The sequence below is a fragment of the Macaca mulatta genome, chromosome 7 (genome assembly GCF_049350105.2).
Source record: "Macaca mulatta isolate MMU2019108-1 chromosome 7, T2T-MMU8v2.0, whole genome shotgun sequence".
Classification (NCBI taxonomy): domain Eukaryota; kingdom Metazoa; phylum Chordata; class Mammalia; order Primates; family Cercopithecidae; genus Macaca; species Macaca mulatta.
This window is the reverse complement of record NC_133412.1, coordinates 40,240,236-40,312,324: the sequence shown is the minus strand read 5'-3', so window position 1 is coordinate 40,312,324 and position 72,089 is coordinate 40,240,236. Positions and strand designations below refer to the sequence as shown.

Below are 72,089 nucleotides of genomic sequence, written 5' to 3'. Positions count from 1 at the left end.
TTCCCTTGGTTGTTTCCCCTCCAGGACACCCCAGCTTTCTCCCACTTTTTGGAAGGGATGCCATCCAGGTCTGTTTCTGATGAACAGGGAAGGTGCTCAGAGGCAGGCGGGGCATGAGGATATCCCAGGGTAAAGTCAGATCAGGGCATCCGCTGATGCGGATGGGGTTGGGCACAAGCATTCCTTAGAGACCAACAAACCATGTGGTACTGACACACCGCCTTCAAGGCCCCACAAATCAGCACTTGGATCTAATTGCTGTTTGCCTGCCACACACAGAGATTTTAAATATTCAGGAGGATCAGAAAAGTGGGCAGACTTTCAGTGGTTGCTAAATCATCAATCTGACCGTTCTATGCACAGTTTTTGAGCACCTATGTGGCAAGGGCATAGGCACAGGTACTAAGAGATGGTCCCTGTCCACAGGGGGCAATGTCTGTTTTCGGGGGAAAGGAGAAAGTACCCAGGATAGCATAAGCTGGAGAAGCTCACAGGGAGAAAGACCACCCAGACCTGGGCATTTAGTGAGAGTTGCCCAGCAGAGCACCCACGTTGATTTAATTGTTTGTTCTTTCATGGAAACATCACACTTAGGCTACTTTGAGAGAATATTGGTGGTGGCAGTGGTGGAGTGTCAGTAACCTGTGACACTCCTCATTTTGGGCTTCTAGAGCAAAGGCTGGCAAACTTTTTCCATAAAGGTCTAGATAGTAAATACAGTCTTTCCCTGTCCTCCTCCTTCTCCTCCTTTTTATAACCCTTTAAAAATGTAACAACCAAAATAAATAAATAAATTTTAAAAATATATAACAACCACTCTTAGCTCAATGGCCATATAAAAGCAGACCAAGGGCTGGATTTGGTATACAGCAGCAGTTTTCTGACCACTGTTCTAGAGAATTACCAGAAGCCTGATATCATTATTATTAACAATAATAATAACTTAGCCCTGAGTTTAGTGTGCAGACACCAAGCTATGCACTTTACCTACATTATCGTATATGCTTCTCATAACATCCCAGTGAGTGAGGTACTATTATAATACCTTTTCTAGGTGAGAATTAAGGTGCAGAGAGGTTAAGTAACTTTCTCAAGGGCACTCAGCGAGGAAGTGGTAGAGGCTGAATTTAAATTTAGGTCCATGTGATGGAAGCACCCACTTTCTTAGCCTGCATCATGCCAACCTCAGCACTGCCATGTGGGAGCACAAGGAGGCTGGGATAGTGCTTTTCCTTCCAATAGCTCCAGGGAACAACCATGTCACTAATAGGAAAATGTAGGCTGGGTACGGTGGCTCACGCCTGTAATCCCAGCACTTTGGGAGGCTGAGGCGGGCGGATCACAAGGTCATGAGATCGAGACCATCCTGGCTAACATGGTGAAACCCCGTCTCTACTAAAAACACAAAACAAATTAGCTGGGAGTGGTGGCGGTCACCTGTAGTTCCATCTACTCAGGAGGCAGAGTCAGGAGAATCACTTGAACCTGGGAGGCAGAGGTTGCAGTGAGCCGAGATCGCACCACTGCACTCCAGCCTGGTGACAGAGTGAGACTCTGTCAGAAATAAAAGAAAAGAAAAGAAAAGAAAAATGTAGAGAAGTAGATGGAATTGGGTAGAGGGTTGAAAGACACACAATCTGGCTTTCTAGTGGTTTCCCTGTACTCCAGGTATTGCTACTGACATAAAGAGGCAGTAGAAGCAGAGAGGATTGTAGCAAGTCGCACTGATTGCAAAGATTATCTTCATTTGATCATATTTAAAATGGGGGTACAGTGGCCACACCTGTCCCCACTGCCCTCCTCTCAGCTCGACTATGATAGAGGACTCTCTGCAAGGACTCTTAGTAGCTTCTGGGGCATTAATTAAATGAGAGTCTGGATTTATTCATTCATTCCATATACACATGGCTCCATTCCAACAAGGATCTGATATATATAAAAGATTGCATATGTGATTATTCTTTCTCCAGTGAGAGTGGGAAAATAGCTACCAGCTCTGAGAACATACTTTAAAATTTTTTTTTATTTTTTTGAATCCAGAGAGGAAATTAAAATGAAGAGAAGAAAATAAATGCATTTATTACTTCCCAGAATGAATTACTTAGAAATTTTTTAAAAACCCAATAAACAAACAAAAAAACACACACATACACACATAAAAGAAAGGGGTAATTTTGGGTTGTTTTCCCAAAGACAGGCCCTGCCGCAGTACACAGGACCCAGCTGTTGCCCATTAAGGATGACACAGAGGGCTGGGCATGGTGGCTCATGCCTATTATCCCATTGCTTCCAAGGCAGGAAGATCGCCACCAGTCTGAGGGTAACTCAAGGTAGCCCAACTGAGTGGCACTGACCTCTGTTCCACAGACCCTTGGGCAGCCCTGAGACTCAGAGGGTTGAGAGGTCAAAACTATTTTCATAACAATACCGTGCTGTGTGGACACGTGCACTCCAATGGTGCAAAAGCAAAAGGAGAGTATAAAACGGCTGGTGCCTTAGCATGAATCAAAGCCAGCCCTCAAAGGTGCTAGCAGTCTTGTTCTTCTCTGCTGCTATGCACTCACAAGGAAAAAAAAAAAAGGGCAATATGGGTTAAGAATATCCTGATGAAATGGTAAAATAATTATATGGAATCTCAGCCCTGGAGCAGGAGTCTAGTTACCACCATGTGACGGAAGGGACCGAGGCAGAAAGCATGGTGGGGAGCTGCAGCGGTGCTCTGGAGCGAAAGCACGCGTGTGAAAACCGAACTAGCCGCTTCTCTTTGAAACACCACTTTTAATCAAAAGAATGACTGACAGGCAAACTCTGTTCTCTAGACCTGTATTTGGCAGACAATTTCCTGAATATGGGTGAACTAGATGTCTACTATCGGCCAGAATGGAACAACAGGAACGGAATTACCTTCTCCCACCTTAAAGAACTAAGAAAAAAAAAAAAGCCAGCTAAAATACTGAAAATAACAGGCTCAGGACAGCGAACCCTGAGAAGGGACACAGACGAGCATCCCAGCTTGCTGTCTGGAGCGAGTGTGCAGGCTACAGAGCAGTGGGGGGATCCAAACAGAGCCAGGGGCTCCCTGAATTGAGAAAACAGTGTTGAGAATTCAGGGAGGTTAAGGTGGCTAGAATTCACAGGGCAGAGCACTAGAGGGGAGAGAGCTGCTCAGAGAAAGAGAGAGATTGCTCCAGAGATCTGCAGAGGAAAGCTTTAAGCACTGAGCTGAGCACTGAGCTAGGCCTAGAGGCCTGTGCAGAAATCACTTCCTCATAATGGATGTCAGGCAGCAGGGACTGTAGGTAGATGAGGTTTGGCGGGATGCCTAGGGGCCCCATGACTCTCCATGCGTTTTTGTCTTTTATCCCCAAACCTGTCACCCTTCAGAGCCCATTAACCGAATGGGCTGTGGCTCAGGAAATGGAAGCTAGAGGGGACAGAGCTCGTGGGCTAGGAGTTCTCTTTGCTGGTGTCTTTGGCTCTAAAGCAGTGCCACTGGCAGAAGTGTCCTGAGACACGCTGGGCTGCCTCACCAGGAGCCTGAGGATGGAGTAATGACGCACACGCTGTACAGTGTCTCACGGTAAGTCCTGGAAGTGGCCTACATACGTCCTTCTATGTCACGGGTTTTGTAAAATTTATAGTATAATTATTACTTTTTATATTTTTTTCTTTAAAGGGGCCCCCAAATTAATAAGGTTTAGGGTTCACAAAAATTGGATCCTCCTCTGGTAAGGCAGTTTCCCACACCTAGATTCCTCTTGTTACACAAGAAGCCCCACTAAAAAACCACCCGTTTTTCCTTCCTTCATTCATCCATGTAACACAGAAGCTCTGGGGGCTCGCCACGTGCCGGCCCGGCCAGCTCTGGAACTCAGGGATGAGCGCCACACCACAGCTGCAGCCCCTGCCTTTGTGCTCTTCAGTCTGATGGGGACCAAGGGAGAGGAGGAGTCACCCGAAGCAGTTGAACTGAACGGGTGGTGGGTGCGTTGAGGGAGGGGATGGGCGCTGTAAGCAAGGACACGTCCGGGCCCCAACTGCTGGAGAAGCGGGATTGAGTGCAACTGTGAACAGGAGCAGGGGCTGGCCAGGCAGAGGGCAGAGGGCGGCTGCCGGGAGGGCTGACTTCCAGGCAGAAGGGGAAGGCAGCTGTGTGCCGGGCGGGGACTCAACTGCCGTGGCACGGTTTCAGCCCAAATCATAGGCTCTTTTTACGATTCTTTGTAATTCTGCTCACATCAAAGTGAAAATTGCCTGCATCTGGACAGCCACTCTCTCCAGGCCAATTACAGACACCGTTTCTGGAGTGTCTCCTGGTAGCTCACCACTTCCTCCCTGCAACACCAGCCCTGTGGGCTTGGCCAGAGCTGGTCCTTGTAGGAAAGCCAGAGCAGTGAGGGACAGGGGTGTGGGGTGACGGATGGACAGCTACAGAGGTGACCAGCAGGACCACACCCCCAAAGGGGCATCAGGAATCTGACCTTGTCAGGGAATGTTGGCGCCCAGAGTAAGTTGCTCCTAAGCCTCTGCTAAGATGTCTGATAGGTGTGAGTATATTCCCCACACCAGGTCAGAACTGACCGCAAAGCCATTTTCTAGGAGGAGGCAGCTGCCCACAAAACCTCCAGCAGCTCCCTGGGCCTGAAATGCCCACTGTGAGAGTTATCCCTTAAAGAGACATGTCCTGTGCCGTTCAGTTAGGCTGAAGCACGGCTCTCTGGGTCAGCGGATGGAAGGATGGAGGCGAGAGGAGGTGGTGAGATCCGGCACTTAGTGAACACCTGCCCATCTTGTACCAGGCATCGTGCCACTGGGCGTTTACAGGTACATCATCAATTCAATCCTCCAGTGCACCTTGGTGGTGGATAGTCTTGTCTCAGATAAATCGAGGCCTCTTGGTTTGCGCTTTAGCTTTCATTCACAAGGTGTTGCATTCAGAAGTAACAACAGAGCTACATCCAAACATAATTGAAAAGCAATTTAAATAGTTTCTGTTGTCTCTTGAAAAACATCTAAGGGGATTATATATCCATCGAGCATAGCAAAATGTTTAGAATTCTGTGCCACCGTGTAGCTGCTCCCACTCCCCGACATCAGAGTAGGGCAGCTGCTCTGAGATCTGCCATTGCCCCCTCTCAAAATCCCCCCTCACTCTCCAGGGACTTCTCCCTTCTCCCCTTTCCCTTTGTGGATAGCTCTCTGCTCTTTCCAGTGGCGATCTAGCTGGCCTTCCCCGTTCTGCTCAATCCTGCAGGCACAGTCCCCAACCTAGGAGGGCCCAGAACCTCTTGCCAAAGGTCTCTGACCCCAGGGCTACATGTTTGTTTTGTGAAGCCTTTGACGTTTGCGGGGAGGGAAGAGGAGGAAAGGGCCAGGGTCTTGTAAAACTGGAGTCATCACGAGGCTGGCCCGCCCAGCACCCGCTGCGGTCTGGTCCTTGTGCCCACTTCAGACCTGCAGGCTGAGCGACTGAGGGAAGGGAAGGGAGAGAACCCTCCACCTGGGGAGGGGAGGCCCCGAGTCAAAGGGGTAGCCTTCCAGGTGTGCATCGAGGTGTGCAGGCTGGCTGCAGTCTGCAGGAGACAAATGTTCCCACCTCTGTGAGGCTCAACTGAGAGACTCAAGGTCATCAGTCAAGATAAAAAAGGACTCTCTGGGCAGAAAATTCAAGCCATTGATTCTTTCTCCACTGGGAATGAGAAGAAAGAACCGTGACCTTCTGTAGCCTACAGACAGCAAGACAGAGGCAGCTGCCATTTGGTGTGAACTGTCTTCCCTCCTGCTGCGCTTGCCCTGTTTCCCCTCCCTCTTCCCTTCAATCTGAGAAATCTCTTGGTGTCAGTGGCTCTGCTTCCATTCTTCCCTCCCTCCCTTCTTTCTTTCCTTCCACTTTCTTTTTTTTTGGGGGGGACGGAGTCTTGCTCTGTCACCCAGGCTGGAATGCAGTGGTGCGATCTCAGCTCACTGCAACATCCATCTCCAGGATTCTAGCAATTCTCCTCCTCAGCCTCCCGAGTAGCTGGGAGCACAGGCATGCACCACCACGCCCAGCTAACTGTTCATATTTTTAGTAGAAACAGGGTTTCTCCATGTTGGCCAGGCTGATCTCAAACTCCTGACCTCAGGTGATCTTCCCGCCTCGGCCTCCCAAAATGCTGGGATTACAGGCATGAGCCACCATGTCTGGCCCCTTCCTTCCACTTTTTTTCACTCTTATCACCAAGAGGACTGGTTTTTAAAAGAAGTCCTGATCTCATTGTCAGTGTCTGCACATAAGACTCACTTGGGGAACTTTTACAAAAAGGATCTCCCCTCTTTCCAGACCAATTAAAACAGAAACTCTGGGTAGGGCTGGGGCATCCGCATTTTTGAAAAAGCTCCCTCCAGGAGATTCTAAGAGGAAACTAGGATTGAGAACGCAGAGACCCAGAGACTGTTGGAACTGGAAGGCACCTTAGGGCTTGCCAGGAGCCCAGGAGCCCAGGCCTACAGAGCTGGGACTATGCCCCTGCACTGGGTTTGGTGCCTGGCTCAGCAATGGAGGCCTCTGTGGTGTGGGCAGGAACTGCAGGGCCTCTGAAGGTCAAGCTAACCGGGAAGCTTTATCTGCCCCCCAACCCCTCCTACGCACCCCCATCCCCGCCCCCAGCATCCCACCTCATCCTGAAGGTCTGAGGCACCCTCTGAGAAGTGAAGAGAGGCTGGAGGGTCTGGGCTCTGCTTGGCCACCACATCTCCAGCTTTTATAAAGAGCAATACTGCGGCTCTAAATTCCCAAACCCGGGGCATTTTTGGCAAGTTATTAATCCCTATTAAGCCAGCCATTAATCTCAATTAACTTGATTGCTTAATTAGGCAGTGCAAACAAAGAAGGAAGTCCATAGAGATTGCTCCTGGGGCACCAACAGGCTGTGTGGTCTTTGAGAACCAACAGGAGTCAGGGGCCTGAGTTCTGTCAGCCCTTTTGCCAAGATCTGTGTGGAGCACAGCATTTCGCATCACTAAGCCAGGGGTTGATGAATGGGCTGTTCCAGTTAAAGGGTTATGTAGATAAGCAATTTTCAAAGACTTGGGAAAAAAAAATAGATTCAAACTTAAAAACCGTACTAAACAGTCTATAATTTCTCTTTGCTACAAATTGCACTTCAGATGTGTGCCCTGTCATTAGTATTGCACTGTGAAGGTTGATTAGAATCACATAGCACTGTAAATGGTAATAACAGGCACTCAATAAAAAGTTACTAAATAAATAAAAATATTTCTAAGATTCTGAACTGGGCTATCAGGGAATTTACTTTGATTGGTTTATATTAATACATGTTGCCCAGGCACGGTGGCTCATGCCTGTAATCCTAGCACTTTGGGAGGCCAAGGTAGGTGGATCACTTCAGCCCAGGAGTTCAAGACCAGCCTGGGCAGCATGGGAAAACCCTGTCTCTACAAAAAAATACAAAAATTAGCCAGGTGTGGTAACGCACACCTACTCCGGAGGCTGAGGTGGGAGGATGGCTTGAGCCAGGAAGGTCGAGGTTGCAGTGAGCTGCAATTGTGCCACTGCACTCAGCCTGGGCCACAGACTGAGACCCCGTCTCAACAACAACAACAACAAGAATGTTAATGTAGCAAAATTGAAAGTTGTGGAAAAAGACAAGAGAGTCAAGCTGAGATCACCATTGTAAAGTTTTGTGTTGGTGTTTCTAGTTCTGTTTTTTCATGTACATATGCATAACTTTCAAAGATAAAATCTCTGCTAGGCATAAGTGGGGCTGGGCAGATGGCCTGCATGAGTTTTAGGCCCTCATGCTAGATTCTGTTGGGAGCCTGCCTGGATCCTCTATACCGCGGGGGCACCTGCCCCCAGCTGCTGTGAGTGTTGCATGCTGATGGCTCGTGGTTGTTTACTTCTCTGGAGACTTGCCCTTTACCAAATGGGAGCCGCCAACCCTGAAAATGCCTGGAGGTTATCCAGGGAGGGCAATGTCCTTCTCCCAGGGGCATCTCATAGCTCATGACTGCCTGATGCTGGAAGCAAAAACCTAGCTCCTTTGCCTCAGTTGACACTGGAACAGCTTTATGGTGTTTTATGTTTTCTCAGCTTTATGAGTCTTATGTCCCAGAGCAACCTGTGGATCAGGCTGAGGTTAGATTTTTAGCTGAAGCCAGCTCTTTGCTTAGCTTCTTTTCTACCTCATTCTACTTCCTCGACTATGTTACTGGTTTCTCTGGGGCCATATCTATAGGAATTGCTGGCTTAGCTCTACTTCTGGAGCACCTGACCTCTGGCAGCTCCTTTCAGCTCTAGCCCTTTAGGACCAGAGCGTGAGACTTGCTCCTCAAAGCAGCCTCAGCATCACCTGGGGTCTTGTTAGAAGTGCAGAATGTCAGGCCTCAAGCCAGACCTACTGAGTCTGCACCTGCATTTTAACAAGATCCCAGGGAGATTCTTATGCACATTAAAGATTGAGAGGACTATCCTAGATATCAGTGTGGTAGGAGAGAGTGAGGTAGGGCTGGAGGGGAAGGTGGTTCTTCTTTGGCCTAATCTCCACTGGAGCCCAGGGAGGGTGAATGAAGAGGGAAGACTATGTTAGGAAATCTAAGGATTTACGCAGCATCCCTGAAGGCAGGGTGAAGAACACCTTTGCAGTGGAAACATATGAGGAGCTGACAAAAATGGAGGATTCATTCTAGGCAAGGAGGGGTGGTCCCTGGACAGGGAGGGTTGGGTGTGTCGTCTGCGGGTTCTAATTCCTTACCTTCCGCCAATTCAAGGGTGCGTGAGCTGGGGTGAGCCTCTCAGCTCTCTGGATTTTCTGTCCTTCCATATATAACATATAGGATTTAGAGAAGTTGATTTCAAAGATGCCCTACAGGTTACACCCTATATAGGTCCAAGAAGAAAACAACAACAATGAAAATGGCCCCTATAGCTACAGTCACAAATCTTAGGCAAAGATGACAGACACATCAATTGACAGAGGCAGTTGCTGGGATGTAGAACCCATAGCCCCAAACTTAGGACCTGTGCATCAATTCTATTTCATTGCATCAAAACTTTTTTAAAAAAAAGAAAGAAAAAAGGAAGGAAAGAAGGAAGGAAGGAGGGAGGGAGGGAGAAAGGGAGGGAGGGAGGGAGGGAGGGAGGGAAGGAAGGAAGGAAGGAAGGAAGGAAGGAAGGAAGGAAGGAAGGAAGGAAGGAAGGAAGGAAGGAAGGAAGGTGATGAGACCAGCTAGGTCGGGGAGACCCTAACCCAGTGGCGCTAGAGGAATTAAAGACACACACACAGAAATATAGAGGTGTAGAGTGGGAAATCAGGGGTCTCACAGCTTTCAGAGTGAACCATGTATTTATTAACAGTATTTACCCATGTATTTACCCATGTATTTATTAACAGTAAGCCAGTCATTAGCATTGTTTCTATAGATATTAGCTTAAAGTATCCCTTATGGGAAACGAAGGGATGGGCTGAAATAAAGGGATGGGCTCTGGCTAGTTATCTGCAGTAGGAGCATGTTCTTAAGGCACAGATCGCTCATGCTATTGTCTGTGGTTTAAGAACGCCTTTAAGGGGTTTTCCGCCCTGGGTGGGCCAGGTGTTCCTTGCCCTCATTCCAGTAAACCCACAACCTTCCAGCTTGGGCATTATGGCCATCATGAACATGTCACAGTGCTGCAGAGATTTTGTTTATGGCCAGTTTTGGGGCCAGCTAATGGTCATATTTTGGGGGGCCTGTTCCCAACAGAAGAAAGAAGGAAGGAAAGAAGGAAGGAAAGAAGGAAGGAAGGAAGGAAGGAAGGAAGGAAGGAAGGAAGGAAGGAAGGAAGGAAGGAAGGGGTTGAAATCACAGAGTGGGTGCTCTCTGAGAGGTACATGCAGTGACCAAGAGAAACAACGGAGTGAGCAGCAATTCTCCCAGCTTGTGGGACCGCATGATATAGACAGAATGGCCCTGACATTGAAGAATGCTCACTGTCATGTCACATTGCTTCCTGCACAGCAATGTGCCTCCCAGAGCTTGCACAGAGTTTGGAGGTCAGTTCCATACCGTGGAACCATATCTGCCTGGTCAAATTCCAGATGCTTAATGAAGAGGGTTGTTTCTGGACAAACTTGGGCTGGCGAGGCTGTCACGCTTCTTAGTCACCTTCCTTCCTTTGGAATTTCCCCTCCTGGCCTCAGATGCCCAGAGCTGCTTAGGAAGCCCTCAGGGTGGTGCCTGATCAAGGCTGACCCCCTATAGACAGTGGTTTATGTTCCAGAATTTTCCCAACCTTTTTCTTTCCATCAAACTTTTAGGTCAGTTTCCTCTCCTGTGCCATCTAATCCAGGAGCCAGTAGTTACATGTGGCTGTTTATGTTTTAAATGCCAATTAATTAAAATTAGGCAAAAAATCAGTTTCCCAGTCTCACAAGCCACATTTCAAGTGCTGAAGAGCTATATGTGGTTAGTGGCCACCGTATTGGACCATGTAAAGAAAATAGTTCCATCATCACAGAGAGTTCTATTGGACAATACTCGTCTATCAAAAAAGAAAGAAAAAAGGAAGGAAAGAAGGAAGGAGGGAGGGAGGGAGGGAAGGAAGGAAGGAAGGAAGGAAGGAAGGAAGGAAGGAAGGCAGGCAGGCAGGCAGGCAGGCAGGCGCTGAGACCAGCTAGGTCGGGGAGACCCTAACCCAGTGGCTCTAGAGGAATTATTCAGCTGGCAATATATCTGACCAGTATATGGCATGCAGGAGGCGGAGTATTCAGAATGCCTCCAGGTTCTGCCTCCATATATCCACTGCTCTGGCAAGCCCTCCTTTCACTCTTCCTTCAGATCCTACCTGCTGTTCTCTGAAAGTTCTGCCTCTGGAGATCTCTGTGTCCCTCCCCTCCTGGTCTTCTATCACCACAGATAACTGAGCTGTCTACCTTCCATCACTGTGCTGAAATCCCCAGTATGGCCTCAGACTTGCCAGCAGCTTCATGGTCATTGCTCATATTAACTAAAATATCAGGCTGGTGCAAAAGGAATTTTTGAAAACATTGAATTGAAGGTGAGGATTTAAAACAATCAGGGGCATGAAGTCCCTCAAACCATCTTCTGCTTGCTCTTCTTACATCCCTAGTACAGCAAGGAGGCCTCAGAGTCTTGAAGTTGAGAGCCAGCTAAGTGCGTGAGATAAGGTTCCAGTTGACCTGCCTTTTACCCAGCCAATGGCATGCCTCTTTTAGGCCCAGCCTAATTCCCTGGAAGAACAATAGTTGTCATTTTTTTTTTTTGAGACAGAGTCTTACTGTGTTGCCCAGGCTGGAGTGCAGTGGCGCCATCTCGGCTCACTGCAACCTCTGCCTCCCAGGTTCAAGCAATTCTCCTGCCTCAGCCTCCTGAGTAGCTGGGATTACAGGCACGTGTCACCGTGCCTGGCTAATTTTTATACTTTTGGTAGAGTTGGGGTTTCACCGTGTTGGCCAGGCTGGTCTCAAACTCCTGACCTCAAGTGATACGCCTGCCTCGGCCTCCCAAAGTGCTGGGATTAAAGGCGTGAGCCACCATACCCGGCTAATTGTCGCTATTGGACATCACATATGGGACAGGTGCACCCATCATCTCATTTAAGATAATTGAAATATTTCATTTAGTTGGGTATTGGGATGGTTTCTTTCACAGATAATTCCTGTGGTCTCTATTGGGATTAATTTAGTTATTAAGGCAGGGATAGAGGAAGGAAGCAAACACAGCTCGAGACCTTTGCAGATATTCCCTCATTTAATCCTTACAAAAGCCCTGAGTGTAAATCAGGCAGCTTTGCCCACATGAGTGTCCCTATCTCCAGGTTAGCACTGTCACCTGGGTCCCTGGATGGCAGTGACAGTAACAATAAAGAATAGCTATAATAATGATGTTTCACAGTTGCTTACCACTTGATGCTTTTCTCTAATGATGAACTATTTTAAACATATACAAAAAAACACAACACCCAGCTGCCCACCCCCTAGATTGAACAAATGTTAACATTTACCATATTCATTTTAGATTAAAAAAATTATTGCAACAGTTGTAGTGTCCTTTGTATTCTTCCCTGATTCCATTCCCCTTCCTCCTCCTCAGAGGTATGGATTATTCTAACTCGGTGTGTACATTTTTCATCTGAGTTTAGGACTTTTATTGGTATGTGTATATTCAATAAACAATTCATAGTATTTTTGTGTGCTTAAAATTTACATCAATACTGATAAGATTTGGCTGTGTTCCCACCCAGATCTCACCTTGAATTGTAATGATCTGCACATGTCAAGGGTGGTACAGGTGGAGGTAATTGGATCATGGGGTTGTTTCCCCCATGCTGTTCTCGTGATAGTGAGTGAGTTCTCCCGAGATCTGATGGTTTTATAAGGGACTTCCCTCCCCCCCGCCCTCCTTGACACTCATTCTGTCGCCTGCTGCCCTGAGAAGAAGTGCCTTCTGCCATGATTGTAAAAAGTTTCCTGAGTCCTCCTCAGCCATGCGGAACTGTGAGTCAATTAAACCTCTTTTCCTTATAAATTACCCAGTCTTGGGTATTTCTTCACAGCAGTGTGAGAACAGACTAATACAAATACTTTACACATTCTACAACTTTTTCTCTCAGCATTTTGTATTCAAGATTTATGCATATTGATACTTGTAAGATCTAGTTCATTTTATCTGCTGCATAATATTCCATTGCATGAATGAATCATGATTTTTTTTTTTTTTTTTAGTAGAGATGGGTTTTTAAACATTAAGACCTTTATTAACAGGTGCTTGGAGTTTGCTGACTTCTTTGAAAAAATCAAGTTGTGAACTTTTATTAAAAATTAAAAATGAAGTTCTTAAAAATCTCAACTTGACCAGCTATGAAACAATTTAAAAACCTTTAAAGACGTATTGAGAAAAACCAGGCTTTAAAAACAAAAAAAACACGTTTATTACCAAAAAGAGATCTTTAGGTAAAATTAATAACCTAATGCTGCATAGATAATGCAGATAGTTCTATTTATCTGATCAACGGGCAAAAAGCAAGCACTTAAGGTCTTCGGCTCCAATCTTTTGTTTATTTCTTATTGCTGGAATTTCATATTTCTTGTTGGATGACTAAACTGTATAATGGTAGAGATGGGAAGCCGGCATTTAGCCCTCCCTGCTCAGCCTCGGGAGCAGACGAATTCTTGGCTGGTGGATGGGCTGCTTTTGTCTCTTTGCCATCTTGTGGTTTAGGGTTTTCTAGGCGTCTGTGTCGGTAATTGAAGTTGCGGAGGTACCGACGTTGAGGTGACTGCTGACCTTGGGTGTCACCTCCTTGATTTTCTTTATCCTCTTCATTGCCGTCCTCTCTAGGTTGTCTTTGGCGAGGAGAGCCCCTGCGGAACGGTGGTCTATATCCCCGATACATACTCTGCCTCACTAGTCTACCTTGTTCTCCTGCACTCTGGTTGTCAGCAGCCTCCATCCCTCCTTCCTGCATGGGAAGGTTGGAATACTGTGGTGGACGCCCATAGGGTCTCCGCATGGAGTCAGGTGGGAACCTTTGCCTGCGGTAGGGCCGGCGTCGTTGGGCCTGGCCTTAGGGAGCACTCTCTGATCCCTCGTTCTTTTCCCCACTCGATTCTGGTAATTTTGCTGGTAATTGCGTGGAGGACCCCTACGACGTGGACAGCGTCTATAATGGTTACAGTCTGCTGCATATGTACTGCCTTGAACTGGAACACCACCAGGACCTGTAACGGGTGCTGCCTCCGCACCCTTTTCTCCTTCAACAACATCAAACTCCACAGTTTCTCCATCTCCTACACTGCGAAGGTACTTCCTGGGGGGTTATTCTTTACGGCAGTCTGGGGTACAAATACATCTTCCTTGGTGTCATTCCTGTTGGTGAAACCATATCCGTTCCTTATATGGAACCATTTTACTGTTCCCACAACCTTCGTTGCGATGACCTTCTTGTCCCCGCCAGTAGGCGTCGCCTATGTGAGGCCACCCCGGACACCGCTCCCTGCACCGCTGCCCGTGGTGCCGGGCTTGGTGTCGGCGGCGCTGAGGGCGTGGGCGGCAGGCGGCTGCTGGGTCTCAGCCTCGCTGCTTAAGGTTAAAATGATGGTGACTGGGGCCGGCTGCGGCAGCTGCGGCTCCTCCCGGGGTGTGATGGTAATTAGGCCGGCGGAGGCGGTGGGGCTGCGCAAGGCTCTCTGGTCTGCTCTCAGCTCCCGCTACCGATCGAACTCGAGATGGGGTTTTACCATCTTGGCCAGGGACTCCTGACTCAAAGTGATCTGCCCGCCTCAGCCTCCCAAAGTGCTGGGATTATAGGCACATGCCACCGTGCCCAGCCATCGTGATTTCTTTCTTCATTCTCCTGCTGATGGACATTTCGGTTGCTTCAAATTTTTCACGGTTACAAAACAATGCTCCAATGAGCGTACTTGTATGCCTCTTCAGGCACATGCTCAGGAGTCCTGGGCTGTGTGTAACTTCAGTGTTCATGTGATTCCACATGGTCTCACGTTTAATCCTCATAAAGTCCCAGTACGTTTCATTGACTAGGTGTAATTGTCCTGTGATAGACTTGAGGCAGTTCATAGACATTACAACTCACCCAAGGCAAGTCAACCGGCTTAATAAGGTGCTAACGTGTATTCCCTTAGTCCAACATCAACAGATGTGGTTCAAGTGATGGCCCTGGAACTTTCCAGTTGTGCAATTTGAGGCAAGTTACTTATACTTACCGAGCCTCAGTTTCCTGTAGCACTACGAATTATACCATTTGTTTTGTACTGTTGTTGTAAAGATTAAATCAATGTGTATAAAAAGCATCCAGCCCAGATTCTAGCATGTGGCAAGTGTATATTCCATATTATTTAAAACTAAGAATGATAAATGCTCAGAAATATTTTTAATAAAAGTAATGGATTATATGGGCATTTAATTCCCCAAATGTGACATTGTTTTTCCAATTTCCCCCCACCATTCTGAAACAATCATAATTGTGTATAACTAGTTCCTCAGGATTGTACAGTATGCCAGCTTCTGTGACAGAAGAATGTGAACTAGGAACAAAGGCCACTAGGGCAGAAGCCATCTGACTGTTTTATAAGAAGGTGCATTTTGATAACTAATATTCACATGCCAAAGAAGGACTTTGCATGCCACCAGAACACAAACACATCTACATGGTTAAAAAAAAAAAAAAAAAAAAAAAAAAATCTCGTTCTTTCCCTTACCGTTTGTGAGCATCTCTTTGGAATTTGGTTTTCCTCATCTGCACAACAGATCTTTGTTCAAGAATCTCTGTTCAAGTGTATGCAAGTATATGTGAATGTATAAAATGCCCCATGGGGCCCTTAAGTAAGTATAGATCAGTATAGATCATTCAAACTAATTTTATTCAATGACGCTTGTTCTCAAGTTTCTTGTTCTGATTTTATTTAAATGTGTCAAGATCCTTTCAAGCAAGGCTTGGGTTTCCCACTTTCCTGAAATGTGCTTGGGGGAGGGTGGACATGTAATAACAGTAGACAGAGGTCAGATTTCAGAATTAGACAACTTGGGTTTGCCATATGCAAGCTGTGAGGCCGTTGGCAAATGACATCACCTCTCTGAGCCTACCTCACCTGACAAATGAGTGCAGAAATACCTGCTTTGTGAGGCTGTGGCAAAGATTTGATGAGGTCCTGTACACAAAACACGAACTCTACAAATATTAGCCTCCCTCCTCTTCCTCCTCTCCTGCTAAACTTAAGGCTACTGCCCTCTATACCAAAATTCAAGACGGCAAATTCTTTTCTTCTCCCTCTAAAGGCTTTAGATGCAGCAGCTTGTCATTCCTTCTTTACCACCAACACTTGGAAAGAGGAGGCTGTATCATTGGCAGTATTCTTTCTTTCCCAACTGTGCCAAATTCTCTGCAAACCATCAGCTCTTTATTTTGTGGCTGAGTTTTATAATTTACCAGTTGATGTGGGTATTTACCATCCTTGGAAACAGCCCAGGGATGCTTTTCTCTGGGGGTTTATCAAAACTGCTGAATTTGAACTCTTTCTGCCAAAGCCCCTTCTATAGGATTTGGAGTAGGTTTGTGGGTTGGCAGATGCTGTCATAGCAGGAGACATCCGTCCATAAAATGAGGGTTCCACTGAATATGCCAGCATGATGTGCCCATGCACCACCAGAGGGGACACCCAGCAGAGACTGACAGGTCAGGTACAACACAACCCATCCCCGTTCTGTCAGGTGACGCTAGAGCAGAGGCAACGGAGCCCTTGGTAATCAATCAAGGTGTCAATCCAGATGGCCTGTGATGGAGGGATGGGGGCTATAGGAGGGCGGGTGGGTAATGAAGCTCTCACAGCTCTCTCCCATGCATGGTTAATGCATGAGGCGACATTCAATCACCTCCCAGCGCAGAAGTTGGGAGCAGGAGAGCAGCTAACTGTGCACCTAACTACATCCCTACCCACACTGCTGGAGTCAGGCTGTAGCTGGACAGTGGCCTTGGACTGTTTCCCAGCACATGATTTCCGATGGGGCCAGAGAAGATTTCCCAGGGACTGGATTAAATTAGCTGGCATTCTTCCCTCACCCAGAAGGACATGGCAGCAGGGCTGCTGGGCTTCTGTCTCGTGTTGAGTGATGGCACAGGAGGTATCACTTTCAATCCTATACAACGCTGGAAAAGGCTGGTGTACAGGAGGGAGATCAGGCATGAGGAACTGGGCCAGGACAAGAATAAGATTGGCAGGAGCACTCTTATTAGGCCAAGGCTGGGGACAAGAACCCAGGGAAGGCAGAGAGGCAGAAGCCACGTGAGGCAGAGAAGCATTTCACAAGTATTGGCTGCAATGACTGCCTTTGAACAGAGTACCTACCTTGGTCCTGCTGTCCAAGGAAGCTGTCCACCATCCAAGCAGTCATCCATCCATTGCTCCTGGCCTGCAAGGGACCCAGCTGACTCCTCTCCTCCAGCTCTGGAGGTCTCTACACCCACCTGGGAGTGAGGGCAGGTACAGTTCAGTGCCATCAAGGGAGGTGGGAACTAGAAAGAATGCCCCATCTTCTTAGGCTTCTTTTCTTTCTGATTTGTTTTCTGAGGTCAGAGCTAGGAGTAGTTAACAGAGAGAGAGAATGCTATTCCAGGGTCAGGGGACCGTGAAAAATTCCAATGATAAGGAAAAACATCTATGCGGGGAGTTGCACGCAGTTTAGCAAGGTCTGGGCATGTGATTAGCGATGTCAAAGTTCACATGTCCCAAACAATTCCTCATTACGTGACTTCCCCCAGGTCTTCTCTACTCCTCATTCCTTCTTACCTGGGGAGAAGTAAATGGAACTCCATCCTTGTAGCCTTCTAGTAACCCATGCCAAACCCTTTAAAGTCATCCTGACTCCTCACAAACCCCATATTTAATCTCTCAGCAAGTCTTGTTGCTCCTGCTTCACAAATTCCACCATCCAGCTCTAAACCAGCAGCCGTTGTCTTCCTACTGGTCTCCCTGCCTCCAGTGGTTCCCTCCAATCCACCATCCAACCTGCCTCCTAAGTGATCTTCCAGAACATGTCACTTCCCTTTTAAGATCCCTCCGGTGGTTCTCTGCAGTTTTTTTCTTTTTGAGACAGGGTCAGTCTCTGTCCCCCAGGCTGCAGTGCAGTGGTGTAAACATGGCTCACTGCAGCCTCGATCTCCCAGGCTTAAGCTATCCGCCCACCTGTCCCCCAAGTAGCTGGGACTACAGGTGGCCATCATACCCAGCTAATTTTTTGTAGAGATGAGGTTTTGCCATGTTGCCCAGGCTGGTCTTGAACTCCTGGGTTCAAGTGATTCGCCCACATCGGCCTCCCAAAGTGCTGGGATTACAGGTGTGTGCCACCATGCCTGGCTGTCTGTCCTCTATAGGATAAAATGAAATCTCCTTTATATGGCTCATAATGCCTTTTGTGATATGACCCCTTCTTACTTTCCAGGCTCCTCCTTCAACATTGGCCCTACCTTTGCCCCAGTAAACACAGCCCAGGCCATTTATTTTTTCATTTTATTAATAAGCCATTCATCAAATATTTATTGAGTGATTACTAAGTGCCAGACCCTGTTGTGGGTACTGGAAATGTAGCAATGCAATAAACAAAATGAATTATCTGCCCTCAAAAAGCTTAGATTCTCTATGGGTTGGGGGAAGTAGGACAGAAGTATTTAAACAGACAAATGCACGGTACATCCGATAAGGGCTAGAGGAGATAAAGCAACGCAGGAGAATGATTGGTAGAGGTTTCTGGTATTCATCCATATTCAGTTGTTCCCTCCTTCCAGACTGCGACATAGGAGGGTCACCCTTCCCTACGCCCCTCACCCCTTGCAGCTAGATGGAGGCATGCAGTTAGTTCTTCCAGTGGGTTGTGTCCCTCATTGGTGCAAGATGTGCCAGCATTCACTTACCCTGCAGGAACCAAGGAGACCATGTGTACCAGTACCAGTAGCTACAAGATGGCAGAGCCTCCTTCAGCCTGGATGGCAGAGTTGCTACTTGGAGGACAGTGGTGCTGGCAAGTTGGTCAGCCTGCAGCAGAACTTGGGAGAGGGACAATAACAACCTAACTGGAGGCAGTGTGTACTAGGCTGCCTAGAGAAATACCTGAGACTAAGTAATTTATAAGAAAAGAGGTTTAATTGGCTCATGGTTCTGCAGGCTATACAGGAAGCACAGCAGCATATGTTTCTGGTGTGGGGAGGGGGGTGGCTCAGGAAGCTTCTAAGCATGGCAGAAGGCAAAGGGGAAGCAGGCCCATCACATGGTGAGAATGGAAGCAAGAAAGAGAGCATGGTGGGGCGGGGAGGTGCCACACACTTTTATATGACCAGATCTTGTGAGGACTCACTATCACGAGGATAGTACCAAGAGGATGGTGCTAAACCATTCCTGAGAAACCAATACGATCACCTCCCACCAGGCCCCACCTCCAAAACTGGGAATCACATTTCAACATGAGATTTAGGCGGGGACAAATATTCAGACTATATTACAGTGGCAGTGAGGATAGAGCGGGAGGGGGCCAGGATCAAAAACTCTTTTAGGAAGTAAGACTTACAGCAGAATAACCAAGGGGTTAAGGATGAGACAGGAGGCTGGGATGAGTCCCTGGATGGGTGCCTGGGTGACCTAAAGAACACAGAAGATGAGGTTCCAGGGCTGGGGGAGAGATGATGAAGTCAGCATGGGGAATTTGAAGAGTCTGTTGGAGCCATCTCATAGGTATTTGGATCTGAGTCAGGCACCCAGAAAAGTGGTCTGTGGTGTTTATATAAACTGAGGAGTCCATGAGAGGCAGATGATATTTGAAGCCATGGTAGTCGCTGAGATGACCCAGGAAGAGGGGCAGAAGCAGAAGGAAAAAAAGCAGAGAGCCTCCCAGCATTAAAAGGGGCAGGTAAAGATGTCCTCAAGGAAGACTGAGGAGGAGTAGCCAGGGTGTTATGAGAAGAGCAGGAGAGATTATGGTATAAGATGGGCTTCTCAGAGTTCAACATATACAAATTGCCTGGGGATTTTGTGAAAATGCAGATTCTGGCTCAGTTGGTCTGGGATAGAGCACAAGATTCTGCACTTCCATAAGGCTCCAGGTGATGTTGATGCTACTGGTCTGTAGATCACACGTTGAGTAGCAGAGATGTAGGAGAAATCATGGGAGAGACTTTTCAGGAGGATAAAGTTGGCTATGACAGGCATGCAATGCTTGCCTGTCTAAGGTAGGAGCAGAGAATGAGGAGTACTGAGCTGTTTGGGATTGAGAAATTCCAGGGCAAAAAGACCCTGCTCCTAGTGACCAGGATTACTTGGGCCAGGTAGTGCCAGGAGACTGAGCTGCATTCTTGGATTTTGAAGCACATGCTTGCTCCTCTCACCTTTGGTAGAAGGTTCATGTCTCTTGGGACCCTCAGGCAGAGCAGGTGTGTCCCCTCCACCATGTAAGTAGGGCCAGGGCTGTTTGAGCCGACCTCTGATAAATAAACCTGGATGGGCTCTCTAGACTCTCCTTATCCTGTTGATGAGTCTGCACTAATGTTTTAAGCTGCCTTCTGCATGGCATGGTCCTGCAGACACCTGACTCATGGGCTTCCTTAGCTGTTGCACATGTCAGCTAGAGGTACCTTTGGAAGGCAACAGTGTGAGTTCCTCTTCCATGACAACCCCACTTCTGAGAAGGACCCAGGATGCCAGGCTGGAGAGGGAGTTCTCCACTCCAACCTTCTCTGGCTTCCTCCAAGGGCACATACCTCAATGAGACACTTGAAGTGCTCCACAATTTGGACCTTATTCTTAACTCCTACATCTTCCTTAGGCCTCTGTTCCATTCTTCTGGCTCTCTTCTCCTCCAGCCCCAACAATCTACATCTGCTTCCTAGAAGACACCTTGAAATACTGTGCCTTCTTTCTCCACTCTCATATCTGCCAACATTTCAGGGTCCAGCTCAAATTCTACCTCCTCAGGAAGCCTTCCCAGATTTCCCTGTCAGAATGAATCTCTCCTAGCAATAGGACCCACCATTTGCATTTCTGTTTTAGCATTTCCCACAAGCTGCTTTTGTTCATCGACTGGTTATACACATTTCTTTGCCAACCAGTTTATGAGCTTCTGGGAGCTGAAGGCCCTGCCATGTTCATCTCTGTGTCTGGGGATGCTGCATTTGGTTGTTTAGGTTGGACACTGCACAAGAGTACCCAGCTGAGGGGGAGCTGGTGGGAGCTGATGTAGCCTGACCTCTGCTCCCTGGCAAGGGTCTGGGTTGGCCCAGAGAGAGAGGTGACTTTTTCTATTTCACACAAAGGTGCCGTACAGGGTAGAAGGAGGCTGGTCTGTATCCCTCTCAGTCCGTGATTGTTTTGCTTTGTAGGTGACAGGGGCTTCATGATTGTTGTTGGAGTTGATGCTTTCCTGAGCTGAACAGCAAATAGAAACACTTTTATTCCGTTGATAATCAGAAGCCCTCTCACTCCCTCTCCTACTTCTGTCTCTCTGGACCCTCAAGCGATCTACTTTGTTATTCTGGAGAGGCCGTGCTTCTCTGAAAGGGTTTTTAAAATGCTGTCAAGATCCTGACACCTATCTGGAAAGATTTCAGTGCCTCCCTCCCAGACAGCCTCTCTCTGTCCTCAGGCGGGATCTCATAGCTGGGCTCCATCTCTGGGTGGCTGGTAGAAGACTATTACCCGAATCGTATGAGAACTGTGTGTAGCTGAGTAGATAATTGTACATATTTCCCCCCCACAAAGTGAAACTGTCCATTTTCCTATTTCCACCCAGTCTGGCCCTGGGTGTTGCCATGGATCCCCACCCTTTGCCCAGCTCACATGGGGAAATCTTGTTAATAAGAAATTTCCTTTGGGGGTATCTTGAGGCCACTTGGACCCCATGTCCAAAAGTCATTACAGGGAGAGAGAAAAGGGGAGTTCGCCCACACGTGCCCTCTTGCCTGCTGCCATGTAAGATGTGACTTTGCTCCTCCTTGGCCTTCTGCCATGATTGTGAGGACTCTCCAGCCATGTGGAACTGTGAGTCCATTGAACCTCTTTCCTTTATAAGTTACCCAATCTTGTGTATGTCATTATTAGCAGAGAGAGAGCAGACTAATACAGAGAGAATGAAGGAAGGTGGGGGAGACAATGGAGGCAAGCTGGCCTTTCTGTCTGAGGCCTGACTGCCTCTGAGGCTGTGAGACACCTGAGAGAGCTGTTCCTGAAAGCCCATTTATCAGAGGTCCTCAGGTGGGGCTTGGCCTTCCAGTCTCCTGCCCTTCGGACTTTATCTTTGCTGCCTCCTCAGCAAATAGGAGGAGCTCATCTTCCTATTTCCTGGGCTCCTCATCTCTGCGTGTCCCGGTGGTCACCTTACTTCTTGAAAGTCTCTGCTCTCCTGGTTCCCACAATATTGCATACTCTGGGGTCTTCTGCATCCATTCCCACCCAGGTATCCATGTCTCCTGTCCCACTGCCCACCCACTGAATGTTGGGGGACCTCTGCTCTCACACTGCGGGCTTCCCTGGCTGGCCAGTGGTGTGGTGTGTGGCCTCAGAGCTCTTCTATGCCTTGACCACTATGTGAGTACACACTTGTAAATTATTTTTAAAATAAAAATGGTATCCTATCTGCAATGGCTGTGTTTTGTTTTGTTTTGTTTTTTTTCTGAGACAGAGTCTTGCTCTGTCACCCAGTCTGGAGTGCAGTGGTGCCATCTTGGCTCACTGCAGGCTTCGCCTCCTGGGTTCATGCCATTCCTCCCGAGTAGCTGGGACTAGATGGAGTCTCGCTCTGTTGCCCAGGCTGGAGTATTGCGGCACAATCTCGGCTCACTGCAACCTCCACCTCCCAGGTTCAAGCAATTCTGCCTTAGCCTCCTGAGTAGCTGGGACTACAGGCACACACTGCCACGCCTGGCTAATTTTTTGTATTTTAGTAGAGACAGGGTCTCACTGTTGTGGCCCAGGCTGGTCTTGAACTCCTGAGCTTAACAATCTGCCTGCCTCGGCCCCCCAAAGTGCTAGGATCACAGGCGTGAACCACCACACCCAGCCGGTGTTCTTGATTTCAAAGGGTAGCATCACCGTCTCCTAGTACCCAAAGCAGAATTCTAGAATTACCCTTGATTCTTCCTAACCCTCACACTTTCCAATTTAACCTCCTAAATAGTTCTGGAATCGTCCTGCTTCTCTATTTCAATTACCTTTACCTACTTAACATCTCTCACCTGGATCATTATAATCATTTTCCTAATTGGTCTTACTATCTCCTGGTTGGTTTCTTTTCAATTAATCCTCTATACTATTAAAAATATGTGCTCTTATTGAGATAGAGTTCATATAAGATTCACCATATTAACCATTTTAAAATTTACAATTCAGTAATGTTTAGTGTATTTACAATGATGTATGATTATTATCACTATCTAACCCCAGAAAATTATGCCAGTGCTTTTTGAACTGTTAGCCTTGATCTATTGGTAGTTTGTGAAATCAGTTTAGTAGTTTGCAACCACAACCAATATGCGTTTCTTCTTTTTTTTTTTTTTGAGACTGAGTCTCTCTCTGTTGCCCAGGCTGGAGTGCAGTGGTGTGATCTCAGCTCACTGCAACTTCCACCTCCCAGGTTCAAGCAATTCTCATGCCTCAGCCTCCTGAGTAGCTGGGATTACAGGCATGCGCCACTGTACCTAGACCACTATATGTTTTAAAAAATGAAGTAGCTGTAGTATAGCTAGACCAGCATAGCATAGGCTAGGATAGAATAGCATAGCATAGACTAGGATAGACTAGAATAGCATAGCATAGAGTAAAATAGCATAGCATAGACTAGGATAGACTAGAATAGCATAGTGTAGACTAGGATAGACTAGCATAGCATAGACTAGACTAGGATAGACTAGCATAGCATAGACTAGACTAGGATAGACTAGGATAGAATAGAAGAGTAGAGTAGAATAGAATACAGAACACTGCAAACAGTGAAAAGTGAAACTACTGTTTCATGAAACTTTTATTTCAGTTAGACTTTTATGTGTGTTCATGGTCATAGTTTAAATGAATGTATTACTGTGGGTCATGATGAAAAAGGTGGAGAATAGCCATTGTGAGTCTACACTATTCAGCTAGAGTGATTTTAATTTGTAAATCTGAGTATGTCCCCCACCTAATGCCTATCAGTGGTTCCCTAGCTTGGTCACTCATTAATTAGGAAACATCTGGTGAGAGTCTGTTGCGTGCTAGTCACTGTTCTAGGTGCTGGGGACAGAGCGGTAAACAAGGCAGACAAAAATACCTGCCCTTGTCAAGTTTATATTCTAGTTGGGTGAATATAATATAGAAATAAACAAGAAAAGCGTATACATAAGAAAATTATATAGTATGTTGAGGTGGTACATGCTGTGAAAGAAAACTACTGAAAAGGGTCAGGAGCTTCAGGAGTGTGGAATGAGGACCGGAGGGTGCCGCATGGTGGTCTGGGCAGCCTCATGGAGAAGTAACACTTCAAGAAGACTTGAAGGGGGTGAGGGAGTGAGCCGTGAAGGTATCTGGGAAAGGCACATTTAGGGCAGAGGGAACTGTGGCTCCAAGGGCCTGGGCAGGAGCTGCCTGGGTGGTTTGAGGGAGAGGGAGAACGTGGTGAGAGGGTACAGGCGGGTGGACATGGGAAGGAGATAAGATCAGACAGGCACCTGGAAGCCAGGCTATGTTGGGTCTGTGGGCCGTTGTAAAGACACTGCAGGGGAAACTGAAGTAAAACCTGCAGAGCTTTGAGTAGAGGAGTGATATGCTCTGGGCTACATTTGAAAATATAGGGTTCAATCCTCTTAAACAGGTCCGAGGCCCTTTATATTTTGTTCTAAAATATAAAGATCCAGACTCATTTCTTGCCATTTCTATCAGCAACACCAAAATGCTCACAGTTTTTCCATGATATTTCCCCCTTCTGGGACTCTGCCTGGATGGCTGTGCCTCCCGTCCCTCTCTTTGGCCTGGCTCACCTCTACTCATCCTTTAGCAACCAGCTCAGACACCACCTATTACAACCTCTCCCCGTAGGCTGGGAGACGTACCTCCCACTCAGCCTGCTAGCACCTTCTGTCTCTCCATCGGTAATGTACTTCATTGTACTCGAACTCACGTGTCTGTGTTCTTTCAAATTCTTGATTCCTGGGAGGTTCAGGAACTTGCTTTTTGCATCTTTTTACCCCCATTCCCTATGATAGTGGTGCACATAGGGCATGCATGCAATACACAAATGGTTGTTGAATGATCTGTGGCTGATGAGGATTCCACAAGGTCTGAATCAAGTTTCCAAGGCCACACAGCACAGTGCTCCCCATGCCCTGCCCGGTGCTCCTTCCGCCATACCACGAGACTCCTTTCCCAGGGTGCTCTGAGGCTTTCCTTATGGGGAGGGGTGTGATTCCCCATTGTCCCTGGAAGAATTTAATTTAATAGATGAGACAAAAACCGCGTGGCGGGAGGGGTGGAGGTGGGGAAGATGCTCAGAGAGGCGGCAGCCTGCTTAAGGTTACACTGTGCTCATTGAACTTGGGAGTCCACTTGCAGCGTCTGGCTCTGCACCGAGGTAAATGTACATGGATACTCCACTGGGCCCAGCTGTATCTCTTCTCCATGGAAGATCCCCTTTCACCCAAAGCGCTTCATCAATATTACAACCAGAGAAGGGGGGCCAGCCTGGGCTTTCCTGTGGCCTATGGTGCAGATTGGGGCTTTGACATAATTTGGGAGCAAACTTTGGGACCCCTTCAGGCATCTGAGGGCATCCTGCCCTGGGCCGGTTTACCAAAGCTTGGAGATTAGGAAGGAGGACAGGCAGACTCTCCCTGTACGTTTCCTGATCTGTAATGAGAAAGGCTCACAGATATACACAAGGCCAGGCCACTGTTGAAAATGAAATACACCATTTCCCTGCCTAATAAAACTGGTAGCTTTCCTTTCTTTCTCCTCTGTCTTCCTGTAGGCGACCAAGCATCAAACTTTCTGTATACAGTGTAAAGTGCTTCTTCCAATAACCTTTGCAGCCTAGATTTACAGTTTGTCCTTCCCAGGTCTGTTTCCTTATAAATATTCCAAGGTGAGGCTGCCAGAGGGTGATTTATTTACAAGAGGTATCACTTCTTGCAGCTGTGCATGGTGTCCAAGTAAATGGCTGACTCCAGCTCTCACCAAACTCAGCCTTGTTATCTATTTTAGATGAGACCAGGGTGATTCACTCTCTCTCTAGTTTCAATTCTCGCTGAGCTAAAACGATTTCTGCTTTAAAACTGTCCAGAATGTGGGGGGGGGGGGGAAACAAACAAACAAACGAAAAACAAGCCTTGTTATTCAGATAGAGACAGTCAGATGGAGAGGGAGACAGAGACTACTCGTCTTATCTGAATGCTGTCACGGAGAAAGCACACCCTGACACCACAGCCTGGAGCCTCCTCAAAGCTTCCCACCCAAAGAGGAAGCCCTACAAAAGAAATGGAGGAGAACCCCCTGTACCCTGCCAGCTCTGTCTTACTAAAGGGATGTATCATTCAATACCTTTCCAGGCTTCCCCATTCCCTCCCAATAGTTCTAAAGCTCTTGGGGGCCAAGGACTCCTTTGAGATTTCCCAGAAAAATATGCATGTCCACATATGCCTAGGATTTCAGGAGGGTGCAGGGGAGTGAAGGGAAGCAGGTGCTGCGGGGGCCAGAGGGGAAGCATCTTAGGGGGTTGCAGGGTTGGAGAACAGGCTGTGTGGACAGGGCCAGGGCTAGGACCCTGGGTTGGATGTGGCTACGGGGAGGATATGAGAGGGCATTTTAGGCAGGAACGAGGCTAAAGGTAGAGGAGCTGAGATGCAGCTGGCTTGCCTGCAGAGCCGCAGTGAAGGGAACAGAGCTAATGCTTGTTGACCACCTATTGTGTCCCAGCCACTATGATATGTGCTAAAGGGCTATAAACAGGCGTGCTCCCTTGCCTGAAGGAACGCAGAGTCTAGCAGGCCAGGCAGCCAAGGACTGGGGCAGCATTAACCATGATATGGTCAGAATGAACTGCAGTCCCTCTCAGCAGGGAGTAAAGCCCTGAGGCTGCAGATGGGAGTCGGTGACCCCTGACAGTCTTCATCACTGGGGCAGGCCCCGACGGCAGGGATGGGACAGGCCAGGCCTTTTGATGTGTCCTTGGCTGCCCCTCTCCATTTAGGGGCTGGACGCTGGGCTCAAATGGGCAACGTTCCAGGGCTTTCAGTGGTCCAGAGATCCCAGCTGGTTCCAGCTCCTCAGAGCAGACATAAAGCGGGTCATTTCTTGCTTTCTGGCATGGTGACTCAGCTGACAAAAATAACTCACGCTAGCAACAGCTCTTTCTGCATCTTGTGGGCTGGGAACGGGTACTAGGAAGGATAAAAACTGCTAAGCAGTGAAACAGGACTCCTCCATCTGACTCAGCCACGGAGACACATAGAGAGACAGACACCGAGCGACAGCAAGAGACAGACAGAGACAGAAGCGGAGACAGAGACATATAAAGACAGAGTCAGACACCCCCACAGATGTGTTCTGAGAAACTGGGGCTTCTTCTCACACTGAAGCCAAGGCACTCCTCATTTCTAGACTCAGCAGCTGGGGAAGTCACAGGGCTCAACTACCAGGGAAAACAGTTTACAGGTCCCAGGACTTAGAACGCTTTCCCAGGTCCACAGAGCACAAGGTTGTGCGACCCCCTGCAAATGGACTTCTCCCAAAGCCAGTTCCTGTGGCAGCTCCCAACTCTTGCAGGCTCCTGCAGCCCCGTTTACTCGGCTTGAGTGTGGTCTCTGCATTCTGCTCCCAGGAGCCTTTTGTTTTGGTCCCTGGGCACAGGGTCTGAATGTGTACCTAGGATAACTTACCACATGCCCCTTTCCAAAGACTGCCTTGTTCTGTGAGTTGGAATTCGCTGATGAGGAGGGATGCCATCTGTCTTTCCCACTTACCCACATCCAGTCCACCCACCAAAGCTCATTTCATCCCCCTTCTTTCATTTACAGTCAGACAAGGAAGTTCACATTTTCAAATGGGTCTGGTGCCGTGCTGGGTGTAGACAACATCCTTTCCCTCCACCTAGACAATAATCCAAGACAGGTATTATTTAACACACGAGCAAACTGAACTTAAAGAGAACAAGTGAGGCCAGGCATGATGGCTCACACCTGCAATCCCAGCACTTTGGGAGGTTGAGGAGGGCGCAGCAGATGGCTTGAGCTCAGGAGTTCGAGACCAGCCTGGCCAATATGGCAAAAAATACAAAAAATTATCTGGGCGTGGTAGCACATGCCTGTAGTCCCAGCTACTTGGGAGGCTGAGGTGGGAGGATTGCTTGAGCCTGGGAGGTGGAGGTTGCAGTGAGCCGAGATCGCACCACTGCGCTCCAGCCTGGGTGACAGAGTGAGACCTTGTCTCAAACACAGCAACAAAGAGGATTAATGATTTGCCCAAGACTGCACCACTGGTTAGAGTGGAGCTGGAATTTGGGCCCAATGCGGTGTTGTACCACATCCCATGGGATGCCTCCTGTGGTATTATACTGCATCCCATGCCTGTGGCTGCCATTGGACCCCATCCCTGCCTGTGTGCCTCTCAGAGTTTGACATGCTCTCGGAGCCTGGACAACTCATCTGAAAATGAAAATTTTATCATCGGAAGGTCTCTTGTCCTATATAATTGGGACTAGTAGTTGGTTGGTTAACCAAAGAATTTGATCAAGGTGAGAAATCATAAAACACGACACATATAACCTCTTTTGGTGTGGATCAAAGGCCTTTTCTCAAAGAACCTGGTGATGAAAATTCTACTTTTCTGTCTTGCGTAAGCTACGCTAATAATTTCCAGTGTGTTTTCATAAAGAAGAGAGAATCCAACATACTCTTGAAGCAATTTGAGTGCAGAATCCTTCTAGATTTATACAAACTTGCTCTTGTTTTTTTACAGTTATCTCGTCCATACCTCATTGAACAAGTTTCTTAGTGATTCACTTTTATCAAGTCTTTCCTAAAGCAATGTGTTTGACATAAAAAGCAACAATGTCTTTTGTTCCACACTCTTCTTTTTTGGTTTATGTTCCTTTTGGTTAAATTACATAATCATGGTGTCAAGTATAAGTGGCATGGCATAAATAGATTTGGGAACATGAATAACTGATTCTCGGTGAATGTTCTACTCATTTGGAGAGCAGAAGTGTGGAGGCGTGTTATAGATAAGCTGCTAGCTGGGATCATCAGCTGCTGTGTTTGGGGCAGAGAATGGAAGCTGGTTAACCTGGCCAGTCATGGGGAATGCGGTTAAGAGGCTCTGCACAGGACCTGATGGAAGGGTTGGGGTGAGAGCCAATGGAGATACCAGGTGAAAGGATTGAGTAAAGTGGTATCTGTATATAAGCCATCTTCATGATTTTGAAGCCTTCCCTGATGCTGCAGCCCACATGGTCCTCTCCTCCCATGAACCTTCTTCCCCGGGGAACATTAGAGAGCCCCCAACCAGCAGCCAGGAGACCCAGATCTAATCCCAGCTCTGCCACTTCCTACCTCTGTGACTTTGGGCAAAAGACTTAGTCTTAACAGCCAGGTTTTCTTCTCTGTACACTGAAGGAATTGGGTAAAATTGTCTTGAAAGTCTCTTCTGGCCCTGTTCTGAGCATCCCAGGGCCAGGTTTCTTACTAACTCCACTCTTCTCTTTGGGGTTCTCAGTCACCCCCAGGGTTCTAGAACACTCCCTATCTGATATGGTTTGGCTGTGTCCCCACCCAAATCTCATTTTGAATTCTAGCTCCCATAATTCCCATGTGTCATGAGAGGGACCCAGTGGGAGGTAATTGAATCATAGGGGTGGGTTTTCCTGTGCTGTTCCCGTGATAGTGAATAAGTCTCACGAGATCTGATGGTTTTATAAATGGGAGTTCCCCTGCACACGCTCTCTTTGCCTGCCACCATGTAAGTTGTGACTTGGCTCCTCATTCACCTTCTGCCATGATTGTGAGGCCTCCCCATCCCATGTGGAACTATGAGTCAACTAAACCTCTTTGCTTTATAAATTACCCAGTCTTGGGCATGTCCTTATTAGCAGTGTGATAACAGTCTAATACACCATCCCAAACCGTATCAACAGCCTCACCTGTGTGCTGTGGTGAGTGGCAGGAGAGCACCCTGTTTCCATCTGTTACCTGGTGCCCTACAAGTGGGATGGCCTGACCTCTCATGGATGACCAGGTGAGAGTTTTTAGACCCACCAAATACCAAACCATATTATCAAACAAAGATTATTAAACTGTGACTTTGGAGCAAAATGGACCTTTTATAAGAATATAGTATATGATAAAGGAAGCATCACAAAACGGTGGGAAAGGATATAATATTTGGTATTGGAAAAGTTGGATAATAGTTTGGGGACAAAAAAATTTAGGCCCACATCTCAAACTATACATTAAAATAAATGAGGGGTTATTTTTAGATGCAAGATTGCTACAGAAAAAACACAAGAGAAAATATAACTGAATGTTATTAAAGCCTTGGAGAGCGATGCCTTTGAAAGTCTAGAGGCAATAGAAAATTCACAAAGGAAAAGAGAAATCAATTTCATTTTGTAAAAATACATAAAATCAATTTGTAAAATAAATAGGCAAATGAGAGAAACAGATAAAACATGAGGGGTTTATATGTTTATTAAAAACTCATGTACATCAGTAAGAAAATTAATAATTTATAATAAACAAATGGGCTGAATACATAGGTAAGTTACAAATGAGGAAATTCAACTGGTATAGAAAAAACCCAAACCTTTCTAGTAGTTAAATGAATGGACATTAAAATAAGAATTAAGAATCCACTAAATGAAGCAGAACATTAAAAAACTTGGCAGATCTAGTGCTGCTGAGGATAGGGCAAAATTGCTAGATGGGAATATAAATCCCAGCCCCTTGGAAACCAATTTTACTACCCAAAATTTTAAAATTGCCTTGTTCCCTTTGACTCAACTTCTAGAAAAGCATCCTAAGAAGATACTAAATATGGATAAAGTTATTTTTAATGAAGATGTTCATTGCATAATTTTATGAAACATATGTTACAAATGAGGGAAGAGTTAAGTATTGTGAAGTATACTGACCCAATTAACTATTTTGCAGACATTAAAAGAAAAAACAAGAGGCTGGGCACGGTGGCTCATGGCTGTAATCCCAGCACATTGGGAGGCTGAGGTGGGTGGATCACCTGGGGTTGGGAGTTCAAGACCAACCTGACCAACATGGAGAAACTCTATCTCTACTAAAAATACAAAATTAGCCAGGTGTGGTGGCACATGCCTGTAATCCCAGCTACTGGGGAGACCAAGGCAGGAGAATCACTTGAACCTGGGAGGTGGAGGTTGCAGTGAGCCAAGATCATGCCATTGCATTCCAGCCTGGGCAATAAGAGCGAAACTCCATCTCAAAAAAAAAAAAAAAAAAGAAAAGAAAGAAAAAAGAAAAAGAAACAAGACTACAGCAAGGTAGAAAATTAAGTTTACAAAAAAAAAAAGAAAATTATGTTTACATAGCCAGTCAGTTAATCTCTCTAAGTTTCAGGTCTCTCATTAATAAGGTGTAGATAATAATAATACTACCTTCCTCATCCGATTGTTTTGTGGACTAAATGAGATAATATGTGGTATGTGGTTAGCCCAGCACTTTGGCTATGGTAAACATGCAGTAAATGTTAGTTAATGTTATTGTTTTTGTGATTGTCAAATACAGTTAATACAAATGGAATATGGAAAAAATGATAATAGCTGTGTAAGGGTGTTGGGATTATAGGTGATAATATATCACCTTTTTCTTTTCCAAACTTTATTATTGATATGTTTTGTTTATAATCTTAACAGCTTTATAGAGGTATACTGGACATATAAAATTTACCTACTTTAAGTGTACAATTCAGTAGTGTTTAATATATTGACAGAGTTATACAATCATCACCACAATCCACCACCCTAAAAAGATCCCTCATGCTTGTGGGTAGTCACTCCCCAGCCCAGGCAACAACGAATTTGCTTTCTGCCTCTATAGATTTACCATTTCTGGATGTTTCATATAAATAGAATTATAGGATATGTGATCTTTTGTGTCTGGCTTATTTTGGTTTATAATTTTTAGGAGTTCAAAAACATAGTTTGCCACGGTCATTGTAAAACAAAAACAAAACAAAAATACAACAAAAAGCAACTTCTTAGCATGATTTGCATTTTTAACCAACCTACTGGCATTAGCCACGGTCCTGCCAGGAAACAGGTGGCTCACTCATAAAGGATAACGGGCGAGTTTAACGAAGGGACTATTTACAGAGAGGTCAGGTGAGAGGAGCCAGGGGTTCAGTGAGAAACAGTCCCTGCCCCTGGCCCTAAAGAGACCAAAGGGAAGAGTAGTGTTGCTGGGGCCTGGAGAGGGTTGTACCATGAAGGAGAGGCTGCCTGGAGGGAGCCATGGCCTGGCAGAGAAGGCAGCCATGGCCAAGACTGTGACTGGGCAGGATAGAGCTGGGAACTGTTGAGAATAAACACCCCACCCTCACTCTCTGTCCTCCATCCGAGCTGCTGCTGGCACTTGAGGCACTGAACCTAACTGGAAGGCAGCTGCCCAGGAACCCTGGTGCTGCCGCCCACAGAAGTCAGCCTCCAGGGCCAGAGCAGGGCAGAGAAAGGCCGAGAGCAGGTCTAGAGGAGCCAACAGAGGCAAGTTAGCAAACCACTTTTCCCAGCGTGCCACCCGCCCTCTCTAACCTCCTACATTGTGCACTTAATCACCCAGAAGTACTCGGGATCCTTTAAATGTGCCAGGAACAGTGACATCCTCTTGCCTGTTTCCATGCTGGCACCCGAGCCTAGAATGCTCTTTCTGCCTTCCTGCCTTCGACCCTGGCTCAGGCACCTCCAGGGGTGGGGAAGGGGATTCTCACCTGTGGGATCCCACCATAGGCGTTTCGTTCTGCCAGAGCATCAGCACACTTGGCTGTAATTATTTGCTGGCATGACTATTCTCTACACAAAGCCACATTTCCCTGGAGGGGAATGGCTGTTTTATACATGGTGCCTGGAATAATGCCTGTCATATGGTAGGTGCCCAATAAATATTTCTTAAATCGAACAACGTCCTCTATTTTGTGTTTCTCCCACCCCTACCGTCTACTGGTTTAGAGAATTTATTTTAGTATGCTGCTGGGTGATGAACAATTTCAAATGTGAGAGTTTCTCTCTGAGATAAGTAAATTCCTCTGATTTTAGAAAGATGCGAACAACCTAATAACGGTGGAAAGAACAGGTGTGACTGTCTCTTTTGAACAGATGTGATGCGATTTCCTTACAGTTGTAAGTGGTTTCCATTGTCTCGCTATTTTCTCTATGGTATTTCTCCCACATAAAGTCAACCTCGCTAACCTTTTTGCTCAGCTCTGAATGGGACTTGTCATTTCTGGTTAGGGAGACATTAACCACCCTTCAGACAGACAAAGAGCGAAATGAAGTGAACCCGGGGCACACACCCACAATACAGCTAAGGGGAACTCAGGCGAGAAAAGAAACCTTGCTTTTGAAATTACCAGACCGTTCTCCCACTTAGCTAGTTCTCAAACTCATGCAAGAATCTTCAAGGGAAAGAAAAAAAACTCAGTGATTTTCATACTCAGGCACCCTCCCGGCTGAAGAGATACTTCTATGTGCAGCCTTGAGGCCAATGGCATTTCCTGACTGGCTGCCACAGTGAACATTCTGTCAGGGGCGTTGTGCTCCAGATATTGTCCCTGGCAGAGTGTCTCTGGGCTGACACCCAGTTTTCCTGCCTGACAGTCGGGAGGATGCTTGGGAGGCCACAGAATTGGGATGAGTGCCACAAAGCAGGCTGGAGAAATTCTAGTTGCTGGGCCTAGGGGCAAAGTTAGTTCTCTGGAGAAAGGAGAGAGGATGGTGTTTGGGAGGGTGACTACTGGTTCCCTAGAAAAATACAAAATGACTATAATGTCACCCAGATTACCATGAAAATGTCCCTTTCAGGAATAATTCAGAGAGGCAGACTGGTATAGTGAGAAGATGATCCTTTGAGAAGACCCATGTTGAGGCCGGGCACGGTGGCTCATGCCTGTAATCCCAGCACTTTGGGAGGCCGAGGTGGGTGGATCACTTGAGGTCAGGAGTTCGAGACCAGCCTGGCCAACATGGCAAACCCCCGTCTCTACTAAAAATACAAAAATTAGCCAGGTGTGGTGGCACATGCTTGTAATCGTAGCCACTTGGGAGTCTGAGGCACAAGAATCACTTGAGCCTGGGAGGTGGAGGTTGCAGTGAGTGGGGATTGTGCCACTGCACTCCAGCCTGGGTGACACCCGGTCTCCAAAAAAAAAAAAAAAAAAAACAGGCCCTAGCTCTGGTCACTTATTGCCTGGGGACTTGAGGATTGAGGATTCTTAGGAATCTATTTAAAAATAATATTCTATTAGCTTCTTAATGTAGTCCACAGGGCACAGCTTTTGGATCATACAGACCTGAGTTTGAACGCAGGTCCTTGTCATTTACTATGTGTGTGGATCATTTTTCTTTTGCATAGAACTTTTAGCTGGGCACAAAGCCGCCACGCTAAATGCTCCATTTTCCAGCCTATCTTAAAGCTAGGTATGACCATGTGACTAAGCTGTGGAATTGTGAGTGGGAATGTGCAGCTTCCTCCTTTGCCCTGACAGTGAGAGAAGGTGTCCTGCCCTCCCTTCAGGCTTTTCCTTTTGTCTGGAATGCAGACTTGGTGGGGAAGTCATCTTAGATCATGCCAAGTGTCCCAGGTGACTGGCAGAGCAAACACAATTCATCCCTGGATTTTTTGCAATTTCGATCCAAGCCTTAAAAAGTTCTACAAATAAAATTCTAAGGCACGTATGCTCACTGTAAAGGTATACAGACTTGGAAAAAACTATTTGCAGATGACATATATGACAAAGAATTTGTATCCAGAATACGCAAAGAACTCTTACCACTTATTAATAAAAATATAAACAATTTAAAAATAGGCAAAAGGGTGGGCATGGTGGCTCACACTTGTAATCCCAGAACTTTTGGTGGCTGAGGTCGATCACTTGAGGCCAGGAGTTCAAGACCAGCCTGGTCAACATAGTGAGACCCCCCACCCCAGTCTCTTAAAAAAAATACAAAAATTAGTGGATACGGTGGTGCCTGCTTGTAGTCCTGGCTACTCAGGAGGCTGAGGTAGGAGGATCATTTGAGCCCAGGAGGTCAAGGCTGCAGTGAGCTATGATCATTCCACTGCACTCCAGCCTGGGTGACAGAGTGAGATCCTGTCTCTAAAAATAAAATAGGCAAAAGATTTGAATAGACATTTCACCAAAGAAGATATTCAAATGGCTAATAAGCACATGAAAAGATGCTCAAAAGTATTAAGGAAACACAAAGTAAAACCACAATGAGATACCATTTCACACCCACCACAACAATCAAAGACAGACAAGAACTTTGGGCCAGGATGTGGAGAAATCAAAATTCTTCAACATTCCTACTGGGTAGGAAGCTACTTTGGAAAACAGTTAGGCAGTTTCTTAAAAAGTCAAACAAATACTTGACACATGACACAACTTTACACCCTGTAGTATCTACCCAAGAGAAATAAAAACCTATATCCATAAAAAGACTTGTATAATGTTCACAGCATCAGTGACTGAAAAGTAGAAGCAACTCAACTGCCCATGAGTTAGCAAATGGATAAAATGAGATAGAGTCATACAGCAGAGTACTAAATGGAACGCTAAATGAAAGAAGTCAGACATAAAAGCCACATATACTCTGGTTTTTTTTGAAATGTCCAGGAAAGGCAAATGTCCAGGAGAGACTAGGGTTGCCTGGGCTTGCAAGCAAGGATGGGGATTAATTTGAAATGGGTACAAGAGATATTATTGATATGTTATACAAGCTGTAAAACTGGATTATGGTAATGGTGACGTAACTTGATAAGCTTACTAAAAATCATTGAATCACATGTTTCAAATGGGTGAATTTTATGATATATATACTTTATACCTCGGTAAAGTTAAAAGGCATAGAATTTTACACCAATAAAACTTTCAGGAACGGGAGCAAAATAAAAGATTTTCAGAAAAACAAAAATCAAGAGAGATAACCGTAACTACATTTTCTATTAAAGGAGCTTCTCAAGGGCATGTTTTAGAAGAAAAATAATGTCAAAAGGAAGGTTGGAGGTATTAGAAGAAATGACCACTAAACAATCTAGGAAAGAAGGAAATGTATTAACCCAATTTGCAAAAGCCTACAGCAAGCATTAATCTAATCGCAAGATGTCAGATGGTTTCTCTTTACAAACAAGTTCAAGCTAGGATGTGTTTCATCATCAGTTCTCTTCAATTTTGTCCAGGCCAGTAGCAAAACAAGAAGAGGAAATAGAATAAGGATCAGAAAGGAGGAAATAAAACTGTCATGGTCTGCAAATTGTATGATTATCTTCTCAGAAAAACCAGAAGAATTTATGAATACATTATTAGAATTGATGAGATTTTAGCAAAGTTAATAAAAAATTAATACACTAAGTTCAACTGTATTTCCACAATCAGTTTGAAAGTATAACTGAAACAATATTTATAAGAAAAACAAAGTGCAAAATACTTATGTGTGTACCTAACCAAATATGTGCGAAACTCTTCATGGATAGTTGCAACACTTTACTGAAAGGCATTAAAGAAAATGCAGATAAATTAAACCTAAATCATATTCTTGGATAGGAAGATTCACTATTGTAAAGATGTCAATTCTCCACAAAGCAGTTTAATACAGTTTCAATAAAATCCTAAGAAGATTATTTGTGAAACTTGAAAGTTTTATTCTAGAATTTTAAGAATTTATTGAAGATTTAAAAAAAGCCAAGAATAGCCAAGATACTCTTGAAGAAGAACACAATCTTGGAAATCATCCTGCCACATAGCAATATTTAGTATTAATATAATTAAAATAGTACCATGTTAAAGCAGGGATGGATAAATAGATCAATGGAATAGAATGGAGAGATCAGAAACAAACCTACACAGATGGAGAAACTTGATTTTTGTGAGAAAAGGCATAGCATATCAGTGGGGAAAGGGATGGACTATTCAAAAAAATGATACTAGAATAATTGGTTATCCATTTGGGAGAAAATAAACTGAATCTCCACCTCACATCGTGCATAAAATCTATTTCGTTGATTAAACACAAAAAAATGCAAGCCAAATTTATACATGTGACACCAACTTGCATAAAAACTACACACACACACACATCCTCAACACACGTAAGAGTGCATGAAGAAACTGGTAAAAACTGAGTAAGTTCTGATAGCAATGTTTACCAATGTCAATTTGCAGGTTTTTATATTGTACTACAATCATTTAAGATATTGCTATTAGGGAAAACTGGGGGTAGAATTGCAATTGTTTGTGAGTCTATAATTATTTCAGAAGTAAAAGTTAAAGTGAAAGGAAAAACATAAACGTACTTAGAAGGCAATATAAAATATTTTATGACTTCAAGGTAGAGAAAACTTTCTTGGCCTAGACACAAGATGCAGGAGTCCTAAAGAAAAAGATTAATAAATATATACTATGTTAGAAACTTCTTGAAATGACACCATAAATAGGATGAAAATGCAAGAGAAGACATGTGGCATATGTAATCACCAAATAATGTCCAGAATACAAAAATAACTATGAAGCACTGAGAAAAAGAAAACCCAATAGAAAAATAGGTTAAACAGACATTTTCACAGAAGAAATCCAAACAGCCCAGAAGCATAAGGAAAAAAAGCATACACAACAAACCACTCAACCTAATGAGTGATCAGGGATGTATTAAATAAAACTCAACAAAATACCATTTTGCATTCAACAGATGAGCAAAAGTTTAAAAATCAGACAGTATCAAATGTAGACAAAGATGTAGAGCAATAGGAATTCACATATACTGAGGATGGAAATATAAAATTTATATATCTGCTATGGAAAAGTGTTTGGCAATAGCTACCAATGCCAATCATACAAAACTGCATGACCCAGCGGTTCCAATCCTGGGTCTAGAGAAACTCACGCACATGTGCACCAGGATACGTGAAGAAGAATGTTCCCGGCAGCATTATTCCAGATAGGCAAAAACCGGACACAATACAAATGTCCATCAAGAGTTGATTAGATACACTTTAGTATACTTATATGATGGGATATTATACAACAATTAAAAAGAACAAGCCATAGCTCTACAAAACAAAATGAGTGACTGTCACAAACATAAGTTTGAATGAAAGATGTTAGGTGCTAAGAAATACTAGCGGATGACTCCATTACTAGAACAGGTGAAATTAAGCTATATTCCTTAGGGATTATATATATATATATGGTAAAACAAAGGCAGGAAAGTGGTTACCACTGAGGTGGTGGAGTGAGATTTGCTTTCGATGAGGGAGAAGTAGACAAGGGACTTCTGGGGAACTGGCAACTAATCTCAATGTAGACCTCGGTTATGGTTTTATTGGTGTCCATTTAATAATTATGTTCATTTGTATGCATGGTGTATAGACTTTTCTATATGGATATGTCCCAATGTAAGAGGAAAAAACTACCCCACCTTTCATCACAGCATTTATCGCCAGATGATAATTGCGCATTGAACTATCAGTTAATTCCATTACAATGCAAGATACAGGAGAGCAGGAGCTGTGACTCATGGCATGCTCACAGCCTTGCTGAGCATTCAGTGGGTGCTCAATGAGGGAATAGTAAACTGATACTATTTACAGTTAAGCCTGGGCTTATGAAAGGCATCTGATTTTGTAGCCCAGGAATGGCAGAGCAGGACTCAACCAGTTCCCCTCCCCTGCGTGTGGGGACTGTGACCAGAAAGAAGCCAAGAACTGAGCAGAGACCGAGGATGGACACATCCTGTTAAATCTGCTGGGCCTTGCCTCGACAAATTACATTAGACAACTCTGTGGTAGGAGATTACAGCTCAGCTGGATGACAGCCTCCTGATCGAGCTACTCTACCACTTACCGCCTTCGACATAACATTCTTCAGCGATGGTCTTTGGCAAGAGCCTTCACGGAAATGTGCCTGCCTGGAGCCAGCTCCTGTCTGGAGAGGTTCCTGTAGAATCTTTAAATGATGACATCAGTCTGCATATGCCCCAGCATCAGGCTGCTCACCCAGCTGCCTGGAGATAGTAGCATCTTTTCTTTTCTACATGGGCCCCGGGGACAGAGATAAGGAGGAGAAAGTTCAGGGGTTAGGCAGTCCATCATTGCACAGGCAAGTTGTGGTCTAGGTGGTCCAGAGAAAAGTCTGTATTTCCGCCTTCCTGCCTCCACAGGCTTGCAGTCTGGCCTCTGACTAAGCCTGGGGCAAATTAACCCAGTCATGGGTTAAGCCATGAAGAAAGGTGCCAGGAAGTTGGGGCACATACATGAGATGTATTAAGTCTCGGGGGTATACACTTGGTCTTCATTCATTCCTTCAATAAGTGTGTGTGGAGCGCTTATGTGGGCAGATGCTGCAGCAGGCACCAGGGATACTGTCCAGCAGGGGACTGTCACACCAGCTTTTCAGATTAGACTGTGTGGATGTTGTTCAAGAAGGAACAGATAGGGTAGAATTGATCAGCAGTCTCCAGATATGGGTTCCAGAGGATTCCCCTTAAGGATGGAAGGCAGTAGTATTAGGACCAAGGAAAGGAAGCACCTGGTCACATTGCCAAATTTCTCTATGGCAAATACTGGAACAGGTTGGAGAATGTAAATGTTTACAACATACATTTTTAAATGAGCACACCATAAAGGGAGACACAGATGTGTAGGGAAAGACTCCAGACATTTGAAGCGACAGCAGGAAGGGCGATTGTTCTTCCCAGAGAGCTGTGCTTGGTCCTGCTGCTAGAGACAGCATGCTTGGCTGTAAAAACCTCAGTGTGCCCATCTCCGTGGCCCACAGCATTTATGGAGCACCCCCTAGACCCAAGCTCTGTGGTTGAGTGGTAGAATCCAGACTGAGTTACTCAGCAGTATAGTTCAGCGGGACCGTGCGGTAATGTGCCTCTATAAAGCACAGTGTCCTTTTTTTTCCTCAGAGTTCATCTGGGCACCTTTTAAAATTTGATCACTCCTGCTAATGACCACAAAACATTCACCGGTTGTGTGAGGAGCATGTGTGTTACTTGTATAAATGTTGACACTGAGAGGTGACAGGCAAGTGTGGAGCTGTGTATAAGAATCAGATACATTTCTGATCATTTATGTAGTTAACCTTCTTGAATTTAAACTTAGAATTCCTACTTTGTGTAGTGTTTTTTTTTTAAACTTTGTGTAATGTTTTGTGTGAAACACAGGCATTTCTGACTGTATATTTAAAGAATTTTATGCATTCTGAGCTCTTATTTGTTTAATCATGGATTTGAAAGTTTTAAGAAATACAGAAATAGTTCAACTATCAGTAGGAGCTTTGAGAAATCACAGAAGAAACATTAGTTAACCATTACAGGAGAAAGCAGATAGACTGCAAGACAGATTTAAACTCTATGATAAGAGGATAGACAGCTGGGTGTGGTGGCTCACACCTATAATCCCAGTAATTTTGGAGGCCAAAGCAGGAGGATCACTTGAGGCCCAGAATTTAAAACCAGGCTGGGAAACATAGTGAGACTCCATCTCTTAAAAAAAAAAAAAAAAAAAAAATTTAATTAACCAGGTATGGTGGTGTGCACCTCTAGTCCCATCTACTTGGGAGGCTGAGGCGGGAGGATCACTTGAGCCCAGGAGGTCGAGGCTGCAGTAAGCTATGATTGTGCTACTGTACTCCATCCTGGATGTCTCAGGAAAAAAAAATAAAAAGAAGATGGACAGAGAACTTTGAAAAAAAAACCTCATTGGAATTGAAAAGCCTGAAATGCTACAGACCTTAAAAAAAAAAAAAAAAAAGGAAAAGAAAAAAAAGTAATACCAGCTGCAAACCTTGAACAAGCTGCAAGCAGTATGGAAAACTTTAACACAGGATGTTCCTGTTATGATAGCGAGCCCTGCACTGGAGTGTGTAGTGAAAAAAGAGTTTGGACTAAATCACAGAAGATTTGAAAGCCAGGGGGATATTGTCAGACCTGGGGTTTTATAAGTAACCATGGTAGCACTGTAATGTGGGTTTAGAGAAGAGCGAGGCTGGAGTGAAGGAGGCCAGGCTGGAGAAGATGCCAACAGCCCAGGGAGAGATGATGAGTCTGCTCCAAGGCAGGGCAATCAGGATGAGGAGAATGGCCAGTTTGAGAAGCCTGTGAAGGGTAGAGACAACAGACCTTGGTGGCAGGTAGTTGATGGAGAAGGAGAGCCCAATAGGACCATGATTCTAGAGAGGGTGAGCCCAGGCCAGTAGAGGGCTCAGGCTGAGGGCAGGCATGGATCCAATGGTGGGCATGTTGGGATCCTTGTGGAAATGTCAAAGGGACCACTCAGAGAGAAAGCTCAAGGCAAGAAGGAGCATTTAGGAGAGGGCAGAAGAAGACAAAGGCAGTAGGCGAGGCTGTGAGAGGTAAGTTAGCCTGGTAAGGTTATTTCTTATCATCGTAGCAGTGAAAACAATTCCCCTTGACTGGGTGCCTCCAGTGTCCTAAGGTCTTTGCCTCTGGTACTTCTTTTTCTTGCCTCTTCCTGCATTATTGAACTTCCTGGGTCCCTTCCCACATTGCCCTGGAGTTGACCGTGGACTCCTGGTTCTGGTGGGGAGATGAGTTCTGGAGCTTCTTCCTTTACTGCCCACGTGGGCCAGAGCCAGAAGCGATTCTTGGCTCAAGGCAGGTAGACAGAAGTGAATGACCGGAACGATCCTCGGACCTTACCCTGCTGCCTTTAACAATTCAGCTCTAAATTCACACCCCATGACCTATGGGAACCTATAGTTTCCAACGCACAGGAGCAGTCAACCTGAGGGGTTATTTCCCATAAGATTCCTCTGCTAAAATAGCACCTTGTGATTCTCTTGTTCAAACAAAAGCACAGCTGGGAAACAAAGATGCACTTGGGAAGACATTTGCACATTTGCCTGGAATGTGGTGTCAGAACTCAAGACCAGGCTCTTAATGGAATAAAGTTGGGATAATTCTCATGAACTATTGAAGACAGAGCAGTCTTGAGGGGAAGAGCACATCCTGAGGGCTCAGACTGTGGCTGTGGGTGTGGTGTGGATTCAATATCAGAATCTGGAGAAATGTTTGCCAGTGCCTCTGTGCCAGGTGCTGTGCTAGGCCCTGAGAACGGGAGACAGTCTGGCTGTGCTTCCCTTTCTGTTTGCTCCAAGGAGAGGGAAGGTAGACGCTTAGAGTTTGTCAAGGGAAGTGTAGTCCATCTTAGAGAAGTCCTACATAGATAGTCAGTGGGCGAATCCATTATAGTGAAATAAAATAGCAAAAAAGAACACCATATGAAAGAAATTTGGATGGCAACTTAAGATCCTCAATTTTTATATACCTCAAAGACAGGAATATCTAGAAAGACTTTTGTTTTACAGTAATAAAGGGCAAATCAGAAGCTTCCTTTCTGTTTGGGATTGAGGGACAACCTGTATTAAATACTGCAGTAAAGCCAAAAAAAAAAAAAGATAATGCAAAATATATTTCATTGAACTAAAGCATTTGTGTTTCTTTTAATTTTGCTTAAGTTGATATGCATTTAAGTCTTGTTTAAAATTGTGTATTTTTATATAATGTAAAAATTTGTAATTGTTTATTCTCTGCTATTTTGATATTTTAAAATTATTTTTCTACAAAAGCATAATGGAGTAGGGTCTTTAAATTATTTATCCTCAGGGAAGCATGTCTGTGAGATTTTAAGATTAGACATAGGCTCTATTATTCAGCTGGTAGAAGGTTATCTAGATGACAGGAATAAGAAAATATGATAACACATATGCATAAAAATGATTATCAAAATATTGTATATAATAGCAGTAAACTGAAAACAAGCTAAATGTCCAACAAAGAATTGAACAAATTTATCATGGGTATAACCATACAAAGTATTTCTACATTGCCATTAAAACATGATCATGTAGAGTATATTCTAGGGATTTAGGGGTGAGTTTGGGTGTAAGAGTTCTAGGCAATAGAAAATCCCTAGGCTAATGGGTATTAAAACAATAGCTTTATTACTAACCAGGCAAGCACCAACCGCTCCCTGTGCAGGGCTGTCTTTGTTCATTTGGGCTACTATGACAAAATACCATAGACTGAGCAGTTTATAAACAATGGAAATTTATGCCTCACATTTCTGAAGGCTGGGAAGTCTAAGATCAAGGTGCCAACAAATTCTGTGTCTGATAAAGTTATGCTTCCTCATAAATGGTGATTTTCTCACTATAACCTCACAAGGTAAAAGATTCAAGGGTCTCTCTGGGGTCTCTTTGTTAAGGGCATTAATCCCATTCCTGAAGGCTCTGCCCTCGTGGCCTAGTCACCTCCTAATAAGGTCTTATCTCCTAACACCATCACCTTGGAGGCTAAGATTTGAACATATAAATTTTTCGGGGGACACAAATAGTCCATTGCAAGGACTCTTTTGAATCAGCTTCCTGGGAGAACAGAACTTGGAGTTGAAGCCAAAGCAGAGCCTGCTACTCCTCTGGGATCAAGACCTGAGGACCTGGCTACTGGGAGAGCTGGGCCTACAGAATGGACTCTGAGTCCAGTCCCCCAGCTGGCTTCCTGGACTACCAGCCTGTCTCACTTGCCTAATTACTGTGGATGAGAGAATAAAAGAGGCAGTTCTGGGCCTTCCCCTGGGTGAATTTACCCCATGGAGACAGGAAGTCAAAGAGAGGTCATGTAAGCCTGCCCCACAGGCTGACCTTTAACACTTTAAACCCTGTCCACAGCAAAATATGGCCTAAGTATCAGCCTTACTAGCTCATAGCTACTTCAGTACGCCTGAAAAGAGTAGCTGAGTATGGAGATAAAAAACCAAGTGGGGCTTAGCCTGTGAGGGTTCTTGGCTGTGCCCAGGGAATTCAAGGGTGAGCTGGTGGTCACAGAAAACAGCTTTAAGCAGCAGTGTTACAGCTCTGGCAGTGTCAGAGCTCTGTGCCCGCTCCTGCAGAGCAAGGCTACCCCATAGGCAGTGTGCTAAGAGTGGCAGCTCAGGGCAGTTTTGCAGTCATGTTTAGACCTACTTTTAATTACATGTAAATTAAGTGGCATTTATGCAAAAATTTCTAGGGAAAGGCTAGTAACCTTTGGGTTGTCGGGTCATTGCCATGGAAAGGCACAATAATTCCCAGGTGTTGCCATGGCAGCAGTAAACTGACATGGTGCACTGGTGGGTGTGTCTTACAGAAAGCAGCTTCTGCCCTTTCCTGGTTTTAGGTAGTCCTCAATTTGGTCCAGTGTCTGAACCCTGCCTCTGGAGTTGAGTCCCACCTCCTACCTCTCTTCCAACATTCCCAAGGGGGAGAGGAGTGGCAGTCCCCTCTTCTTTGGGCTGCAGCAGGAATATGGAAAGAGTGAGGACAGTGTCTCTCCCCTCCCATATATGCTTATTTGTTAGGTTTTGAAGGGAAGGCAAGGGTTAAAGAAACACACACACACACACACACACACACACACACACACACAGAGAGAGAGAGAGAGAGAGAGAAAGGGGGTGGCTCGACAGCAAATGCAGGCTTTATGTCCAGCATAAAATCTACGGAAGTGGGGGACCAGCCTAATGCCAGAGCCCACCGCTGCTTACAGGCTGGTGCAGTTTCTAGGTGTGGGCAGGAAGGGTCTGGGCAGTATGGCTCGCTGCCCAGCAGGATATTGATAAGATGGTCCCATGTTGAGGCGATTCTGGCCCTTGTTCCTGAGGAATGTGGTGCCCCTTGCTCCTGCATATGATAAGAGGCAGGCTGTTTCTTCCGTTGGGCCTTTGTCTACCTGTGGTCAGGTGGCTAGGCAGGATGTTCCTCACAGCCCGAACTCCAGAGAAATGCTTCACTTTGACCACGGTCTGCAAAATGGCAGGCAGCTTACAAAATGGTACAGTTTGGACTAACAATAAATTGAGAAAAATATTCGTGATATGTGAATATGATATTTACATTTTCATATGCAAAATATATTTTAAATATACTTTATATTTTTAATTTTCTTCTACCATTAACATTCATTACTTTTGTACTCAAAATACAAATAAAAAATACTAACATTAGGGGAAGCTGTGTGAAAGTTGTACTGGAACTCTCTGCATATATTTGCAACTATTCTTCAATTTTTAAATTATTTCAAAATGTAAAAGTTTAAAATATGCTAGCCTTGAAAACACTATAAGATGGTAGAAAAAACACGCCACAAACATCTTTAGGTCAACTGGGTTTATGTATCCTTTCTGTCCCAGCCAGGATGAAGTAGCAGTGACTGAATTTACTTTCCCACATGAAACAACTAAACAACTGGGTCAAGTGTATGAAATAATGGTTTTCAAGACATTAGACAACAGGCAATGAAGGTTGGAGATCCCTACAGTTACCCCAGCTTGCTGCATGGAGAGTTTCCAGAACGTGGCATCGGGACAGGGAACCCAGGCAGAGTCTCGGTGGGCTCCCTGAGTTGAGGAGATGGAGTTGGGATTCAAGGATGCCGAGGTGTCTAGATTTGACAGGGCGGGGCACCAGAGAGGAGAAAGCTTTACAGAGAGGAAATTCCAGAGACCAGCAGCGTAGTCAGCTGCCTACTGACCAGCGTATTCATATGAAGAAACTACCCAAGGCCGGAAAACCACCCTAAAGGATTAGAAGGAACAATCCTTGAAGACCACACAGAGCTGAAAATAGAGCCTGTTTCCACAGCCAGACTGGAAAATTCAGAGAGCACTGGGTAGAATACATAGGAAGGCTCTGCCTCAGCAATGGGGAATAATTAACCCTAGGTGGAGTCTTGTTCCAGATATACTGAATAAATCACAAAAGCAAGATCCAAAAGCATCAAGTTGTCCCAGAGTAAAGCTCCGAAAGATTTATAGGAATACAAAAATATCCAACACCCGACAATATCTGGCACCCAATAAAAAATTATCAGGCAGGCAAAGAAGTGGGAAAATAGGACCCACACCAAGGAGATCAATCAATCAATTGAAACTGACCCAGAACTGACACAGGTGTTAGAGTTAGCAGAGAAGGACATTAAAACAGTTCTTATAACTGTGTTTCATGAATTCAAGAAACTAAAGACTGAACAGGTGAAGTGGCAACATGGAAGATATATAAAAATCTGAAAGCAAACATCTAGAGATGAGCACTACAGTATCTCAGGTTAGAATAATGGAAGATAAAACACCGTAGAAGAAAGATTAGAGAACTTGAAGACATGGAAATAGAAACCAGACAGAGAGAAAAAAACATTTGAAAATGAAAAGCATCCATGAGCTGTGAGACAATTATAAGCAGCCTAATATAAGTAACAGGATTCTTTGAAGGAGAACGGGAGAAGATTGGGAAACAAAAAATTATTTGAAGGAATAATGGCCAAAATGTTTCAAATTTGATGAACACTGTAAACCCACATATCCAAGAAGCCCAATAAACCGTAAGCATGGGATATATGGAGAAAGCTACACTGCAGCACACCATCATCATATTGCTCAAAACCAGGAGTAAAGAGAAGCTCCTAAAAGCAGACAGAGAAAGAAGGCAAGTTACATACGGAGGAACAAAGATAAGAATGACCGCTGTTATTTATGTATTTATCTATTTTGAGGAAACCTTACAAGAATGGAATAACATCTTTAAAGGACTGGAAGGTGGGAACCCAGTCAACCTAGAAGTCTATACCTGGCAAAAATATTTTTCACCTGAAAGTAAAATAAAAATTTTCAGACATACAAAATCTTCTAGACTTCATCACCAGCAGAACCAAAGTAGGAGAAATGTTTAAGGGGCTGGGCGCAGTGGCTCATGCCTGTAATGTCAGCATTTTGGAAGGCTGAGGCGGGAGGATTGCTTAAGCCCAGGAGTTTGAGGCTGCAATGAGTTATGATGGTGTCACTGCACCAAATAAAAAACAAAACAAAACAACAAAAGTGTTAATGGAAGTTCTTTAGACAGAAGGAAATGACACAAAATGAAAATATGGATCTAAATAAAGGAATGAACAGTATAAACTGTTAAACTTCATAGCTAAATAATAGCATTTTTCAATTATTTAAGTCTCAAAGGTATTTGGCTGTTTTGAGCAAAAATAATAGCAATGTAGTGTAAAGTTTATAAAATATGTAGAATTCTGTAGGACAACAATAGCACAAAGGTGGAGACGGGAGAAATGGAACTTTCTCTGCTGTCCAGGGAAATGGAATACTCTGCTGTCCAGTTCTCACACACTATGTAAAGGGGTGTGATGTTGAAAGTGTTGGGTGGGCTGGGTGCAGTGACTCACGCCTGTAATCCCAGCACTTTGGGAGGCCGAGGCAGGTAGATCACGAGGTCAGGAGATTGAGACCATCCTGGCTAACATGGTGAAACCCTTTCTCTACTAAAAATACAAAAAATTAGCCAGGTGTGGTGGTGGGCGCCTGTAGTCCCAGCTACTCAGGAGGCTGAGGCAGGTGAGCCGAGATCGCACCACTGCACTCTAGCCTGGGTGACAGAGCGAGACTCCGTCTCAAAAAAGAAAAAAAAGAAAGTGTTAGGTGATAAGTGAATGGTGTGCACTCTGTTTTTTTTCTGTTGGGACTGATAGAAGAGAACAAATGGGAAAGGACATATTCCAGAACATAAGCAAATAAGCTTCCATATTCCCAGAGGGTGCCATATTCTGTTCCATATTTTGAGGCCAAATACCATCATGTGATAAGGTGAAACACTCAGATTGAGGAGTTACTCCGTGAGACTGAGGCGCTGTAGAGAATAAACAAAGTGGAAGGAAGGTGGGATTCAAAGAGCGAGTCAGAGGGGATATTGAAAAGGCCAGGTTTCAGGAAATAAAGTTTAATGGAGGGCGGGCTCCTAAGTACCAACAGTGAACTTGCACCAAGAAGCCCCACGTCTGCTACTTGGTATGCCAGGTTTCCCTACATATAATAAAGCAGCCAGCTGTGAGACACAAGGAGAAAGCCTTACCACCACTCCATGGATGAAAAAACCAAGGCACAAAGAGACGGATTTGCCCAAGGAGATGATCAACAGTCAGAATCAGCTCTAAGATTCAGGCTTCTTGACTGGTGATTCCAAATTCTGTCAATTTTTAAATTGGTGACTCTTTAAAACTTTTTAATGAAGTATAGTATCTAGACCAAAAAATGAACAAAAAATGTTTCAGAAATGAACACACCAATAGGGCTAGCTCCCAGATCAAGAACAATGTTCCCAGCCCCAGAAGTCCCCTCCTGTCTCTTTTTTTCAGTCACTGTCCCTCTGTCCCTCCAAAATAGCCACTATCATGACTTCTAAGAGCATAGAATACTTTTGCCTGTTTTTGTCCTTTCTAGAAATAGAAAAATAAATTGTGGGGTTTTTTTGTTTGTTTGTTTGTTTTGTTTTTTGTTTTTTGCTTCTGGTTGCTCTAAGCATTATTTTTGTGAGGTTCGTCTATATTATTGCATATTCAAATAGATCATTCTCATTGCTACATAGTATCCCATTATTTGATTATACCACAATTTACGTATCCCTTCTATCAAATGTCAAGGGCACTTGGGTAGTTTCCAGTCTGGTGCTGTTACAAAGAGTGCTGTTATGAACATTCTTGAAAGTGTCTTTTGATGAATATATGTACACAGTCCTATTGGATGGATATTTAGGACTGACATTGCTGAGTCTTACAGTATATGCATATTAAGCTTTAGTAGATACATAGATACTGTAATTGGCAAGTTTAAATTTTGTCTATCGAAAGTTAAAACTCACCTGACTATAAAATTCTGTATTTGTTTACATCCGGGCATCTGTCTTACATTGCTGGATAATTGTCTTCTCTTCTCATCTAGATCTTGAGGAGAGGATCGTGACTTAAACTTGCCTCGAATCTCTAGAGTGTTGGGTACTTGGGACTGGATACAGAACACTTGTTACATGAATACTTTCTTATTCAAATGTACAAAGAATTGCATAAACATAGTTCTGCTTCTAGAAGAAAGCCACAGACTTACATTCAAAGTGTAAGGCAGGGCCACAAAACATCTCAATAGAAAGAATAACTAAACCAAGATTGACTTAAAAACTTGATAGCAGAGGTCATGGCTCATTAATCTTTGCATCCTTCACAGTGTCCAACACAATGTCTCATACATAGTAGGTGCTCAATAAATATTTGCCCCCAAAAATGGAATCAACAAAGAAATGATTGTGAATTGCTTATATCACATCTAGCTCAAAGTCAAGTGCTTTTTGAGACAGAAAAACAAGATGAATATAGAATTGGGTAAAAGTTGGAGGAAAACATGCATTAATCCTACTCATGAAAAATATTTCATATAAGGAAAGCAACTTCATTGTTTTATTTTTCAGCCACTCCTCCCAGAAAGAGAATTCCTAAACCCCTTGCTCTGATCCTAAACAATGTAAAACTAAAGAACAGATAAATTTGAGGGCTGGAGGTTATATTTTATTCCTCAATAACTAGATGTAGCAGGAGAAGAAAGATTTGAAAACTTTTTTTAAGACCAGAACTTTGTCTAAGAGATCTCCCCTTCAGAGGCTCAAGGTAAGACCTGGGAGTGGTGAGGACACAGACCAAGGGAAGGCCGGATCTTTGGCATGGGCTTGAGTGTCAAGCAACTAAGCCTGGACTTCTCTCTCTGGGCAGCAACAACATTCATAAAGACAGCGCAAGTCACAAGAAACAAAGATGAGATGCTGAGGCATTCCTGAAGGGCCTTTGTGAAGAAAAGGGGAGCTTGGAAAAGAGATCTGAAGTTGACAGCATCTCTGAAGGGTCCCGCAGTCCCGGAAAGACTGAGAGCTGGTTACACAGTTGTGTGCATGTCTGCTGAGGGCAACATAAAGGAAGTGCTTTTTGTTCATTTCAAAACCAAATAAATGAAATACAAACCTCGGCAAGTTATGCCCAGTGGCATGTTTTGACATCTCACTGGAAATCAAACTTCTGCCCCACGAAAGTCAAGAGGTTTTGGCCAGGACCCAAAAGCCTTTCTCAAACTTCTCATTAGCAAACAAGAGAGTAATCTGAGGTTTCTAACCCATTGTGTAAACTGCAGTATCTCCCTTTCCCTAAAACCAGAAAAACCCCAGAATATGTTCTAAATGGAAAAAGAGCTTTCCTGCAGCTGAAGACAGCGGAGTGACCTCAGGGCCGCTGTAGTCAGGCGAGCCAAACCCCTGGGTTCTAGAGAGGAAGGAAAGGGAACACAGCTGGGGGTAAGGGTGCGAGGGGTCATGAAGGGAAAGGACGGGAAGAACAGGGAAGTACTAGGAAGGTCAGAGACAAAAAAGAAAATGAACATTTATTGAGCACCTACTGTGTACCAGATTTTTTACATAAAGTATTTCATTTGATCCTCAAAGCAACTCTACAAAATAGGTCATGGTATCTGTATTTTGATGGTCAAGAAGATTAATCCTCACCTGAAATTTCATGGCCAGTACTCCCTGACCCCTGGGCAAGTCGGCTCCTAATGTGGACTCCATGCCTTAGAGGGCTTCACTTTGGCCCTCCTCTGGCCACACTGCTATCCAAGAGGTAAACAGTCCCAGGAACAAGGAGGTGCATCCACGCAGAGCCTGTGTAACCCTACTAGACAGTACTCTAGGTTCCTAGAACCCCAGAATTTTCTGCCCAAACTTCTGCTCACAGTCCACTGGCTAGACCTCGTTATGTGCCTCCATAGAGATACAAAGAGAGAGATGTAGAGCCTGACTTCCCAGCAACAACTTCACAGCGCGGAAGGGCAGCATGAATCTTGTGGTCAGTTAATCATCTTAGGCATTCATGGCCTCAAACCCAGGTCAGTTCTATGTCGTGAGGAATCTGTGTCCCACCGGATTGCTACTGTATTGCCTGAATTTGGTCTTCTATGTCTTGTGTGTGCATAAAGGGCCTTATCTGGTCAGGTTGCTCAACAGAGATGAAAACACTAAGTCGCTTTAATGTAGGAGAAAGAACATCGAATGCTCAAATAGATGTCAGCAACTTGGACTTAGTAGATTCGGTGCAATTCTTCATGGGTCCTGAAGTCTTTAATCTGAGAGATAGGGAAGTTAGCTACATGCAGGGACCATAGAAATCATAGCCACAGCCGGACTTTTCATCCATTTTTTTTTATCAGATGGCAATCCCACAGTCTCTGATAATTTTGGAAAATTCTTCTGGTCCCTAATGCAGCCAGAATACCATTTGCCACTACTATTAATCAGATTTTACATGTCCTTTACCCCATGGCTAGGGCCAAAAGGTTTGGGAGTCAGGCAGTCTTTGGTTTAAATCCCGGCTCTGCCTTTTACTAGCTGTAAGACCTTGAGCAACTCTCTTCACCTCAGTTTCCTCATGTATGAAACAGATCTCAGTACCACCTAATAGTGTTGTTGTGTGAAGATTAAATGAAAGCATCTGCCCTGGTGCTTGACACATGGTAGATGCTCAATACATTTAATTCCCTTCCTCCTATCTGTAGCTGACAGGAGCTAGTTACACTTGCGTATTTATTCTCCTACCATCCATCTAGTGATAGAAATATTCAGTACAAATTCTTTTCCCAGTATCCAGTGTTTATACAGGTACATATTTACGCAAGCTATTTTGACAATTTGAATTAATTTAGTTTTTTAAAGAAGAGCTTTATTGAGATGTAATTCTTGTACCACAAAACTAGCCTTTCCAATTATACATTTCAGTGGATTTTAGTATATTTAATGGTGCAAGCAGCCATCACTGCTATTTAATTTTAGGACATTTTCATCACCCCCAAAAGAAACCCCAAACCCATTACTAGTCACTTCCCACTTTCTCCCACCCCCCTCCCAGCCCTAGGCAACTGCTAGTCTACTTTGTCGATATAGATTGGCCTATTCTGGACATTTCATGTAATTTGTAGTCTTTTGGGCTAGGTGCAGTGGCTCATGCCTGTAACCCCAGCACTTTTGCAGGTCGAGGCAGACAGATCACTTGAGGTCAGGGGTTCAAGACCAGCCTGGCCAACATGGTGAAACCCCATCTCTACTGAAAATACAAAAATTAGCCAGGTGTGGTTTCGGGCACCTGTAGTCCCACCTACTCAGGAGGCCGAGGCAGGAGAATCGCTTGAACCTGGGAGGTGGAGGTTGCAGTGAGCTGAGATCGTGCCACTGTACTCTAGCCTGTGTGACAGTGAGACTCTGTCTCAAAAAAAAAAAAAAAAAAGAAGTCTTTTGTGTCTGTTTTTTCTTTCACTTAGCATAATGTTTTCAGGTTTCACCCATATTGTAGCATATATCAGCACTTCATTCCCTTTTATTCCTGAAGCATAGTCCATAGTCCATGTATACTACATTTTGTATGTTACATATACTACGTTTTGTTCATTCACTGGTTGATGGTCACCTAAATTATTTCTCCCTTTTAGTTATGAGTAATACTGCTGTGAACATTTGTGTACAAATTTTTGTGTGGACATTTGTTTCAAATTCTCTTGGGTATGCACTTAAGAGTGGAATTGCTGGGTCATGTAGTAACTCTATGTTTACACTTTTGAGAAGCTGACAGACCTTCCAAAATAGCTGCACCATTTACTTTCCCATCAGACAGGTAAGAGGGTTCTAATTTCTCCACAACACTTATTAATAGCTGTCTTTTTAATTATTACCATCTTAATGGGTAAAGTGCTATGTTATAGTGGTTTTGATTTGCATTTCCCTGATGGTTAATGATGTTGAGCATCTTTTCATGTATTTATCGGCAGTTTGTAGCTTTTCATTGAGGAAATGTTAATTTAAATCCTTTGCTCATTTTTAATTGGGTTATTTGTCCTTTTATTGAGTTGTAAGAGTTGTTTATAATTTTGAATATAAATGTCAGATATATGATTTGAAGTGTTTTTTCCGCTTCTGTGGGTTGTTGTTTTACATTCTTGATGATGTCCTTTGAAGAACAAAAGTTTTAAATTTTTATGAAGTCCAATCTGTTTTTTCCTTTTGTTGTTTGTACTTTTGGTGTCATATCTAAGAAGGTGTTGCTTATCTAAGGCAATGAAGATCTATTCCCAGGTTTTCTTTTAAGAGTGTGTGGTTTTAGCTCTTACATTTAAGTCTCTGATCCAGTCTGTGTTAATTTCTGAATATGGTGTGAGATAGAGATTCTGACTTAACTCTTGTACGTAGATATCCAGTTGCCAGACCAAGCACCATTTCTTAAAAAGTTTTTTTCTCCAATGAATTGACTTGACACTCTAATACAAAACCAGTTGACCATAAATGTGTTTCTTTCTCAGCTCTCAATTCCATTCCATTGATCTATATTTCTATTCTTATCCTGGTATCACATAATATTGATTGCTATAGCTGTGTAGTAAGTTTTGAAATTGGGGAGCGTGAGTCCTCCAATTTATTTTTCAGGATTGTTTTGACTATTTTGGATTCCTTGATTTTTCATATGAATTTTAGGATCAGCTTGTCAAGGTCTGCAAAAAAGACAGCTGAGATTTTGGTAGGGGTTGCATTGACTGTGTACATCAAATTGGAGAGTAATGCCATCTTAATATTAAGCCTTTCAATCTATGAACATGGGACATCTTTTTATTTATTTAAGTCTTCTTTAATTTCTTTCAGTGGTGTTTGGTAATTTTCAGTGTACAAATTTTAAACTTTTTTGTTATATTGACTTTTAGTTTCATTTTTCAGATTGTTTCTTGTTAAAGTATACAAATACAATTGATTTTTGTATGTTGTATAAATGTATAATATATAAAAGTACTTTTTTGTTTGTTGGTTGGTTTGTTTTGATGGGGTCTTGCTCTGTTGTTCAGACTGGAGTACAGTGGTGTGATCTTGGCTCACTGCAACCTCCACCTTCCGGGTTCAAAGTGATTCTTCCACCTCCGCCTCCCAAGTAGCTGGGATTACAGGCATGCACCACCATGCCCAGCTAATTTTTGTATTTTTAGTAGAGATGGAGTTTTGCCATGTTGACCAGGCTTGTATAAGTGTGTATTTGTATTTTGTCATGTATCCTACAACCTTTTGAACTCATTTAATAATTTTAATAATTTCTAGAATTTTCTGCATACAAGATCATGTTATCTATAACTACAATTAGTTTTACTTCTTCCTTTCCAATCTAGATGCTTTTAATTTTTTTTTCTTGCCAATTGCCATGGCTAGAACCTCCCTCCAGTACAGTGTTGCATAGAAGTAGCAAGAGTGGACATCCTTCTCTTATTACTGGTATTAAAGGAAAAGCCCCCAGTCTTTCACTATTAAGTATGATGTTAGCTGTGGGTTTTTCATAGTTGCTATTTATCAAGTTGAGGACATTTCTTTTTATTCCTAATTTGTAGATTGCTTTTATCATGAAATTGAAGTGGTGTCATTGTCTGGGGTAAATATCCAAGGTTCTTTGTCTCACACCAAGGAAATCAAGGACATGGACACACAAGGAATGAGGTTAAGAGAGGAGGTTAAATAGGGGAAAGAAAGAGAAAAGCTCTCTCCTGAAGAGAGGGGTCTCGAGCAGGTCTTCTGGTCTGTGGTGAAATGCAGGAGGTTTTATAGATGAGCTTGAGGAGGTGGTGTCTGATTTACATAGCGCATAAAAGATTGGTCAGACCAGGTGTGCCATTTGCATAGCGAGTGAAAAATCTAGCCGCCTCCAACCTATTTTATTATGCTACCTGGCCAGCACCATGTTGCCTGCTTCTTTGTGCACATGGTGACAAAGAAAAGGGAAGATAGAGCCTCCATGCTGAATATACCTGGCTTCCAGGTAGCCCTTTTCTATTGGCACAGCTGCCGGCATTCAGCTGTGCAAGCTTCCAGCTTGCTTATCTCTGTTTGCAGCTCGATTTTTCAGGCTGCTCTTTGTTAGAAAGGAAATTACTTTGGGGCTACTTTTTGTTAAAAGGGAAATTCCACTGATGACTCTGTTGCTCTTGCTATCTGCCTAAATAATTTCTCCTGTATCAAAAGGGTGCTGGATTTTGTTAAATGCATTTTCTCTGTCTATTGAGATGATCATATCGTTTTTGTCTTTTTATCTTGTCCTTTATTTCACTTGATTGCTTTTTGTATTTCATACCAAACTTGTTTTTCTGGGATAACTCCTTACTTGATCATGGGATACAGTCATTCTGATATGTGGCTGGATCTGGTTTGCTAGTATTTTGTTGAGTAGCTTGTGCTTATATTTGTAAGAGATATTATAATAAATGTCTTTGTATGCTTTTGGCATCAGGATAATACTGGCCTCACAGAATGAGTTGGGAAGTGTTACCTCCTGTTCTCATTTTTGGAAGAGTTTGGGAAGGATTGGTGTTAATTCTTCCTAAGTACTTGGTAGAATTCACCAGTGAAGGCATCTGGGTGTGGGCTTTGCTTTGTGGAGAAGAAAGAATGTATTACTGATTCAATGTCTTATAGGTTCTCTTCAGTTTTTTATTTCTCTGTTAGTTTTGGTAGTTTGTATGTTTTTAGAAATTTTTATGTTTCATTTAAGCTATTGAATTTTTTGGCACACCATTGTTCACAGTATTCTTTCACAATCGTTTTTATTTCTGTAGGGTCTATAGTGATATTTCTTTCGGTGTTATTCCAGATCTTCATAATTTGAGCCTTCTCAATTCTTGGTCAAGCTAAAGTTTTGTCAATGTTGATCTTTTCAAAGAGAGGTTGTCTTTTAACCACAGCATAGCTGAGCCTATTCTTAATAAACACGTGAGGAGATAACATACATAATTTTCCAATCTTCTCTCAAAGGCTTCTAACCTACAATTCATTCAAGGGCTATGGCCAGCCCAACTTCAGTATACACCATTCACATTGCCAGTGTGAACATTCCACAAACATTTGTGGAAGCTCTACTATATAGAAGCAGCATTTGCCATGCTGTGGACCTCCAAACTGAGTGGCACATGCTGGATACTCTCTGTGCTCAGCGTTACAGTCTCGGGTAGAGTTCAGGGGTGGAAGTTGGAGTCAGTCTAGGATAACAGCTAGATAGTACAATGGGATAAGACTGAGGCCACCTAAGTATGGCTGTGTAAGCTATCTACTCCACAACTCTAGGTTCCAGTGACCTAGGCTACTGGCAATATGAATGGTGTATACTGAAGTTGGGCTAGCCGTAGCCCTTGAATAAGTGCTGACACTGGAATATCTGTAAACCAGAAATAAGATTCTAAGCCTCCTCCCCCAGCTGACTGAATACACCTCTTTTCCTGACCAAGGAGATTCCAAAAAAACCTGAAAAACTAGTTCAGGCCATGAGGCAACTATGGTGGGGGTTGGATATGCCTCAGTATACTCTCCTCTCTTTGGAATTCAGGTACAACTGGCCAGCATTAACATAAAAACAGAGGTTTTAAGACTGAAAAAAGAGAGCCCGGCATGGTGGCTCACGGCTGTAATCCCAGCACTTTGGGAGGCCGAGGTGGGTGGCCTCGAGGTCAGAAGATCAAGACCATCCTGGCCAACATAGTGAAACCCCGTCTCTACTAAAATACAAAACATTAGCCGGGTGTGGTGGTGCATGCCAGTAGTCCCAGCCACTCGGGAGGCTGAGGCAGGGGAATCGCTTGAACCCAGGAGGCAAAGGTTGCAGTGAGCCAAGATCACACCACTGCATTCCAGCCTGGCAAAAGAGCGAGACTCTGTCTCAAAAAAAAGAAAAAGAAAAAAAAAGACTAGCAATAAGATACCAAATTCCAGCCTGACTCTAGTATAGCATCACATGACAGACAGCAGGCCCTGAAAGAAATCAAAATATTTTACCCCAAAATATATTTTTTGACATATTTTGATACAGCCCGTAAAACTGTCTCTTGTAGAAAAAATTTACATTCTGTAGAGAATCCCCTTCCCTTTCCAGGTCTTTTTCTGATCCTGAAGAGATTAGCTAAGAATATAGCACATTTTAAAGGTCTGAATAGAAAATATTTGCCATCGATTGCCTCTAAGGGCGGCCATCTATAAGACTTCATCTGTATAGTAACAACCTTGGTCTCTATAACCCTTTATCTTAACCCAGACATTCCTTTCTCTTGATTCTAGGTCTTTAGGTAATAATTCTTTCAACCAATTGCCAATCAGAAAATCTTCACATCCACTTATGACTTGTAAGCCACCTCTTTGAGTTGTCCCATCTGTCCGGACTGAACCAATGTATACCTTATACATATTGACTGATGACTTATGCCTCTCTAAAATGTATAAAACCAAGCTATAACCCAACCACCTTGGGCACATGTGGTCACGAGTTCATGGTCCTCACATTTGGCTCAGAGTAAATCTCTTCAAATATTTTACAGAGCTTGGCTTTTTTCATCAACAATGCCTACAGGGATCTGGAGACATAAATGAGAGGGCCGTTATTTCTGGCTGTTGGGGGCAGGGCAAGGGAGAGAGAAATATCAATATTTATTCCATCCATCTCTCCTCCATACCTTCATTCTGCACCTCTCTCTTCTTTGGCAAAATTTCCTACTTTTTGAAATAGCATCATAATTTCTAAAATGATTCTTGGCCCCACGCTTCTTTGACATGCCTAGGACTTGGCAGACTCACAGGAAAATGAGGTCATTTTACACAAACCTTGTAATGATTGAAACCTGTGCTTTCTTTGGAGCGCAGCAAGACGGAGAGAGAAGAGGGAAGTAACCTGGGACATAATTAAATCAGCCCAAAGATCCGAGCTAGGAACTCTTCTCACTTGAAGAGGTGTAACAGACAAGGGCCTTTTACTCCTGCGAGTGGGTTTCACACCATTGATGCTAACACTTGTCACCTGTAGGCTAGAAGGATGGCTGGGCCTCCCACTCTTCTCAGCTGCTTTGCACATTAAATTTGAGTGATGTTATTTTAGAAAGGCATTTAACGCTGATGCTGAAAGACTGCTCTGCAGTGGCTCACACATACCTGGGACCAGGGCCGGTGCCTGTCCATCACAGTCAAAAGGGCAATCAGTGTTGTCTGAGTAACACTAGCTGCCCAGGGAATAAACTTGAGAGAAAGCGGTTCTCCTCTTGACCTCTAGAGTTGCCAATTCACATTCTAGCAGGGCAGCCGGCAGATTAACAGCTGCAGGTTTTCTCCCCACCTCGACTCCTGAGATCTGTAAAGCCACCTTCTGCCAGGGATGCCTTGGAGAAGTAGGTTTTCCCAGCACTGCACAATAGTCTGTGCACATACAACAAACTGCTTTTTTATTTTTTTATTTTTTATTTTTATTTTTATTTTTATTTTGAGACGGAGTCTTGCCTGTCGCCCGGGCTAGAGTGCAGTGGCCGGATCTCAGCTCACTGCAAGCTCCGCCTCCCGGGTTCATGCCATTCTCCTGCCTCAGCCTCCCGAGTAGCTGGGACTACAAGCGCCGCCACCTCGCCCGGCTAGCTTTTTGTATTTTTTAGTAGAGACGGGGTTTCACCATGTTAGCCAGGATGGTCTCGAACTCCTGACCTCGTGATCCGCCCGTCTCGGCCTCCCAAAGTGCTGGGATTACAGGCTTGAGCCACCGCGCCCGGCTGCTTTTTTATTTTTAAAAGAAAAAGGAAATTTCCCTGAGGTTCTAATCCTTCTCTCTATGAAGCCTGTCTTTCTAGTGCTGTTTGTAAAAGGAGGTTTCACGAGTTGAGGTTGATGTTTGCTGCAAGGATACAAAATTAAGACATCTTTTTGGTCTGTTCACAGCTCTTCTATGGCAGAGGTTCAGAGGTCTGCTGACCAAATGCAAACGGAGGAGGAGAGTAGGGGGCTAAGTGTGGGCTGCTGGAAAGGACTAATGATACCAGAGTCTGGCTGTGCTCTGCCTCTGCAGGGTAACAGCTCCCAGGTCCTTGGCCAGATCACAGAACTTCTCTGCTTTAACTATTTTTTGTCTGTTTACATGGGAGCAAGGTTTACCTACCCCTTGGGTCCAAGATAAATAGATAAGTATGTGTGGGTACTTCAAAAGCTAAAAGTGCAATAGCATTATGAAGGGTTATTGTTATTTTGCTGAATAGTCAATGTTGGATTGTTCTTCCTTATGAGCACTAACACTATTCAGCAAGTCCAAGGAATTCATCCCACTAATGCATATTTAGAACCTACTAAGTGCTGGGAATTGATTCTGCCAGTTGGAATTCAGGCTTGACATATATATACACATACATGCATGCACACACATGTGCATACACACACACACACACACACACACACACCTGCTTGCAGCTAGGGTGCACTGAGATAAGGCAGAGAGATCACCTCAGCCTGCACAGCTAGCACCGCAGGCAGATGGCTGCCTTGCAGATAAAAGGGTTTAGTGCCACAAACACGTGCACCCTAAGGACCTTGGAAGGTGGTTGGTGTGGCTCAGTGGGGAAAGGAGAGAGCCTAGACTCAGTCAGACCTGGGTTTGAGTCCCAACCCGGTCAGTTATTAATTTTATTAACTGTATTACCTTCAGCAAGACTGAGTCTCAGATTCTCTGCTTATATAGTTACCCCCACCTCCAAGTGCTCTTGTGAGGATTAAACGAGATCAGCATGGTAGAGTCCCCAGCGGAGAAGGTGCTCCCTCAGTGCAGACTCCTTCGCCTGCCTGGACAGCTTATCAGTCTCGTTTAGGAAGAGTGGAAGTCGAGCATTCATTCACTCCATAAATATGCATGGAGCACCTACTATGTGCCAGACTGTTCTAGATGTGGGAACATAGCAGTGGGCAAGGCCGGGGAGGTCCGTGTCTCCTGGAGCTCACATCTACCCTCATGCTTCTTATCACAGGGATTGTTTAGAGGACACAAAGGACCTTGAAATCCCAAAGAAGGATATTGACTTGGCTCTGTTCTTCTGACATGGAATAATTGGTTGGGTTTTTACAGACACTGCCTTATTTTAACTGCTGTCTGACATTTGGTAAAGAATTAAGTCATGACTTAGATTTTAATCTGTTCTCAGTATTTGCTTTCCAGTTGAAATGGTAGCTGTCAAGTTGCCCCAAATAGAAAGCTTGTGAGGGTCCCACAGACAGAGGGGCACATGCTACAGAATGTGCGTCATCTGCAGCTGCCAGCATGGGGAATTAGGAAGCGCATTGCCCAAGGGGCTTGGCCATATGCTTTACTGAGAGCCCAGTGGCAGCGCTGGACCCCGAGGTGGGACACAGATGGCACAAGACCTGGGTTTCCATCATGACTCTGCTGTGTGCTGGCCCATTGACCTTGGATAACTCCAGCTCTTTGCACCACAGTGGCCTCATCTCCCATTGAGACTGTCATTGGTTCCACTGTCCTCTGGTTTTTATAAGGACCAAATAAACTAACAAGAAGTTTCTTTACAATAAACACACACATGCAGAAATGCAACATTTGACAACAATTATATTCTCTCATTTAAGGACCATCTCACTGTCTGTATCTTGATATTGTCATCATCCTCTTCATGCTCATTTTTACTTGAGCCATTAGTTTTCCCTGGTAGAGAAAATGAAACCTGTTGTCAGTTACAAAGCTGTGTCTCTGGACCTGAATTTAGCTGGGTGCATTTGTGACTATAAAAACAAGGAGGGTAGGGGGAGACAAAGAAAATATGTGTGGGGACAGGGAGGAGGCAGGCATGCAGGTTTTGCTGGTGTTATAGACAGACCATGAGACCTCCTCACACCAGACTGAGGCGGGACCAGCAGGCCCAGAATAAGTCCACCTGCCCAGGATAAGTCTCGGTGTTTGCACCATCAGCAAGGCCTGGAGGTTGGGTGCAATGACCCTATTGACTGTGTCCTTCATCATCCAAGGCAGCCGCCAGGTGTGGTTGTCCTTGCACGCTTGGAACCTGACCTTCAGCTGGAGCCTCAGCAGCCACAGTGGTGCTAGCCTGGGAGTGGGAATGGGTTGGGCACTGGGGGTTGTGTCTTCCTCCAGGGCTCCTGGTACCCTAAAGAGAGGGCGGATCCTGTAGCATTTAACATTATTACAGTTCAGCCAGGGCCTTCCATGCCAGAAGCTGGCTCTGCTTCTATGCTCTGGTGCAAAGTGGGTGCAGATCTGGAACTCCTGCCTCTTCTGTGAGGGACCCACGGGGTGGGACTCTCTGATCTGAGAGCAACAGACATAGAGGCTGCTGAGTGGCGAGGGAGGCAACCAGCCCGGAACAGCAGCGACTGTGTCACGGGCGAGAAGAAATCAAAAAGAAGAAAACGAACATTTGAGTGAGATTGCACCATGCACTTACACTAGGGGCTCACAGCTGGTTTGCTGGGGCTCACGTCTGGCTCTGCTGCTCCCTTCCTGTGGGATCACTTACCTCTCTGGGTTTGTTTTCCTCATCTGAAAATTCGGGATGATCCCCGTGGGTGATTTTTGGTTGCAGGCGTTAGAAACAGACTGGTTCACTTAAACAAAGGGGAACTTATGAACTGGATACAGGTGGCTCTCTGCATGAAGGGAAAGGCTTCAGAAACGGGGCTCAGAAACCTCAGGCTCCAGAGTTACTCCAGGGGTACCAGAAGCCAGACCTGGACCAAGGTCATTTGGGAGCTCTCTACAAAGAGTGGGGATGAATTAGGTCCTCTGAAGAATCCAAACTCTGGGGACAGCCTGTATTAGTCCATTCACTCTGCTGATAATGACACACCCAAGACTAGGTAATTTATAAAGAAAAAGAGGTTTTTCTTTTCATGGACTCACAGTTCCATGTGGCTGGGGAGGCCTCAAAATCATGGTGGAAGGTGAAAGGCACGTCTTACATGGTGGCAGACAAGAGAGAAAATGAAAACCAAGTGAAAGGGGTTTCCCTTATAAAACCATTAGATCTCATGAGAGTTATTCACTACCACGAGAACAGTATGGGGGAGCTGCCCCCATGATTTAGTGATCTCCCACTGGGTCCCTCCCACAACACACACGAATTATGGGAGCTACAATTCAAGATGAGATTTGGGTGGGGACACAGCCAAACCATATTACAGCCTGACTGGACTTTTGGGGTCAAAGGGCCACTCACTGACTGAGAAAGGATGTGAGACGGTCCTACCAAGACCACACACAACAGGACAGAGTTTGTTTCCCAGAACAGAGCTGGGGTACAGTCCAAGAGAAAATGCCAGTGGCTGCAGGAGGCTGGAAAGATCACAAAATCCACAGCAGAGGACAGTAATTCCTGCTAGGTAGGGCCATTGTGAGGCGGATATGAGATCAAGCAGTATAGCACTTAGCACGGCACCTTGTCCTTACTGAGGAATCAGCAACATTCAGCTGCCCTTACAGTTACTTACCTTAACCCTCAACAACTCTGAAATATCTTCATTCTCCATTGTGAACCCGGGACTCCAACTGGTGAAAAGCATTGCCCAGGGTTGCTCAAGTGTCAAGCAAGATTCTGACCCCAGTGTTGCCTTCAGAGCCAGCTACGTACATTGCAGAGCTGGGTATACAATGCAAATAAAGGACCTCTTCTTTAAGAAGCAGGAAAAAATACTGTTCATTAAAATGTAAAGCTGTTTCCTTTCTTCCAGTGTCTCTTTCTCAACTGCCTTGGTGTGTTTTTAATTTGCTACTTAAAGTCATTCAAAGTAAAGAAAAATTAAAATGTAAAATTATTAGCATGAATTTTACTCTCCTTTTTATTATGCAATGCTGGTTTTATTTTTTTATTTTTATTTTTTGAGACAGAGTCTTGCTCTGTCGCTCAGGCTGGAGTGCAGTGGCGCCGTCTTGGCTCACTGCAATCTCTGCCTCCCAGGTTCAAGCAATTCACCTGTCTTAGCCTCCCAGGTAGCTGGGATTACAGGCGAGCACCACCACACCTGGCTAATTTTTGTATTTTTCATAGAGACGGGGTTTCACCATGTTGACCAGGCTGGTCTTGAGCTCCTGACCTCAGGTGATCCGCCCACCTCGGCCTCCCAGCTATTGAAAAGATATTTGCCACTTTTTAAGCAAATGAAATTGATAGAGACAATAATCTTTCTCTTCACCAGTTTCAGTATTTTCACTTTAAAGAAAGAGCCATTGTAGTAGAGAACAGGAAATAGGATTTGACCCGCAAGTATTTCAGTTTACCAACTCTGCATCAGGGAAACTTCTTGGGTAACACCGTCCCCACTTAGAAGCTTGTGGGAGTTGAAAATCTCCCTCAGGAGTTGGAGAGTCTTTGTTTGCCTGGCAGAAATAGGACCTCTCCAAGTCTGCAAGAAGCCCTTGCTGGTCAAGGAGCCCGGTGGGAGGTGGGCTGCTTCAGGCTGGGGGCAGCTGAGAAGTCAGCTGGTGCATTGCCTTTTAGGATGGGGAGGCATCTCATAAACTTCCTCCCCTCTGCCCACACAGAAATACTATATAGTTTGCAATTAAAGCCAGGCTTCCATTGATACTGGAAAAAAAGGGGGCTTGATCCAGACCCCCAGAGAGGGTTCTTGGATCTCATGAAGGAAGGAATTCAAGGTGAGCTGCAAAGTGCAGTGAAATAAGCAAATTTATTAAAAGCTACTCCATTACAGAGTAGGGTGTCCTCAGAGAGCAAGCAGAGGCATGTACCATCTTTGTTTTAAGTTTTTCTTATATAGAGGTCCTAACTATGTGAAGACTAAACTAAGCTGTGACTACATGAGGGTGAGCAGACTGCATGACAAAATTTATTATTCTATTGACTTAAACAACACTATCTTTGACATTATCATATGTGAGTATATCAAAGCATAACTACAATGATCTTGAAAGCATATATTGTTATGGGTATGGGGACATCTGGACTTTCTGTTGTTGTAGGAGTTTGACCTTGCAGGCATTACCAAGCTGCTGCCTTAGCTGTAAACATCCTATGACCATGGGTTGTGACTGGCAAGGATTGGGCCTTGCCAGTTTTAAGATGAAGTTAATTTTAAAATGGCGCCACTCTGGCTCTCCTAGGCTCCTGCTTCCCTAATACCATGCTCCTTTCCTTTTGTTCTAAAATGTGTGTGGAGCCCAGAATGCCCTGAATTCTCCACGGGCTGGATCTGTCTGCTGAATGTTCCAGGGACAGGTCTGTGCAGCTCAACTGCTGCAGCAACAGAATAAATATTTTGAGAGCTCCAATTTGGAACCAGCTGCAGTGAAATCGCTTCTTTCTGGCTTGGGTCAGAAAGTTAGAGAAGAAAACCCACTCTCATACCAACTTGTCTGCACCTGTTGCTCAGGCCCTTGAAGCCCGTATGCCCCTGGTGGGCTACTGGGCTGGACCAAGTGCTGTGCATGGTCTGTCTAATGAAGCACTGAAGTGCTGCCTGCCAACCCTGTCCCTTGGGGACCAGCAGCACACAGGGCACTCTCATTATGCTTCTGTGGTAAGAGCTGGTGCCTGGCCAGCCTTCTGAGCACAGGTGCCACCAGCAAAATTCCCTTTCCTTACAGTTGCTCCACCACTCCAGGTCAGGGAAAGACCCGGGCTGGTGAGACCCACTCACTACTCCTAAAACAACGGCAAGGGAAGGCACCATTGACTGTGCCTGTATCCTGACCCCTCCTGTCCCCACCCACAGCACACACACAGTCCTGCTGGTAAGGTCCAGCACAGGGGCCTGGGGGACCTCAATGGGGACTGGGGGACCGCACTGGCGTCAGTGAGTTGGAGTGAGGAATCCGTCAAGTGTAGCAACCGCAGCAGAGGACAATGGAACTGGCACCTTTGCGTGACAGGGTGTTTGCTCACATTCCAACTCCTCCAGAAAGCCTTCCTTGACTTCTCCAGACAAGAGGGATTGCTCCTTCTTGGCAACTCTTACAGTACAGATAATCTGCACTATAAAATGTGCCCATGGTTAGGAACACAATCTGCAGGCCTCAAATCCCAGCTCTTCCATTCACCAGGTGTATGACTTTCGGCAAGTTACTTAACTTCTCCATATCTCATTCCTTTACTTATAAAAAAAAATAAATAGAATAGTGACAATGCCAATTGGACAGGGGAAGGAAGAACATGATTTAATATACATACATTGCTTAGAGCAGTGTCTGGCACAAAACGAGTCCTCCACAAGAGGCTACTATTATAATCATACAACTATTTTTTTAATGGTACAGGATCCATAACAAAAAGTTTATCAATTTAACTGTTTTGAGTTACAAGCAGTGGCATTAAGTACATTCACCTTGTTGTGCAACCATCACCACCATCCATCTTCAGAACTTTTTCATCATCTCAAACTGAAGTGCTGTCACTCATTAAACAATAACTTCTGTCAGGCCCTGGTAACCACTATTCTACTTTCTTTTAATTAACATAACTTTTGGTTATAAAGTGTCTTTTTTTAATTTAACAAATATATTTATTGAACAGCCACTTTGCACCAGGAACTGGAGTAGAATCTACGGACAGACTGGTCATCAAGACAGGGTTTAGGACAGTACAGGGCTTTCCTAATAGGCGTTTGAGATTGACAAGAAACAAACACACAAGACAATCTCAGACAGTGATGCATGTTACTGTTGAGGAAAACTACCAAAACAACAACAACAAAAAAACATGACATGTCCTTTCAAATCATATGGGGGCTTTGTTTTAGCAGGACTACCCAAAGATTATTTAATTTTCTAGAATATTTGCTTGACATACCTATTTACTATCTGATCAGGGTCTAGACACTTGGAAGTGACCTGTTAACTTGTAGATTTCTAGCACATAGAAAAGATAATCCAAAAGGTTATGGTTTTGTTATCCTGTAGGACAGTAAGAACTTTTATATCTAACCTAGCAATCTTCTAACATGTTTTCTCTTTAATGTCTCTAAACACCCAGTTTCTCAAATGCTTTTGGAACGTTAAGTAATCTTACTAGTTCCTGCGTTAATCAGTTAACAAATCTTTGAGATGTGTTTATTCTATTTTTGTATGAGAGCTGTGTCTTTAACTTTTGAAAATTATACTTTGCCACTCTAAGGAACGGAAGTCAGGACAAAGGGATAGAGTGGCTGGAGCTGGTATGACAGCGTTTGAGACAGGGTGCTGAGGGAAGACGTCTTTGAGTAGGAACTTGGATGATGAGAAGGAAACAGACACCCCAGCTTCTGGGAGAAGAGCCTTCCCAGCAGAAGGAATGGACAGGAAGGGCCAGGGTGCTCCTGGGACTGTGAAGAGACCCATGTGACCAGGGCAGCAGGCCAGGAGAGTGGGGCTAGACTGGGTCAGATCCTGAGGAGCCCTGTAGCCTGTGCCGGGCCGGGGCTGGGGTGGTCAAGTCCAACTTGAAACTGATGTTGAAGAATAGGCTCTATCCTCATGACAGGCACGTGTCCTCAGGCCACTCTTCCTATCTCATTGACTCCCCTCCTTCTCCCCATCCCATTTAGTTCAGTGAAGCCAACTGATGCTGGTTCATCTTGGCTGTGTACATCAAACTGCTCCAAACCTGAAGCCAATTTCTTCAGCATCAGACCTTGCACTCAGCCCTGCCTGTGAGACTTTGGGGATGGGGAAGGGGGGCCCAGCACTGGACTGGCTGCTCAGGAACCCAATGTGGGACTTTAGTGGCTGCCTGTGAAATTCCATGGGGGGCCCAACAGTCGTCCGTGGCCATTTGTGTGTTGGGCTGTCGGGCGACCCAGTCCTGGCACCTCCTCAGAGGAGCCGCAACTGAGCAAGGACCTCTTGCTAAAACGCGAGTGATTTCTTCTAGTTCTACAACCCTCTAAGGTTTCCCTGAACAACCCAACCTGCCCTTCCAATCTCCCCTCCTGCACAGAATTGAGTCCTCAGGGCAGCCCTACTGAACAGCGCCCTCTAGTGAAATTTTGTGTTCCTGTTGTAACCCCTGAAGACAGGAATCGCTGCAGCCACCAAGGAGAGGGGCTTTTCTGCAAAAGGCAGAACCCACCCTATTCTTTCAAAGCTCTGTTGTGCTCCTACTGTGTCCCAGGCACTATCAGCCACTGTAAAGTGCTGGCAGCAGTGTGAGAGCAGGGGCCACGTCTGTCTTGGGCACCACTGGGCCTCAGGACATATTTCCCAGCATCTACTGGATATTCTGTAAGTACTGCACTAGTGAACAAATAAACAAAAATAAGATGCAGTACCTAAGTGTGGGGACTGCTCAGTGTTACTTCAGAGCACAGGGATGAGCAGGAGTTGATTTATGTCTTTTTAATGAAGCTCAACCTAATGGGCAGCTGTGTATAGTATTAAGCACAAGAATTCTGGCATCGGACTGCCTGGGTTCAATTCCTGGCTCTGCCACTTATTAACTCTGTGACCTTGGGCAAGTTACTTAATCTCTCTGTGCCTTATTTTCTCAGAAATGGGGAAACCTCATAGTATTGTCATGAGGATTCAAATAGTTAAAGTTGGCAAAGCACTTGAGAAAGTGCCTTGCACATTCTATGTACAGTGGCAGATTTTGTTAAATAAGGGAAGACTTGCTAAAAACTAGAGTGATGTCCAACAATAAGTGGTTGCCTAATAAGGTGCTGAACTGCCCACAACCAGAGGTATGGGCAGATGTATTAGCTCTTCCAGACAATTAATAATATCTATTATCTATTGAACACTTAATATTGTCCAGCATTGTGCTAAGCACCTTACATTTATTATCCTATTTTGTCTTTACAATAACTCCATGTTACTATCACCACTTGACACAGGAAACAGGCTTTGTGATGGCCTGAGATCCCTCTGTTTGAATGACAGATCTGGGATTCTATGGATTCTGAAGTGAGTTGTGCTCAGAATTCAGAGAACACTTGGGTGTCTGAGGTCACGTAGGGCATGGGAATCATGGGGAAAAGGCAGGTAAGCAATCCGTGGGCTGGAGGGAGGAGACTCCGGGGACAGCCAGAGCCCAGGGCTTAGTGATAAGGAACCCTTTGTGCTGGTGTTCAAGGACAAAGAGTGGGTGGGGACTAGAAGGTGGAGAGTTTTTGCAGCAATCAATCAACCAACAAACCAGACAACCAGCCCACCAAGCCAGAGACACACTGTATATTTGGTAATGAATGGAAGGAAGGTGTTGGGAGGTCGCTCCATAGGCCCCGGCTGCAAGACACCGTTATGGCTGGTCAGGGCCACTCTTCATAGCAAGATAGTGTCCACTGGGGGAGAAAGAGACAGACAGAAAGTACTGCAGAAGGAGGGGGCAGCAGGTAGATGGGATAGAAGATACAGGTAGGGGCCTCTCCTTGGGAAAGAGGGGACAAACTTTCCACAGTAATAGCAGGATAGAGGAGATGAGTATGGATACATATTTAGGAGCAAAGAAGAAAACCAAGGGGGTTCTGCCTTTGTCTTTACTGTAAAAAAGGAACTGAGATAATCTGTTCAAGGGTTGAGGAAGTGAGTTTTGGGACTTGTGAAAGGCAAAGTTTGGAATAAACCTGAGGAGGTGTGCTAGGAGAGCAAGCAGGGAAGAGGAATCTTGTTAACCTGCAGGAGGCCCTGCTGGAGACAGAAGGCAGGAAATTGGGCTGAGTCAGGGGTGACCATTCGTAGTATGCAGGAGAGGCCACTGCTAGGCCATACTCACTGCTATCCAGCCCTCTGTTTTTCCCACAAGGGCCCAAGCTCTGGGGCTATGGAAGCTGTCCCATCCACCTAAGAGTAATCCTTTCTTGACCAGCCTCCCGGAAACTCTCAGGGTCCATGAGAGCCACTTCTCTCAAGGACCCTCCTGCGGCTCCAGGCAGCATCAGGAAACAATTGCAGTGGAAACTCCAGACAAATCTTTCTGCCACCCCCATGTGGGATCTGTAGCTCTAGCACCTTCTTCCCTATTGTCTGTGAGGCAGGATGGCCCTCCGTAAAACTGTGAAAGGGTGAGGTATGTCTTCGGCCTGTAAGCAGCCCTCTCCTATAGGCCCCTAGAGGTGGGTTCTCTTCCAACAGCTACAGCGCTGTTGTGGCTTAAAGGTTTAGAGCAGCCTCTACCTATCTTGCATATCCTATTCCCTCTCCACACTGACTCTGAAAAACACCAGTGGCCCGAGAGGAACATGGCTGGAAAGTCCACGCGGTTTCCTTAGGTATGTGGGACACCTCACTGCTAAAGCGTTTCCCACAATCATTTCACAGGCCTCTAAGTGGGCATCCGATGAGCGTGACTTCATTTTCCAGGTGCGAAGGCTGTCTCTCTCAGGTTCCGCATGGTCAGCTAGAGGCAGCTGGCCTTCTGAGCAGCTGTCTCGCTATCAAGGCAAGTAGTATCTGTTTTTGTGGTGTGTTCACCACCACCCCCCTACCCTGAGGGCCCCTCTCATCATTACCCTTACTGTGGAGGGCCAGGTGGTTCGGGGCAGGGATGGCAAACTCTTGAAACACACGTCTTGTCATGTCCTAACCCGGCACCAAGGGCAGACCGCAATAATATATCATGCCTCGTTGCTCAACACAGAGCTCCAGGCAGCATCAGGAAACAATTGCGGTGGGAACTCTAGACAAATCTTTCTGCCACCCCCATGTGGGATCTGTAGCTCTAGCACCTTCTTCCCTATTGTCTGTGAGGCAGGATGTGGCCTTCCGTAAAACAGTGAAAGGGTGAGGTATGTCTTTGGCCTGTAAGCAACTCTCTCCTATAGGCCCCTAGAGGTGGATTCTCTTCCAACAGTCATTCCTGCTCTGTCCCACTCCCCTCCTCAGGGGCCTGAGGAGCTGAGCAGCTACTCTAGTCACTGACTGGTCATAATGAGGAGAGCGGTGGGTTGGCATCACACCTGCATCTCTGCAACACTGTGGCTCTGAGGCTGTGTTCTCCTCCATGCGGGATACTGATTACACCTACTCGCGGGTCCTTAGCACGCGAATAAGGATCAGAATGGAAGTGAGGTCCTGTATTTGTAAGGTTTTTAAATTGCAGTGATCTCTGGCCTCCTAAGAAAGCCTCACTTCTAATCGCCAGCACCAACCCTCCCAGGTATTTTAACAGGGCACAATTTTTGAATCTGGAAGGAGTAATTCTGATGGTGGATGGGTAAAATTGTGGAGCTCTTTGGGCTAAACCCGGCCTTGTGGCACCCTTCGAATACTACCTCATGCTGCGGCGGAACTTACATTTGCACGATGCTTCCTAGTTGATAAAGGGGTTGTCACTTTAGTTCAAGATCCCTCTGTTGCTATTCTAGTGGCATCCACTTGCTATTCCAGTGAGGCTTTGTGACTTTCCTACCTGGTAGAGACTACAAATCCCTCTCTCTCATTCATTCTTTCTTCCTTCCTTTCTTTTTTTAAACCATGGGATCATGACGAAGGGTGGCTGGCTGGGCAGGGAATCTGGTGGAAAAAGGGCGGCCTAGGCTGAGAACACCCAAGCCGGGAGCATCGCCCCCACCTCTGTCACCAGGGCAGAGAAAGAACAGCCAAGCTGAACTGAGGGTTATTTTTAGTCTCAAAGATGCAGCCTTTGAGAACAAACAGCCTAGGAGGACCTGCCAAATGAGCGTGGCCCCGGAGGAGGTGTCAGCATGCAGCTGCTTCACGTTGCCCCAGTCCCTCCGGAAACCAGAGCTGGGGCAGTGTGTGTGTTTCCTCAGGCTGACTTGCAGGGCACCCCGAGTGCCACAGGGTCCTGTGAGGACAGCGTGAGAGCCCCACGCACCATGACCTTTAAAACCAGCCTGGGCTTAACCTGAACGGGCTCCCTCCAACACCCACCCACAAGAGGAGCCAACTTTGCAAGGGCCCTGCCTGCCTCATTTGGTCCCATGCTCCTGCCTGTGGCCCCTCCCGCTGCCTTCGTTACCACCCCAGCCCCAGACTGCTGGGGGACACCTTAGAATATCGTTTTCTTCTTCCTTTCTTGTTTCCTCTCCTAACTTTTCTTCCTTTACTCTCTGTAACACAGGTAATCCATATTCATGGTGGAACAAATTCAAAAATTGAGATAAGCGAAAAAGAACAATCCCGATGACCAGCCCTGCCCCAGCCACTGTGAGTGGGTGGAGACTGGCACTTGCTAATGTTTGGTGGATGTTTTTCCGGACTTTTTTCTATGCATACTTACTTATAAGGCACTTATTTTTTTTTCAAAAGCATGGAATCCCACCCGCGGCCTGGCACTGAGGAGCCAGGACAGCCACTCATTCAGGAAGGGCCTCCACCAGTTTGGATGATGACTGTTATCTCCCAGTAATGACCTGCAGCTCTGTGCAGGAGGCTGTTAGGACATGACATTTCAAAACAGAATTGTTCTGAAATAATTTTACTTGGCTACAAAGAACAAATAGCAAGAGTGATGCCAGTCCGAGGTAGGATAGGCGGCTGCTGGGCAGATGAAGTATTTTTTGTGTAAGGTAGTGATGATCTCTGTGGAAGGTTACAGTTTTTGCTTGAGCACGGTGCCTGGTCTCTGAGTATTGCATGGCAGTGTTTGATAAAGGCAACTTTCTTCTTCATCCTCACCTGTCCCAGCAGGAATCATTTTGCCTGTGTCAGGCTTTTATTCAGGGGTCACCTGATTCAGAACCAACCCCCACCTCCCCACCCAGTGTACTGGCTAAGAAGACAGACTCTCAAGTAAGAAGGCTTGAGTTCAAATCCTAGCCCTGCCTCTAAATAACTGTGTGAAATTGGGCAAGTGGTTTAGCTTGCTTGTGTCAAATTCCCTCATTTGAAAAACAGGGATGAAGAGAGAAGATACAGCTGGGGCTTGGCGTGAGAATTCAGTGAAATGAAACAGGTAGAGCACTCAGAAGACAGCATAGCACATAGCGAGTGCCCACTAATTCATTCTTCTTCTGCTATTATTGTTTTTTCAACTCTTATGGAACGGTTCCTGTGTTAAAGGCACTTGCCTGGATTCCAGTATGATTTAGGGCAAATTGGTGAACTTACCTCTTTCTTACTTCAGATAGGAGCTCAAGGCAGTTGGGGAATGAGATGAGGGATAATTTCAGGTGCTTGGATATCAGGAGATTGAATAAGTTTGCATTATGGGGTCACTGGAGCTTGTTGACACATTGGGAAAATGTTAAGAGCCATGTTACTTTAATTGGGACTCTCATAAACACACCACTCCCGTTGCTGAAGGTGGATCTTGAGTACATCAGGGTCCAACATGCTATTCATGCTACTTTTGTGTATGTGTGAAAGCTTCCATAATACAACGTTTTTATACATGTATAGGTATGTGTGTCCTGAAAAAAAATCTACAAGCACTCTATTTTACTTTCATACTTTTACCAAATTGTTTTAATATACATTTTATACAATGCTCATGAATCTTTTTTGTTAAGGCGACAAAAGCACTAAAAATGCATCCTCGTTGGACGTACTGGTGTTGAGAGAAGCCACAGGTGGTCTGTTACAAGGTTTTCACTCTGGCGATCACATTTTATTGCACTGATGACATGCAGAATTCCTTAGCTGACAGGTGATGGGGACAAAGAGCAGACACCTCACTGGTGCCTGGTGCCAGGCTGCCTGCTCCCTTTGCCCTTCCTCCCAGTCTTGGCTTCCAGCCCTTGTTTCAGGTCATACAT

At 44.9% G+C, this 72,089-nt stretch overlaps 1 pseudogene; it reads right to left on the bottom strand.

Annotated features, from left to right (window-relative positions):
• Positions 1–13,078: 13,078 nt before the first annotated feature.
• Positions 13,079–71,029, bottom strand: LOC710625 (Y-box-binding protein 1-like; annotated as a pseudogene).
• Between the last annotated feature and the right edge of the window lie 1,060 nt (positions 71,030–72,089).